The 72089-nt window shown below is 34.6% G+C and overlaps 1 protein-coding gene and 3 non-coding genes across 4 annotated transcripts; 2 read left to right on the forward strand and 2 right to left on the reverse strand.

Moving 5' to 3' along the window:
* The first annotated feature begins 31749 nt into the window (after nucleotides 1-31749).
* On the forward strand, nucleotides 31750-31857 carry LOC130942315 (small nucleolar RNA R71). The gene has a single exon (XR_009070891.1). It is a non-coding gene; the product is annotated as a small nucleolar RNA R71 (small nucleolar RNA).
* Nucleotides 31858-49141: 17284 nt separating this feature from the next.
* On the reverse strand, nucleotides 49142-50150 carry LOC130939620 (protein LIGHT-DEPENDENT SHORT HYPOCOTYLS 5-like; the record flags this gene model as incomplete). Its single annotated transcript, XM_057867710.1, has 1 exon — nucleotides 49142-50150. A coding segment is annotated over one exon (888 nt), but the record flags the coding sequence as incomplete, so codon positions are not given.
* Nucleotides 50151-58099: 7949 nt separating this feature from the next.
* LOC130943174 (small nucleolar RNA R71) lies at nucleotides 58100-58203 on the reverse strand. Its single transcript, XR_009071704.1, has one exon. It is a non-coding gene; the product is annotated as a small nucleolar RNA R71 (small nucleolar RNA).
* A 7961-nt stretch (nucleotides 58204-66164) lies between these two features.
* LOC130943122 (small nucleolar RNA R71) lies at nucleotides 66165-66272 on the forward strand. The gene has a single exon (XR_009071655.1). It is a non-coding gene; the product is annotated as a small nucleolar RNA R71 (small nucleolar RNA).
* The last annotated feature ends 5817 nt before the right edge of the window (nucleotides 66273-72089 follow it).

The raw sequence follows: 72089 nt of genomic DNA on the forward strand, positions 1-72089 counted from the left end.
TGTGAGTGGGGCACAAACGTACCCACACGTATGCGTGGCGGCGCGTACGCGTCGATTGGATGTTCCTCAATCCACGCGTCTGCGTGAATGACGCATACGCGTCGATGAACTGTGCGGCCATCCACGTGTGCGCGTGAAGGACGCGTGCGCGTGGCCCTGTTTTCATCCCAAAGTTGATTTTTGAGTTTTAAAAGCCAAATTTCATACTTCTAAGCCTCTGATCTCACCACTTGTGTCTTAAATCCTTATGATATGCCTAGCAATGAGAAAATGAGCTAGGGGATGTGGTAACTTGCGAGTGAAGCAAGGAAAAAATGAATGATCAATGAGGATCAAAGATTACATGAGATGCGGAGGATGGCGGTGGAAGTGTTGTATGTGCTATGAGCCGATGGGCTGAATTGTTTATGAATTGGCTGGTTATGGATTTAACTGTGAGTCGGATGGCTGGATTATTGCCGTGTTACGGAGGAGCCATGATTATGGCTAAGTATAAATGCATATATGATGTTGAATGAAATGTGAATGTTGCACTTCCACCATCGGAGACACGAGTTTTCCTGGGAGGAAGTAGTGGCTAGCCACTACGTCCTCTAGGTGGAGACTCAAGACTCTGTTGACCCTATGTCATAAGGGTGGCCGGGCACTGTGAAAGACCCAGATGAGCTCGCCCTCGTGAATATACACCAGTGAGGGTGTTGGATATGGATCATGATTATGATCATGATTATGTTGAGTATAACTCGAGTTGGGGATGCACGATAGAGGAACAGTCCAATGGTTAGCTATCAGGACTTGTCGAGTTGGCTATATAACCGACAGATGATATCATCAGCCATTAGGGACAGGCATTCATCATATGCATACTATGTGAATTGTTTGAGATTGCCTATTTGACTACATATTACTCGCTATTTTTCTAAATGCCTTATCTATTCCTACTTGTATATCTCTTGTCTGAAATAACTGTGTTTGCCATTTTTATACTCCTGCTGGTGGTTGGGAGGTCTAAAGGAATTGGAAAGGGAAGTATTAGTTAGACTGAAGGATCTTTAGTCAGTTGCCACTTATGGTTTAGCTTGTTTATAAGCTTTGATTTTATCTGGAGGAAGTTCTAGGATTGCCTTCGACTTTCCTCTAATATTACATGTTATATATGTGGGAATTGTTACTATGCTGGGAACCTATGGTTCTCACCCATGCGAATTTTGTGATTTTCAGATGTAGGACGTGAGGCTTCTCGCTGAAGTATGCTGGAGACTTCTGGGTTAGCGAAGATCCTTTGTTCTCGGGACTCTGTTTTAGTTTTATGTTTTCTCTTAGATACTTTTATCTCCATTGAATAATACAAAATGTGACGACTCCTCCTAGATGGGATTTTGGAGAATAGGATTACTATTTTTGTGTCCTTTTGGCTTTCCTTGGGGTTTCCTATTTTATTTACACGTATATATTGCTATGCTCGGACCGGTTATCTTTGCAACCGGATTTTGAGTTTTAATATTCCTGCTTTTGACACTCTTTTGTATATATATAATCTCACGTTAGTTTACCCTTGTTCGTTACGTTATCGATCGGTGTGTTGCGCTTTTCGAGTTACGATTTTTGTTGTACCCTCTTTTCTTCAAAGGCTCCTAGTTATAATTATTATTCACATTACTATATGTACTAAATTTTTATTTTAGAGATCGTAATACCGTGCCATCTCTGAACTATGACTTAAGCATAAAACTTTGTATGGTAGGGTATTACATAACCTCCTAAACACCAAGCAAACACAGATAATGCAAGTAAAGAAAACATAGGTAGTATTCATACATATAACAAGTAATTCAAGAAGCAAGTAGGCATATTATACAATTAGGCAAACTCAAGTAATCAAAGCAAGAAAACATGTAGAAGATGTATATGATGAATGTCTGTCCTATTGGCTGTGATATCACATGTCGGTTATAGTGCCAAACCCGACACAAAATCCGGTCGGCAACTCCCGGATTAGTTTCTCTGTTGCGTATACTCAGGAGGAATAATTCTGATGGATAAGTGTCCTGCCACCTTCTCCTTTTAGAGGAAAACGTTCCGAGGGAGAGTGCCCTACCACATTCCTCTGGATGCCGCATGATTCCGTGAGTTAGTGCCCTACCACCTTGCAACCAGAGAGAAACCCATGCTCAGGAGAAAAATTTCGAGGGATGAGTACCCTACCACATTCTCCTTTCAAAGGGAAACATTCCGAGGAAAAATGCCCTACCACCTTCCTCTAGAGCGATAAATATGAGTGAGAAGCCCAGCTTCAAGCTTCACATCCGAATGTAGGCGCGAGACTGCCACAGCCCCTACGACGGAGCACAATGCATATCATAATCACATATTCAATCTTAGAGGCCACTGCTCATAGCACACTTCCACTCAATATAGCACACCGTCAGACACCCAACTAGTCCATCCCCATGTACCCCAGAAACCTAAACCTCCGTCTTCTAACTTATTACCAGAAATATCTAGTTAAACCCACTTATAGTATTCTCTATGTTTAACATCCAAAAACAAGCCAAAAAGTCGTAAATAGGTGTCACAGAAGTTTACAAGCTTGTTGGGAAGGTGAAGCAGTTAAAAACAAGATTTTAGTTGAGAAACAGGGAATGTGCGTACGCACAAGGGTGTGCGTGCGCACGCCCAGAAAAGTTTTCAAATATGTGCGTACTCACAGGCAGTAAAAGTTTCAACTCTGTTTATCTGCACAAGGCGTGTGAATGCCCTCAACAGAGTGCACCTTCCAACGTGTGTGTATGCACAGGTCTGTGCGTACGCACAGGTTGCGAAACTTCGTTGGTTGTGTGCGCGCACAGGTCGTGCTAGCACTGTCAACAGCAAGTCTTCCCCTGTGTGTGCGTGCGCACAGGTTCAAAATCTCATAGAGGTGTGCGTGCGTACACAAACCAGAAATCACAAATTCTGCAGCATGTACAGAATTCAGATTTTGACACCAAACTTTGAATGATCATAACTCCTACAAAAATCCATTTCCTACAAACTTTATATCCATTTAAAGATTTTTCCATGAGCTTTAATTTAAAGATAATTTCAACAAACTTTGAAAACTGAAGCTCAAGTTATGATCCGTCAAAGTTCACCAAAAATCTGTTTTTATCAAAAACACTAAAAACTCAATTTTGCCACAACTCTCAATTCAAGACCACTCAAACCCATTTTTTACTATACCAAAACAACTCAACATTCATACCAAACACTCCTTCAACCATTTTATCAATTACACAACCTTCTTAGTCATTAAACCATTTAATACTCACCTTATTCTAACTCTAAATTTAACCTAATATCACATCCAAATTTTTCAACTACCATTCAATATCAACACCAACCACAAGATTTAAAACCCCAAAATCATTACCAACATATATCATCACACAACATAATCATTATTCAACAACATCCAAAATCATTATAAAGACTCATAATTCTCCTCATTCACCAATAACATCTTCACAACTCATCATCAATCATCAACAACTAACAACTCTCAACAACTATAATAATTCTCAACATTCATCATCAAATCATTAAGCTCCCAAACATTTCAAAACAACATTGCACATCAATAATTTCTCATACATAGATCCATCACTTACCACCCATCATTATCATAATAATCACCCAACACCTTTCTCAACACACATCAATAATCCATTATCATGCTACATATACTCAAAATCATCATACATCATATTCATCAACATCCAATTTCAATCCTATCCTATGTTCCACTAGCCTAAATGTCCAAAAATATTATATTTTACATAGAGGAGACCGAAACCATACCTTGGCCGCTCCCCAAAAAGCACACCGCACCAAGATTGGAGTCCAACAAGCTTTCAACTCACCAACAAGCCACCAAAGCTCAAACTAACATCATATAATATCAAAATCAAAACCTAAGATACACAAAATAACTAAACACAAGGATTTAGTGAAACCTTACCTTACCCAACGAGATTAGGAGTAAAATCCAATAATTATTCGCTACTAGAGATCACTTAAACAAGCAAAATCACAAAATCTATTCAAAACTATAACCACAAAAATGCAGAATTCTAGGACTAGAAAATGGAGCTTGAGATATAATTTCTTACCAGATTTTCTCAGATAGAAATGAAGAGCTTGACAAGAGCTTCATGTGGCTGTAAATGGCTCGTCAATCAGAGTTTCGTAGCTCAAGTTATGGCTTTTGGAAGGTGGATGTGAATAGTAACATCGCCTCTTCTCCTCTCTTCTCTCAAACCACGTCTCTCTCACTCTCTATGCATCAAATGAGCTGAAATACTCATCAAATGAGCATATATATGTTAGGCTTTGGGCCTGGTTTAGACCCAGTCCAATTTGTTAGCATTTTTGGTCTGTTTGATCCACTTTAGGCCAAAACCTTTAAGATTAGCTCCCGATTTTCAATTCTAAATTATTTTTGCCTTTTCAAAACAATAAATCAATTTTTTCAAAAATCTTATTTTCCAAAATACGCGGTATTGGACAGACTAGAGCCAGTACTGCCGACTTAAGCACCAGTACGCATTTTTACAGAAACTTTTCAAAGAAGATACATTTTCCAACTCAGTAAATTCATTGAAACCAAATTTCACATTTTTATATTTTCAAATTGAAACTTCTAAATTTTGGATCTATTCCGGGCACTAAAATTATTTTATTAAAATGATTTTACGTGAAAAACTCCGGTTCTTACAGTATTAGTTGTAAAAATATGTTAATTATGAGAATTATATATAAGATTGCATATGTTATGGGATGAAAGTACATAGGATTAAGTACTTTTTTCGTCCTTAATGTCTTGGATCAAAATCAAAATCGTCTCCAATCTTTTTTTTATTAAAATCATCCTCAACGTTAGAAAAATGTTATAAAATCATCTTTTTGTCCATAAACGATATTTTTGGATAATTTTGCCCTTAAACAAAAATTAAAAAACCCTCCCCACCCTCACCACTAACCTCTGCATCATCATCACCATCGCTACGCATCTCTCTCTCTTCCTTTCCTTATCACCATCACCACTGCCACCATAACCATCACCACTACTACCTACCCACTACCCCCCAACCCTTTTCTTTCCACCTAAACCCTTTTTTGTACAACAATTCAGCAACAACAACAACCAGACAATAAATTTAACAGAAAATTTAAATTAAACAACAATTCAGCAATCATCTACCGCAATTTCATATCCAAAATTAGCAACAACAGAAATTAAAAAAATTAGAAAGAGAAAAATGATGTTTATGTTCTTCAAAAATTAAAAAATATAAAAGAAAAAAAAGAAAAACGAAACCCTTGCCCAGCGACAGTAGAGACAGAGCAGGTGTACAACAATGATGAGGGAGCAATGAAACCCTTGTCCAGCGATAACGGAGCGGTTGAAACTCTAGCGATGGCGGCACAAAAAAGCATAGCGTGATGGGAGAGGAACCAGAGCCCAGGCCCCGCGACGGCGAAGAGAAAGCCCGCGTATGCATAAAAAAGATGAGCGGAGCAACAAAGGGTTTGTCTAGCAGCAACGGAGCGGCTAAACCCTAGCAACGGCGGCGATGGGAAACACCAGCGACAACGGCGCGACAAGACCTAGTGGGAGAGATAAAGAACGACAAGCCCATCGTGATAAGTCCTACAGCCACAACGCGACAGCAGCGGCCGCCCTCTTCCCTGCCGACACCTCCCTCTTCTTTCTTTCCTTTTCTTTCTTCTCCCTCTTTTGTTTCTTTTCTTGATTTTGGTTTTTTTGTTTTAGGTGGGAAAGGGTGAGGGTAATGGGTGGGTAGGGTGGATAGTGATAATAGAAAAATGGTCTTTATATCATTTTAAAAATTATTATGTTCAAAAGGATGATTTTATGATTTTTTGTCACGTTGAGGATACTTTTAATAAAAAAAAAAAGCCGAAAACAATTTTCATTTTAACCCAAGACGTTAAGGACGAAAAAAATATTTAACCTAAAGTATATATTTTATGCGTGTAAAATAATAGATATTAAGATAAAGATATTTTCACAAATTTTATGATGCAAACTCATATTTTTACATACCGAGTTCCATAAAATAAAATAAAAAAATATAATATAAAAAATTATCAAACCAATTTTTAAATAAAATTTTTAACAGATAAGATTAGAATCAATAAATAAACACAAATATAAATACCAATTAAAAAATATCAAATTAATCGAAACCATGCTGCATTATTGCTCCTGTGAATTTTCAATACTTTTGAAAATCGGATATTGACAACATTCTCATGATATGAATTCAAAAATTGTTCAAAATTTTCGATTCTTTTTAACCAAGGTATTGTATTCAGCACTTGTAAAATGGATATGGGTGCTGATTTTTTTTTTTTCCAATTTATCGGCAGATCACATATGCAATTTTCTATTTAAGTGTTGAAATTTAAATTGAAGATTTGAACCAGTAATTATATTTACAGTACATTAATGATCAAACTAAAATTATGAGATTTGTCTTTTATTATAAAATATTATGTTTTTTTGTCTTTTAGACGATGATTGTCAGAATATATTATGATCAATTAGTATTTATTAAAATTATTTAATATATTTGAATATCTATTATAAAATATTACGTCTTTATTATTATGATTTTTTTAGCACCTATAAATACTTTTTTTATATTGTATCATTTCAGACAACTTGAATATACTCAATAAAACACAAATCTTTTCTCCAATTTAGTTTATTATTTTTAATTTTTAATATAGTATCAGAACCATGGTATCCTCCTTGAGGAGGATATGTTGTTTTTCTTTTGGTGAAATCATTCTATTTTTCATATTTTTCTTTTGTGCTATTTTTTCTTCTCTTTTGTCAATGCTTTAATGCTTTCTCACCTAACCAATTAGTTCATTCACTACTTACTTATTGTTATGGAAAAATCATATATTTTTTGTCACCTTCCGATAGTTTGCCATCTCTTTACACTTTGTCACTTTTTCAGCAGTTTTTCGGCAGTTTGTCATCTTTTCAACAGTTTTTTTGGCAGTTGGCCACTCTTCCAGCAGTTCCGTCTGTGTTTTTTTGTGCCAGTTCCGCCTGCTTTTCTTTTTGGTAGTTTCGTTTGCACTTCCTTCACACAGAATATATGGTAAATAGGGATGAAAGTGAGTCGAGTTGAGTCGAGTTACACCAAACTCAAGCTCAGCTCATGAAAATTGAGCCTGGCTTACGACTCGACTCATTGACTATCGAGCATATTTCTTAAGTTCAAACTCGGCTCATCGAAAACTTATGAGCTGGCTCGAATAATAGGAATATAATCTATAATTTTATATCAATAAATTATAACTTATTTATTTTAAAAAATATTTAAAAAAATTAATTTTATATATTGTCTATCTATCAACAAACTATAGTTTTTTTATTTATGTCCTGCATCAAAATTATATATAAAAAATAAATATAAAATTTTAAATAATTAAGATCATTAATATATATAGAATTATATATTACTATTTTATATGTATATATATAATATTAAAGAGCAAAGTACTAAATTGGTCTCCTACGTTTAGGCGTAATCCTGTTTTGGTCCTTAAGGTTTAAAGTGTTCTATTTGAACCCGAATAAAATTTATTTAGCTTCAATGTAGTCCAACCAGGCCATGAGGTCAAAATTAAATAATTAATAAAATGTCCTACATGACAGTAGTACAAAAATAAGGTCGATAATTTGAAGAAAAAGTACAAGCTCTAGAGACACAAAATCAACTGTGAAAGCATCAATACATTTATTCTCTTTAGTTCTATAGAAGATATTTTATTTAAATTGTAAGAAGAATGATAAATAAATGTATTGATGCATCCACGGTTGATTTTGTGCCTCTTGAGCTTGTACTTGTTTCCAGATTATTGACCTTGTTCTTATACTTCTATTATGTAGGATATTCCGTTAATTATTTAACTTTGACCTCACGGTGGGACTAGATTGAAGCTAAATGAAACTCTTTTGGATTCAAATAGGACACTTTAAACCTTAAGGACCACAAAAGGATTATGCCCAAACGTAGGGACCAATTTAGTACTTTATCCAATATTAAAGGTATATATTAAATGCATATAGAATATATGTATTAATAATTTTATTTATATATATATAATTGAGACCGTTCATGAACTAGTGAATTGACCTTATCCAAACTCAAGTTCATCTCATTTAATTTATGAGCTCAATTTTAGATTCATGTTCGATTCATTAGCTCACGAATTCAACTAATTAAATTATTAATGAGTCGAACTTAAACGGGTTTATAAACTGGTTTGACTCACTTCCAGCCTTAATGATAATATATATTAACATGCATAATCCAATTAATGCGATTAACAATGGTTATATCAATGGATATATCCCATTGATGAGGCTGAAAGTGAATTGAGTTAGATCAAATTTAAGTTCGATTCATGAAAATTGAGTTTGATTCACGGCTTGATTGATCAACAATCGAGTCTATTTTTTAAACTTAAATTTGACTTATCAAAAGCTCACAAATTAGTTCAAATTTACGAACGATCTCAAATAACAAGAATATAATCTATAATTCTATATTAATAAATTATAATTTTTATATATTAAAATATTTAAAAATTAATTTTATATATTATATATTTATTAATTATAATTTTTTATTTATGTTCTACATAAAAATTATATATAAAAAATTATTATAAAATTTTAAATAACTAAGAATATTAATATACAAATACGTCTTTTTTATTCTTTCTATTCTAAATGATTTAACTAGATTTATCACGTTTTATTTTAATATTCATTCAACTTACAATAAATAAATTAAATATATATAAAATATGTATATTAATAATTTAATATATATATATAAAACAAACTCACGAGTTTAGTTTATTAAGTTATTAACAAGTTGAATTTAAAGTGGTTTATAAATTGATTTGATTCACTTTTTAACTTAACTAAGTACTTTAATAAATAATATTAAAAATAAAAAATTTAAACTGTTTTTGACTATTTATTATTGTCCCATAAACATTTCTGACTATTATTAGTATTTTTTTCATATAAATCACTCAACATCATGAAGACAGGTATGATCCTACCAAAGCCAGAGAAACTAACTAAAGACCGACCGATATATACAAGAAAAAGAACAAGAGAGGAACTATAAATGAATAAAAAATTAAAAATAATCATTTTATAATGTAATACAGAAGAAGAATATATATTATTCGTAGATTTAAATCAAATCTACTTTAAAGATTTAAATTTGATTTTAAACCCAAAATAAATTGAATCAATTCGATGTAAAATTAGTGTATATAATTTTATAAATTTTATATAATAACTTAATCACATTTTATCTTTAATTTAAAAATTAAATTTAATAAATAATATATAATATTTATATAAAAATAAATTATTCTAAAACAAAAATTACAATATATAATAAAAAATTGAAATATAAAGATATACTATTTTATTATGAAATATATATTTTAATTATAGAACATGTGGGTTAGGTTTATCCAAAATATAATTCAAATAAATTAATTTAAAAAATTATATCAGCTAGAAAAGACAAATTTCTCTTCAATAAAATAGTTTTTTAAAAATGTTAAATACACATTAAAAAATTAAAATAATTACTCAAATAAAGATGATAAAAATATTTTTATATGAAAATATTTTGTTTAAAAATATAATTTATTTATTTACTCACATTTTAAACAAATACAAATCTTTATAATATATCAAAATATAATTATATAATTTATCATTCAAAAAAAACATTTTCATATAAAAATAATTATAATTTTTTATTATAATATTTATTAAAAATAAATTCTTATATATTTATATATAAATATATATTATTTAATTTATTTTAAAATATATTTTATATTTTAATATATATTTTAAATAAATAATTAATTTAATAACTAATTGTAATATACACCTAATAATATCATTCGTATATTTAGGTTTGGATTCGAATTTCAAATGGAGCCCGAACACAGCTCGCTCTGAAACTTAAACAAGTGAATAAAAATCAAAGTGGCGATAAAAGCAGTTCACGGCTTGGTTTGTTGCAAGTAGATGTAAATGCATTAAAGGTGCCATGAATAAAATTAAAGTGTACTACGTACTATGGCGTGAAACAAAGATGAGGAAGAGATGTGCATGGTGATTCCATTAATAACGGTGGGGGTTGGGGTTGACATATGCAAAACAGTATGAGTAACAGTAGTATGTTGCGAGTACCTTAATGCATGAGTGAGAATGACCATGAACGATGCCATTCAGAGACACGACGCGTCAGTAAATAAATCTACTTCGCAGATATCTTTGTCGGTGACTTAAGAAGCATTCTGTCAAAGGATTTTGGACCCACATCACTCTTCCCCATCTGCAATTTGCATTGCCTTCGTTTACAGATATAACATAAAGGAAGCATTTTAATCGTTTTGAATTAATTTAATAATTAGTTTATTTATCTTTTTAAATAAGTAGAATTTAAATTTTATTTTGTGTATATAATAATTTATTAATTAATAATAAATTATTAAATAAAAATTAATTTATAATAGATTAATTTTAAAAAATATTATAAAAGATTAAAAAAATTTAAATAGTATAAAATCTAAAATATTTCAGTATTTTCAATTATTAATTTTAATATAATATATATAATTAACAATAATATTCTGCATTTATGTAATTTTCTAACCAAGTCAATCAAGTAATTTTTATTTGTTTTATGTCCCCGTCATTTTTTAACGTAAATCTGTTCAACGTAGAGCTTCTCTTCCTGAATCTAAAGCTCCTCTTTGTTCTTTTCTGCTCTGATTTCTCTGATTTTCTTCTTTGTTTTTTTTTTTTTTCGTTTTCTTCAACATAAATCTTCTTCATTTTCAGATTTTGATATGCATTACAATGAATGATTCAAGTTCAAATCAGTTGATTGAGAGCGATTTAAATTATTCTTCTGAATCAAATCAAATGGACGAGGTATGGATTATTCACTTTTGAATTGAATGGAATGAAATGCAGTCGCTAAATTATTGAGCACTGCCTCACGAGCTAGTTTCCCCTCCTCAGCAGGAGCAGCTTGAGATGCCTCACGGATATTATTTTCCTCCTTGTTACTATTGGGATCAGTTGACTACGTCTATTGGGCAAATGACGTCTTCTGTCAATCAGGTGAGGATAGAGTATTAGGACCGCTCTACTCTCCTCCATCAGCTAGTGGAGGAACAGTAGAGCCAGAGGCGAGAGTTGGAGGAGCTGAGACATTGGAGAGGATTTCCAGGAGGGAGCAGCCACCAAGACTGAGGTGGTTGACTTTAATTATCTGTTGCTTTATCTATTTTCTATTTTTCTGGTTATATTACATTATGTCTTGCTTTCTGTTATCTATTTGAAGCCTTTGCATAATTATTAGTAGTATCTTATTGTCTTTCTAGCTTAGTTGTTTAATTTGATAATTTATGTTATTTTAAAAAATGTCTCATGTATTGCTCACTGAATTTGAAAAAAAAAAAAAAGAAGTAGTAAAATATATGAGACTTGAGTTATATATTATGAGTTATTCTAGTTAGGCTTAGTTTAATAAAGCTTTTATTTTTCAAAAGTAACTTGTAAAAGCTAGCTTTTAAAAGATGACTTTTAAAAAAGTGTAGCATTTATGTTTGGTAACTTAAATTAAAAATTACTTTTAATAAGCATAAGTAATAACAATTTTGTTTGGTAAAATTGCTTTTAAAATTAAAAAAAAAATACTATAAGAGACATAAATTTAAGCGTTAAATTTAAAAATTAGTTAATATATGAGGTTATATTAGACTTTTAAATTTTGAAAAGTACAAGCCAACTTTGAAAAGCTCCACCTTAGGTGCTTTCAAAAGTATCCCGATCTTTTAAAAGCTACAAGCACATGCATGGTCTTTTTTATTTACCAAACATAAAATGAGGAATTTGTGCTTTTAAAAAAGCACAAGCACATCTTCGAAAAGTTTTACCAAACCAAGCCTTACTTTGATGTGGTGGTATTATCTATAATTCTAAATGTATGCAGTGAACAATGCATAGTTGATATTGAAGTCAAGAATGTTGATTCTTGAAGTACAGGAATTTAGAGAAATATTATGGATTCTCTAAATTGAGTAAGAAATTGATCACTGAAGCAAAACAAATAGCAAAAAGAAAAAGAAAATAAAAAGCAAGGTCCAAAACTCTGGGTATCAATGGTTACGAAGGTTAAATATGATTAAAAGCTCAAAGAGTTGTTTTCCTAACCATATGCTTGTGGTATGGATGTGTCAAGTAATCCTTGAGACAGAGCACTAAGAATCGAGACCAAGTGCAATGGCAGAGTATGCCAAAGGCTCTGAGCACCACTGACTGGGAGAAATCAAAAGAAAGATTAAAAGCTCAAAGAGTCCCCCTCCCCAGTTAAGTGCTTGTTGTGTTTTTGTGTCAAGTTAAACTTGAGACAAAGTACTTAGAGTCACGACTAGGCTCAAGGTGCAAAGCACCAAAGAAAAGATAAGAAAAAGCTGTGTCAAGAATTAATCAGAGCTTAAAGAAGAAGAGAAGCCATAATACTATCCGAGTTCTAGTTCTGAAAGGCATCAATATTTCTGAGCTTTAAAGGATAGTGAGATGCCAAACCTATTTAGAATCACAGTGGCATTAACCCCACTCAGTAATTGGACAGGAACTTAAATGAACACTCAAGTCTTAGGCAATTTCTCTTCTCAGTCCTATATTATTTTTAATTGCTTGAAGACAAGCAAAAGTTCAAGTTTGGCGTTGTGATGTGTGAGCATCTTTTCTCTATTTTCTATTTATTTTAGATACAAATTTATTGAGTTTTAATCAAATTTTAGTATTTGAAACCTCTTTGGATCCTACTTTGAGTTGCTATGGTGTTTTAATTATTTCAGGCGAAGTTCGGATCGGTTTGGTATAGTTCGTGTGTAAGAAAAGAGAAGAGTTGGAAGCTGCCAAGCTGGCGTTAAACGCAGACCTGGGAGTTTAGCGCCAGCAACTCAGAAATGCGTGGAAGCCCTCTGCCATTGGGGCGCTAAACGCCAAGCCTGGCTTTTAGCACCAGAAACTCAGAATCGAAGGGGGAGCTTCTGTCCACAAGGGGCGCTAAACGCCGAATCTGGTGTTTAGCGCCAATGGTTTAGATCACACTTTTTAAATGGAGCATTTTTAGTTGGATTTAGCTTTTAATTGTTATATCTTATTTTATTTTAGTTATTTTTAATTATAAACAAAATCTTTTAGGTTTAGAATTTATTATTTTGTTAGTTTCAAATCAAATTAGGTTAGATATAAAAGGGAAAAGATTCAGCCCTTCGGAAGGATCTTTTCACTTTCACACTTTCACATCTTCTGAATTCTAGTTTTCTCTTTGAGTCATGAGCCACTAAACCTCCTTGGTTAAGGTTCGGAGTTCTGTTTATTTCTATGGATTAAGACTATTATTATTATTATTCTATTTTAATTTATATATTGATTCGGTTTCAAGGATTACTTTTGTTCTTCATCTTATGAATCTGGATATATCGGAAGAACAACCCTTGCTCTATATGAATTCTTGTGATTCTTGGAAAAGTTATCTAACTTAAATACTAGCTTGAAAGTAAATTCCTCCTAAACTGCTAATTACTTGGACTTAACGGGCCGGGATATGTGACATACAATCCTCTTATATTTGGGTAATTAAAGTATTTGTGGCTAATATACTAGAATAATTGAACCTAACCCTCTAATCTATGTTAAGTGACTAAGGAATTGGCGGTTGATCTGATTAGGGTGGAGAAGACTAAATCACTAAGGAATTAGGGTTTAGTTAATTACAGTTTGCCATGAAATGAATCTTGCATGATTAAAATAGTTGGTAAAAAAAAACTTAATCCGAACGAATAAATAACTCCAAAATCTTAACTGTTTTCTCACATATATTTCACATCAATTTCACTATTTTTGCTTTTTCTACTCTCTGAAGTACTGTTTAATACTTTTGAACCTCAAAATATCAATTACTACTTGTCTGACTAAGTAATTCATTCGACTATTGTTGCTCAGTCTATTAATTTTCATGAGATTAATCTTCATTCACCTAAAATATTACGTAGTACGACTTGATACACTTACTAATTAGTTTGTAGACTTTAAAATTTCGCACCATTAAACGACTCAGAAATATTAATTCCTACCATCCAAATTATATTCTGCTACGGTATATATAGAAAATGTCATGCATCCATCACAAATATATATAAAATAAGAATGTCAATGTATTTTGTTGATGCACTATTTCACTATTCCCGTAACGAAGAGAATACGTGTTTTCCTCGAAGGAGTGATATCGATCATGTCTTTGATGATTGGGAAAGGGAAAAGAAATGGTTATTTTGCGTGATTACCTAGTTGTTTAATGGGTTGAGCGAACCATGATAATATCCTCTTTTATTTCTTGTGGGCAAAGTGGACAATGTCCCTTTTGTCATACAGTGCAAATTAGATTGTGTATCATAATCTTATCCCTGTAATGACCTCTAACGTAAGCTATGGGTGAATAATAAATAGAGCCGTCACGTTGTAATAATCACGCACCAACAATCTAATTTATTTGAATGCAACTATATAATAGTACTATAGTTTAATAGACACACGTTGACTTATATATAATATATATTCTTAAAAAATCTAAGGGGCAATTATAATATAAGTCAATTAAGTCAAATTTTTTATTTTTAAATTTAAAATTTTAAAAATTAAAATAATAAAAATTATTTTTTTTTTCTTTGTAACGAATCTATTTTTTAACTAATTGATTAGAGTTGATTTTACTTCTAGTTGGTTCTTTAACAAAATTTTATATTATTCTTTGACGCGATATATGAGCTACATTAGATATCACAATGAACTATATATAATTAACAATTTTATTTAAAAATATTTATAAAGAGTTTTTTTATAATGTATGTATCTTTGGAATTTATTTGTCTTCAATCTTTAGTAAACGACTTTGAATTGGAGTAAGATACCACAATTGTATATTATGATAGCCAAAGCATCATTCATCTTAATAAAAAAATAAATGTATCATGAAAGGACGAAGCACGTTGATATACATTATCATTTCTGAGGGAAGTCGTCTCACAAAGGTATTATTATTGTGGAAAAGATCGAAACTTATGATAATTCACACTACAACAAATTAAAATGGGAATATTCCGGCGGTTTTTGTAGGTTTTGTGATGGTTTTAAACTGCCGCAAATGAATTATTGGCTTTTCATGGACCATTGTCCTTTAAAGCGTGAGGAAATAAATTCGCGGTGATTTCAATTTTTAAGTTCCAACACTACTTGGACATGGTTGGTGTTCCTTGTATTTGAAGGACACAAGAACAGTTTTGGTTTTTCCAAAGAAGTTCAAGTCGCAAGACGGAGATTTGTTAAATAGTGGCTTAAACATTCCATAGTTTTAGGTAGCTATTAAATCCAAGGTTATGCATTTTGTAAATCTTTTTTTTTATGGTTGTCTATGGTATCTCCCAATTTGACAGGTCAATAATTAATCCATTGCAGATATATATGAGTTCCATTTAAGGGTCAGCCATTGGCCAATGGGTTGCTACAGGCATAAGGCGGAATTCGAACCCTCCGACACTTGCTAGCGGACGATTAAGCTAACCACTCGACCAACCCAAATTGATTTATGGATTTTGTAAATCTAGATAACATTGGTTGCATGAATGGTTACAAGGGACGTTAATACGTTATAAATACTATCCTAAAATATGTTTTTTTGTTGCTAAAGTTTTTGAAAAATTTTAAAAATATTTTTTTTATTTTGTTTCAATTTTGTTTCTAACGTTTTAATAAAAAAAATGTTTGAGAAACAATATGAAAAGATTTTGGAATAGCTGTTCGTATAGCAAGAAGATACAACGAACCAGAAAAGTAAAATAAAAAGAAAAGGTAAAGGCAATGTATCAAAAGAAACATAGAATGTTAACCTTTTTACTTTTTAACATACCAAGAAGGGAATTACACAGTCCTTCTTATACTAGCAGCACACACACAAACTACTAGAAGAGAAACCCAAGAAACCAAGAATGCAGCAAAACAAAAATCTGTTTTGGCCTAATTAACCAAACTATAACTTAATTATTCTCATCTACTTCTTTTTCCTTCACACCTCCTCTTAAAATCGAGTGAGGTCTTTGATCCACTCAAAGTTTGCTCTCGAATCACTCAAATAAAGGTTGAAGCGATTAGGGGGCTTGGTCAAGATATCAACAACCTAGTCTGTCCCAGGAACATGAACAATGTAAAAGGATCCCTACTGAAGCTTTTTTCTAATCAGCCGAACTTCTAATTGAAAATATTTGGTCATATTATGCATGACTGGATTTGCAGTTAACAAAACTGTATTGAAATTATCACAGTAAATTGTTGGTGGTCTTGTCAACTACATTCCTAACTCACGAAGTAGATTCTGCAACCAAACTAGTTCACTTTCACATGAAGCCAGGCTCCTAAACTCTGCCTCGGTCGAAGATCTACTAATGGTGGCTTGTTTTTCGCAAGACCAAGAAAGAATATTAGTACCAAGAAAAATATAGAAACCTAAAACAGACTTTCTGTCTTCAAGGTCTACTGCCCAATCACTATCCAAAAAACCATAAAGCCTAAGATCACCACACTTGTGTAGTATTAAACCATGATCCTTTATGCCTATCAAGTATCTAAGCACTCTCTTAACAGCCTTCCAATGTGAGAGCAAAGGCGAGTGCATAAATTAACTTATTTTAGCCACCGCAGAAGAGAGATTAAGCCTAGTGATCGTTAAATATTACAGTGATCCTACCATTTTCCTAAATAGTTTAGGATCTTCAAATCTTTCAGACCTTGTAGATAATAGTTGCAGTGAACTAATCATTAGTGTTGGCATGGGACGGCTAGCATCAGCCATGCCTAATTTTGAGAGTAATAAATCAGTAATATATTTGGTTTGAGATAGATGTAATTAACCTGAAGTTATTCTATGAACTTCTATGCCTAGAAAATAATTTAACTCCCCTAAATCCTTGAGTGAAAACACTCTATCTAGCCTCTTAATCATTTTTCTACTTCAAGCATGTTATTACCAGTAATTATAATATCATCTACATAACATAATATATATAGAAATGAATTATCATGATGACTAATAAATAAAGATGTGTTTGATTTTGCATTCCGAAAACCAAAAGAATGTAGTGTTGTACTTAATTTTGTAAACCTTTTTCTTAGGACTTGTTTCAAGCCATAAAATGATTTGTTTAATTTACAAACATGAGTTGCTGATTGTTGCTCAAAGCCAACTGGTTGAAACATGTAAATACTTTGATGAAGATCACCATTTAAGAATACATTGTTAAAATTAAATTGTCTTATAGTCCAGTTTCTAGAGAGAGCAAGACTTAATACAACTCTAATTGTTGTAGGTCGAATAATGGGGCTAAAAGCTTGCTCAAAGTCAAACCCCCTCTTCTTGATAAAACCCTTGAGTAATTAGCCTAACTTTATATTTTTGTACACTACCATCATGGTGTCTTTTATTGTATAAATCCACTTACAACTTATTATCTTAGCATCTGGGAGTTTAGGAACCAAAGTCCAGGTATAATTTTTCATTAAGGCATGATGCTCATCAAGCATAGCCTTTTTCCAATGCAGTACTTGAATAGCTAATCTAGCTATTTTAAGGGGTTGCTCATCTGTAAATTCTTTCTAAACACTAGTATACAAGAGTTTAGGAGTAATAGCACCTATTTTGGAGCGAGTGCGCATGTTGTGAGTGTTTTTAGGCACAATATTACTAAATTGTATAGCCTCAGCTTGTGACTGTAATGCTATGTGTATAGGTAGGTGAATTTCAATACCTAAAATTGGTATCAATTGTTGTGCACCTGCATGTTCTTGTAACTAAGATGAATTTTAAAGATTAGTAGCACTAGTAATTTTATCAATTGAATCAGTATGAGTAGTGTTACTGTGTTAGAAGCAATAATTAGATCATTAGTATGATGAACCAAAGAGTCAGTATTAACATCAGTATCAGAATTAATGCGTTCATTTTGATTTAGTTTAGTGACAGTGCTAGGAATAGTAGTGATTATAGGTAGCTGAGATTCAATAGAAGGGATGGTGATATCGATATGTGAATTTGATTTACCTGAATTAGAAGAGAATACTTTAGAAATGGAAAGCTATTCTCATCAAACACAAAATTTCGGGAAACATAAAATTTTGCCATTTGAAGCTAAATACTTATAACTTTTATGTTGTGTGTCATAACCAAGAAACACACACTTAGAGGATCTAAAATCTAGTTTATTCTTGTTGTAAAGTTTCAATAATAGTTAACATGTACTGCCAAACACCTTTAGGAGTGTATAATCAAGAATTTTATTAACAAGTAATTCAAAAGGAGATTTATTCTTTAAAATTGGGGTTGGTAATCTGTTTACCAAGTATGTGGCTGTAATCACAGCTTCATCCCAATATGTGACTGACATGGCAGCAGTGGAAAGCATAGATAAACTCATTTCAATGAGGTATCTATCTATGTTTCCTTTCTACCCTTCTATTTTGTTGGGGGGATGTATGGATAAGAGAACTTATGTTAAATATCTTCTTGTCTCATATTCTGAAAAAACCTTAGAAGTGTATTCACCCCATTATCAAATTGAAATTATTTTAATTTTCAATTTGTTAGTCTTTTCATATATGATTTATATTGTTTAAATGCAGCAAAGACCTGGGATTAATTTACTAAAAGAAAAGTACATGTATATCTCGAATATGCATCAAGAAAAACTACATAACATTTATAGCCTAAGTGAGAAATAAGAGGTGCTGGCCCAAACACCTGAGTATACTAATTATAAAGGTGCATTATACTTAGTATTAGAGTCCAAATCTAGTAAAGCATGCATTTTTGCACTTGCACAGTTTTCACATACGAAAGAAGCATAATCAAAATCTTTATTATTAAGCACTACAATATTACATTTGTGTAGAATAGATTTTACAATTTTGAAGGCAGTTTGACCAAATCTTTTGTGCCACAAATTAAAAGAAATAATAGATGTAAGTAAAGCTTGAGAAAGAGGATCATATTTAGAGTTCTGTGGCATAGTAACATTAACAAACTGATAAATGTCATCCTTCTTAAAACCTTGAAGAAGCAGACTATAAGTGAATTAGCATTTGATAGTACAATGGTAAGTATAAAATTTATAAACTCCAGATAATTAGTAAATAATTAGCTAATAAATCTATTATTATTTAAAGAAATTAGGAAATTAAATTTAATAAGTTAAAAAGGTAGAAATAATTAAAATATAAATTTTGACACTAATTTAAAAGATTTTGGCCCAATTCAAACCAATCAGGCCAAGCCCAAACTGACATAAGACCAAACTAGCCTTCTCTTCCCTCATAACTTGAGAATCATACTGAATGAAAGGGAGGGAACACTCAAGAACACCAAACCCTTGCCAAAAATTCAACTCCACGTATCCTTCAATTCGCTTCGATTGATGAGCCATCAGCGGCCACGTATTCGTCTCAAAATTCTCTACAAAACCCACCAAACAAGTTGGTAAAAATCTAACGATTTCTCACTCAGCCACTTTTCCCCTAATTTCAAAAATTTGAGTTTTTAATTTTGAGAGATTATGTAATTTTGGTGTTTAGGATCAAATTAGCTTTGTGGACTTGTTGGATCTTGGCCCAAATTTCTTTTGATAAGGTGAAAAACCTCTAACTCTTGTTAATAATTAATGATTATAAATCAATTTGATTTTGTGATATTTATGCAGAATTAGAGTGAGATATATAATTTAGAGGCAAATTTGGTGATATCGGTGACTAGAAAGCAAATCGTGGAGGTTGGATTTTTGTTCGGTGAGGCTTCGGGGCTTTGAAAACTTGAGGAACGGAGATATTTATGGTGCTTAGGCATTAGGGAGAAATCGGCCAAGGTATGATTTTGGTTTCTCGTAGATAATATATAATATTTCGTGAAAACATAGGTTAGATGACCATAGGATAGGTTGGAAGTATGTGAATATGTTAATGCTTAGTAATCTTGATGTAAATGTGGAATTATATTGAGAATGGATTGATGAACGATGGTTTTGTTGTTTGATGATGATAATGCCTAATCTTGAATAATGCTGTTTGATTTTCGGTTGTTTGGAGTAGGAAATTTATATAATTGAGCAATTGATGCAATGGGAAGGTAATGAAATGGTAGTAGACCTGTTCTATACATGATGAGTATTGTTTTAAGGAATAATGCATTAGTATTGAGTTCAAAACTTGGTAAAAATAGAGGTTGGTGAATTTTGAGAAAATTGAATTTTGATCAAACTTCGGCGAGTCATAACTTGGCTTCCAGACCCCTAAACTTTTCCAAACTTATTTGGAATGAAAATTGAGTTCGTGAAATTTACGCTGTTTGAAGAACAAACTAAAAACGATTTTTAACGAAAAAGTTATGCACGTCAAAAGTTTGGTATGTAAAAGTACTTTTCAGAACTTAAACACCTTTTTAGAATTTCTAAGGCATGCATACGCGACACACGAACGCGACGTGAACGTTTGGCACTGTCCAGACATATCGCGTACGCGGACATATGGCTTCGTACGCCGAGAATTTGCTACTGTCTGGAGTGCTCGAATCTGCGGTCAATGGTTGTGTACGCGAGATAGCAAATTACACCCGTGCGTATGTGAGATAAGGCGTGCGTACACGGCCATTCAATTCTCTTAAGCTTACTCGCGTACGTGGACAGGGCTTGCGTTCGAGAGACACCCTGTTTTGAGAAAAGTATCTTTTTGTGATTTTTAACCTATTTTCTAACTTCTAAACCTCTATTTTTACTCTCGAAAGCTCCAAAACTTAGTTTTAATCATGTTGAGGGGGTTAAACCTCGAGAGGGTAGTAACTTGGTAGTGAAGGAAGATGTTGAAGTGATGATTTACGTTTGAGAAGTGCGACAATGCTGAAAATGAGATGAATGAGATATGATGAGAATGATTATCGTATATTGAGATGATGATGACCAATTGTGATTGAGATATATATGACTGGGTAAGATGCAGTGGCATTGTCCATTTACTCCGGGTATGAGTTAAGACTCTGGGTAAGATGTAGTGGTATTATCCACTTGCTCTGGGTTAGTGATGGTGACGCGTGGGTTGATGAAGGGTGTGATGATTGAAAATGATTAAGAGGACTATGATTATGATTGTAAAATGTGATTGTATGTTCTGTTCTATTTTTGTTGCATCACTTTCTCTCTGTTTGTAAAGTGTGTCGGTCACTATATCGCATGAGTGTGTCGGGCACTATATCCCAAGAAGCGTGGCGGATACTATATCCCAAGAGTATGGGAACATTTTATCCCAGGAAATTCGACGGGCACTATATCCCATTAGTGTGGCGGGTACTGAGTGTGACGGGCACTATATCCCAAGAGTGTGGAGGCATGTCAGAGAGATGATATCCGGGTTAGCTGCCGGATGTGTCGGGTTCTGGCGATATAATCGACACGTGAGCTCATGGCCAGTAGAAAAGGCATACATTATATGCATTTGTTTGTCTTGTTTGAGTTTGCATTATTTGGGTTTTCCTATTTGAATATCTATGCTTACTTGTTATATGATTTACCTACTGTAACTGCATCAAATTTGTATTTTCTCTGCTTGTATTGCTTGTCTGTGCAACTTAGAAGCCCCTTGTCTGGCAGAGGAGTGACGAGGGTAGTTCTACCAGTGTTTTGAAGGACTAGAGGAAGCAGGATTTGAAGGGTTAAGTTAGGATTTGAGTTATAAGACTTAAAAACCTCGATTAAATACACAAAACCTGATTTAGCTTATTCTTTAAGTTTTTAATCTAAGTGTCAGAGTTCTAAGATTGCCTCTGACTTTTCTGGGACCTTATATATTATGTATGTGGGTACCACTACCATGTTGAGAACTTCCAATTCTCATTCCATACATATTGTTGATTTTCATATGCAGGTCGGGAGGCACCGCATTGAGCATTCTGGAGACTTTTGGAAGCGAAGAACTATTAGGACTTAGGGTTGTATTTTGTTTATGTTTATATATGTATATAGATTCATCACCTGTATATATTATGTTTGTCCCTCTTAGAGGTTGATTTGAAGAAACAGGTTGTCAGTTTTTCGTTTTGGGTTATATATATGTATATGTATACTTTGGTCAGCTTTGCTTCGCAAGTTGGGCATAGAGCTTGTTATTTGTATCTTTAGAACTCTGATCTTATATATATATATATATATATATATATATATATATATATATATATATATATATATATATATATATATATATATATATATATATATATATATATATATATATATTATCTCTTCCACTCGATCATACCTACCTTTCCACATTTATCTGATTGTGAGTGTTGAGCTGTTTTATTTGTATTTTGTTTAAATTTTTTTTTTCTTCAAGGCTCCTAGTTAATTCCCTTTCTCAATATATCTATATATGCATTTTCTTTTTTTAGAGGTCGTAATACCTCATCACCTCTGATTTACGTCCTAGGCGTAAAACTTTGTGTGGTAGGGTGTTACAAAACTCAAAATACACATATTTATCTTCAGCAAATTTAGATATACTGATTAAATTTTTAGGTATATATGGTGAATGTATTAATTTTTGTAAAAAAACCATCTTTTAAAATTAATAGAATAAAAAAAATACCTATGTGAGTGATGGGTATACATGATCCATTACCATCTTTTAGAATTAATGTGATACGAAGCATCTGTGTCAGGGTACTAATTTGGACATGACACAGTAGAGAGAATAACCACATATGCAGTAGGATTATGAAAAGTCGATGCTGGTGGAAGTGGAGTTGAAAACGGAGGACCATATTGAGCAGTAGTATTTGAATGTTTGAAGCAGTGTTGAAAGTGGTGGATTGATTGTTTTGAAGTTGTGAAGGAGGAGGTTGGTCTTGATTGAAACGATGAAAGCAATGCTAGGTAATGTGACCAAAACGGCCACAAACCTGACATTGTGGTCTGGGACTACTATAGGAGAATCTACCCCCTCTTCCAAGCTTTCCTGGTCCTCCTCTTCCTCTTCTTCCACTATTTTTCCTATTATGGTTAGGAATTGTTGGAAAAGAACATTGTGTGAAATTTTCCTGCACAACAAGCATTTCTAGTTTTCTAAATTTCTCGATCATGTCTAAGTGGGTGAGGACTATAGTTTCAACATTAATGAGTGAGTATATCTCTGGCTTTGCATTAATAGTAGTGAGTAACATTTGATAATCTTCATTTAATCGTTCCAATATTGCATCTTTATGTTCTTCAGTTTTGAGGGTCCCAATGTTGCAAGAGAATAAGCAATTATTCTAATTTTCGCAATATATTCAATAGTAATCATACCTTGTTTCTTGAGGATTTTAAGCTGTGTTTTGAGTTTCTTGATTCTATATCCTGTAGACTCAGCAAAATATTCTTTAATTTTTATCCAGATTTCAAAGCTATACTTGCATCCAACCATCTTATTCTTGAATGCAGAATCAATCGAGGCAAGTAACCAATTAGACAAATTGTATTCATTTGTGCACGACTGTTGAAATTTGTTACTCTCTTTACCTTGTTGTTGATGTTCAGCAGATTCAAATCATGAAAGAATCTGATTTGGAAGTAGATGATCCTCCAGATGTTGATTCGAATCGCAAACAAGGCTTACTTTTGCCAAGTTTTGTGATAGTTTTCATTCTGTTTATCTCCAATAGGATTGAAGAGTCTCTTATTTAGAAAGTAGTTTGGTAACACAGTCATGGTTTGATTCGACTGAGTGATGGTAGGAGTTTGATTGTTGGAGGCGATTGAATTTTCCGGTTGTTCTTCCATGGATCTTGATCTTTAAGCTCTTGATACCATGAAAAGATTTCGAAACAACTATTCATATAGCAAGAAGACACAATGAACCAGAAAAGTAAAATAAAAAGAAAAAGCAAAGGCAATGTATTGAAAGAAAAATAGAATGTTAATCCTTTTTCTTTTTAACGTACCACGAAGGAAACTACACAGTCCTTCTTTTTTTTTTTGTCAGATACCATGGGCCAAAACTGACCCGGACCCAAAACAGAAACTCCAAGCCCAACTCAACCTGGATTTGAAACCAGCGTTTCCCTCTCACTCACGCCTCCATTGCAACAGCTTTCCCTCAGCAAGCTCGAATTCCCTACATGAAAGGACCCAGTGCTTGGCATAAAAAATCTTCAACCTCGCCGGCACGATCTCGGCATGCTCCCATCAGTGAAGCAGAATCCAATTGATTCCCTCTTTGAAGCTCTTCTCTCAAGGTCTCATTCTTGACGGTGAAGCTACGCGTTCTTCTCCCCTAGAGAACCTTGCTAATGGAGCTTGTCTGTCCCATTCTCCGATGCTAGGAGCACGATCCCGAAAGACTCCATCCACCAAGTCTGAGCCGCCCCAGACTCAAACAATACAGAGGCTCCACCCGACCCGGCTTCAGGCTGTGATGAAACTGCTCTTCCATAATTTGGTTTTTGCCCCTCCACTGCCGGCGACTTCGCAAGGCTTGCCTCCCTCCTCTCCTCTTCTGCTCGCCTTTGCTTTCAGTCTTCGCCTCTGTTGGTTTCTCTTCGTCGGTGTCTCAGACTTGGATGCCAAACCCGGGTGCTGAAACTCTGCTACCAAGCTGCACTCCTCCACTATGCAGATTTCTGCTTCCTCAATGCAATTCTCCTTCTCTAGTTTCCTTGACTACCCAACCCCATTAGATCAAGTAGTATTGAAACCTGAGATCTCTAGCAAAGAACTCAACACCCTCTTTCCTCAAATTTCAAGATATTTTCTCTTGCCTCCTCTTGAATGATGTTCTTTAATTGTTGCGGAGGATCGCTAGTCCAAATCCGATTAAGTCCATCTCCATTTGCAATTTAGCCACTGTATGTGCTAGTTTGTTTCCTTCTCTTGGAATTCATGTTATTCTTGTTTCTGGAACTTCTTTTATCAAATCTTGGGTATCTCTGATAATTGTATCAATTTCTCCTATTGAATTTTTTTAATTTAAAGCTTGAGCAAGTGCTTGACAATCCACTTCTATTAATGATTTGCCCAACTGTAGATTTTGCAACATAATTAATGCCTCTCTGAAAGCATAGGCCTCGGCTGACAAACTGGAATTGGTCATGATTTTTGTTGCTAAACCAGTGATCACTGACCCCTTCCAATCCCTTTCCACAACTACCGTTGTTGCTCTTCCCGTCTGGCTGCAAAAGGAAGCATTGATGTTAATTTTCAACCAATCCTTGGGAGGCGCTGGTGCACAAAATTGTGATCACTACTTTTCACAACTCAAATAATCCCTAGTAATGGCCCCAAAGACTTGGTGCTCAATACCATGGCATAAACACAACTTCGCACAACTAACCAGCAAGTGTACTGGGTCGTCCAAGTAATAAATCTTACGCGAGTAAGGGTCGATCCCACGGAGATTGTTGGTATGAAGCAAGCTATGGACACCTTGTAAATCTTAGTCAGGCAGATTCACATGGGTATGGATGATATATGAATAAAACATAAAGATAAAGATAGAGATACTTATGCAATTCATTGGTGAGAATATCAGATAAGCGTATGAAGATGCTTTGTCCCTTCTGTCTCTCTGCTTTCCTACTGTCTTCATCCAATCCTTCTTACTCCTTTCCATGGCAAGCTGTATGTTGGGCATCACCGTTGTCAATGGCTACAGTCCCGTCCTCTCAGTGGAAATGTTCAACGCACCCTATCACGGCACGGCTATGCAGCTGTCGGTTCTCGATCATGTCGGAATAGAATCCAGTGATTCTTTTGCGTCTGTCACTAACGCCCCACAATCGCGAGTTTGAAGCTCGTCACAGTCATTCAATCATTGAATCCTACTCAGAATACCACAAAAAACGTTTAGACCTTCCGGATTCTCTTGAATGCAGTCATCAATTCTAGCTTATACTACGAAGATTCCGGTTAAAGAATCCAAGAGATATCCACCCAATCTAAGGTAGAAGTGATTGACGGTCACACGTTCATAGGTGAGAATGATGATGAGTGTCACGGATCATCACATTCATCAAGTTGAAGAACAAGTGATATCTTGGAACAAGAACAAGCTGAATTGAATAGAAGAACAATAGTAATTGCATTAATACTCGAGGTACAGCAGAGCTCCACACCTTAATCTATGGTGTGTAGAAACTCCACCGTTGAAAATACATAAGAACAAGGTCTAGGCATGGCCGTGAGGCCAGCCTCCCAATGATCTAAGATAGCATAAGACTAAAGATAGCTACCAAGATGAGAATACAATAGTAAAAGGTCCTATTTATAAAGAACTAGTAGCTTAAGGTTTACAAAGATGAGTAAATGACATAAAAATCCACTTCCGGGTCCACTTGGTGTGTGCTTGGGCTGAGCATTGAAGCATTTTCGTGTAGAGACTCTTCTTGGAGTTAAACGCCGGCTTTTGTGCCAGTTTGGGCGTTTAACTCCCATTCTTGTGCCAGTTCCGGCGTTAAACGCCGGGCAGTTTTGAGCTGATTTAGAACGCCAGTTTGGGCCATCAAATCTCGGGCAAAGTATGGACTATTATACATTTCTGGAAAGCCCAGGATGTCTACTTTCCAACGCCGTTGAGAGCGCGCCAATTGGGCTTCTGTAGCTCCAGAAAATCCACTTCGAGTGCAGGGAGGTCAGAATCCAACAGCATCTGCAGTCCTTTTCAGTCTCTGAATCAGATATTTGCTCAAGTCCCTCAATTTCAGCCAGAAAATACCTGAAATCACAGAAAAATACACAAACTCATAGTAAAGTCCAGAAAAGTAAATTTTAACTAAAAACTAATAAAAATATACTAAAAACTAACTAAAACATACTAAAAACATACTAAAAACAATGCCAAAAAGCGTACAAATTATCCGCTCATCACAACACCAAACTTAAATTGTTGCTTGTCCCCAAGCAACTGAAAATCAAATAAGATAAAAAGAAGAGAATATGCAATGAACTCCAAAAACATCTATGAAGATCAGTATTAATTAGATGAGCGGGGCTTTAGCTTTTTGCCTCTGAACAGTTTTGGCATCTCACTTTATCCTTTGAAATTCAGAATGATTGGCTTCTTTAGGAACCCAGAATCCAGATAGTGTTATTGATTCTCCTAGTTAAGTATGATGATTCTTGAACACAGCTACTTTATGAGTCTTGGCCGTGGCCCAAAGCACTCTATCTTCCAGTATTACCACCGGATACATACATGCCACAGACACATAATTGGGTGAACCTTTTCAGATTGTGACTCAGCTTTGCTAGAGTTCCTAATTAGAGGTGTCCAGGGTTCTTAAGCACACTCTTTTTGCCTTGGATCACAACTTTATTTCTTTCTTTTTCTTTCTTTTTCTCTTTCTCCTTTTTTTTCATTTTTTTTCACTTCTTTTCTCTTTTTTTTTTTGTATTCACTGCTTTTTCTTGCTTCAAGAATCATTTTTATGATTTTTCAGATCCTCAGTAACATGTCTCCTTTTTCATCATTCTTTCAAGAGCCAACCAAACAACAAATTCAAAAGACATATGCACTGTTTAAGCATACATTCAGAAAACAAAAGTATTGCCACCACATCAAAATAATTAATCTGTTATAAAATCTGAAATTCATGCAATTCTTCTCTTTTTCAATTAAGAACATTTTTTTAAGAAAGGTGATGGATTCATAGGACATTCATAACTTTAAGGCATAGATACTAAGACACTAATGATCATAAGACACAAACATGGATAAACATAAGCATAAAATTTCGAAAAACAGGAAAATGAAGAACAAGGAAATTAAAGAACGGGTCCACCTTAGTGATGGCGGCTTGTTCTTCCTCTTGAAGATCTTATGGAGTGCTTGAGCTCCTCAATGTCTCTTCCTTGTCTTTGTTGCTCCTCTCTCATGATTCTTTGATCTTCTCTAATTTCATGGAGGAGGATGGAATGTTCTTGGTGCTCCACCCTTAGTTGTCCCATGTTGGAACTCAATTCTCCTAGGGAGGTGTTGATTTGCTCCCAATAGTTTTGTGGAGGAAAGTGCATCCCTTGAGGTATCTCAGGGATTTCATGATGAGTGGAATCTCTTGTTTGCTCCATTCTTTTCTTAGTGATGGGCTTGTCCTCATCAATGGGGATGTCTCCCTCTATGTCAACTCCAACTGAATAACAGAGGTGACAAATGAGATGAGGAAAGGCTAACCTTGCCAAGGTAGAGGACTTATCCGCCACCTTATAAAGTTCTTGGGCTATAACCTTATGAACTTCTACTTCTTCTCCAATCATGATGCTATGAATCATGATGGCCCGGTCTATAGTAACTTCGGACCGGTTGCTAGTGGGAATGATTGAGCGTTGGATAAACTCCAACCATCCTCTAGCCACGGGCTTGAGGTCGTGCCTTCTCAGTTGAACCGGCTTCCCTCTTGAATCTCTCTTCCATTGGGCGCCCTCTTCACAAATGTCTGTGAGGACTTGGTCCAACCTTTGATCAAAGTTGACCCTTCTAGTGTAAGGATGTTCATCTCCTTGCATCATGGGCAAGTTGAATGCCAACCTTACATTTTCCGGACTAAAATCTAAGTATTTTCCCCGAACCATTGTAAGCCAATTCTTTGGGTCCGGGTTCACACTTTGATCATGGTTCTTGGTGATCCATGCATTGGCATAGAATTCTTGATCCATCAAGATTCTGACTTGTTGAATGGGGTTGGTAAGAACTTCCCAACCTCTTCTTCTAATCTCATGTCGGATCTCTGGATATTCACTCTTTTTGAGTTTGAAAGGGACCTCGGGGATCACCTTCTTCAAGGCCACAACTTCATAGAAGTGGTCTTGATGCACCCTTGAGATGAATCTCTCCATCTTCCATGACTCGGAGGTGAAAGCTTTTGCCTTCCCTTTCCTCTTTCTAGAGGTTTCTCCGGCCTTAGGTGCCATAAATGGTTATGGAAGAACAAAAAGCAATGCTTTTACCACACCAAACTTAAAAGGTTTGCTCGTCCTCGAGCAAAAGAAGAAAGAAGAGAGTAGAAGAAGAAGAAATAGAGGAGATGGAGGTGGCTTTGTGGTTCGGCCAAAGGGGGAGAAGTAGTGTTTGGGGTGTGTGAAAATGAAGGAGTGAAGATGGGTTTATATAGGGGTGGAGACAGGGGTTGGGTTCGGCCATTATGGGTGGGTTTGGGAGGGAAAGTGGTTTGAAATTGAATGGTGAGGTAGGTGGGGTTTTATGAAGGATGGATGTGAGTGGTGAAGAGAAAGATGGGATTTGATAGGTGAAGGGTTTTTGGGGAAGAGGTGTTGAGGTGATTGGTGAATTGGTGAAGAAGAAGAGAGAGGGTGGTGGGGTAGGTGGGGATCCTGTGGGGTCCACAGATCCTGAGGTGTCAAGGAAAAGTCATCCCTGCACCAAGTGGCGAGCAAAAATGCTCCCTGTGCCAATTCTGGCGTTAAACGCCGGGCTGGTGCCCATTTCTGGCGTTTAACGCCAGCCTCTTGCCCTTTCCTGGCGTTTAATGCCAGTCTGGTGCCCCTTTCTGGCGTTAAACGCCCAGAATGGTGCCAGACTGGGCGTTAAACGCCCATTTGCTACCCTTACTGGCGTTTAAAAGCCAGCAAGGTCTTCCTCCAGGGTGTGCTGTTTCTCTTTCTGTTTTTCATTCTGTTTTTGCTTTTTCAATTGATTTTGTGACTTCTCATGATCATCAACCTACAGAAAACATAAAATAACAAAGGAAAATAGATAAAATATAACATTGGGTTGCCTCCCAACAAGCGCTTCTTTAATGTCAGTAGCTTAACAGAGGGCTCTCATGGAGCCTCACAGATACTCAGAGCAATGTTGGAACCTCCCAACACCAAACTTAGAGTTTGAGTGTGGGGGTTCAACACCAAACTTAGAATTTGGTTGTGGCCTCCCAACACCAAACTTAGAGTTTGACTGTGGGGGCTCTGTTTGACTCTGTTTTGAGAGAAGCTCTTCATGCTTCCTCTCCATGGTGACAGAGGGATATCCTTGAGCCTTAAACACAAAGGATTCTTCATTCACTTGAATGATCAATTCTCCTCTGTCCACATCAATCACAGCCTTTGCTGTGGCTAGGAAGGGTCTGCCAAGGATGATGGATTCGTCCATGCACTTCCCAGTCTCTAGGACTATGAAATCAGCAAGGATGTAATGGTCTTCAATCTTCACCAGAACATCCTCTACAAGCCCATAAGCTTGTTTTCTTGAGTTGTCTGCCATCTCTAGTGAGATTCTTGCAGCTTGTACCTCAAAGATCCCTAGCTTCTCCATTACAGAGAGAGGCATGAGGTTTACACTTGACCCTAAGTCACACAGAGCCTTCTTGAAGGTCATGGTGCCTATGGTACAAGGTATTGAAAACTTTCCAGGATCTTGTCTTTTTTTGAGGTAATTTCTGCCTAGACAAGTCATCCAGTTCTTTGGTGAGCAAAGGAGGTTCATTCTCCCAAGTCTTATTACCAAATAACTTGTCATTTAGCTTCATGATTGCTCCAAGGTATTTAGCAACTTGCTCTTCAGTGACATAATCATCCTCTTCAGAGGAAGAATACTCATCAGAGCTCATGAATGGCAGAAGTAAATCCATTAGAATCTCTATGGTCTCAGTGTGAGCCTCAGATTCCCATGGTTCCTCATTAGGAAACTCATTGGAGGCTAGTGGACGTCCATTGAGGTCTTCCTCAGTGGCGTTCACTGCCTCTTCCTCCTCTCCAAATTCGGCCATGTTGATGACCTTGCACTCTCCTTTTTGGATTTTCTTCTGTATTGCTTGGAAGAGTACTAGGAGGGAGTTCAGTAATTTTCTTGCTCAGCTAACCCACTTGTGCCTCTAAATTCCTAATGGAGGACCTTGTTTCAGTCATGAAACTTTGAGTGGTTTTGATTAGATCAGAGACCATGGTTGCTAAGTCAGAGTGGTTCTGCTTAGAATTCTCTGTCTGTTGCTGAGAAGATGATGGAAAAGGCTTGCCATTGCTAAACCTGTTTCTTCCACCATCATTGTTGTTGAAACCTTGTTGAGGTCTCTGTTGATCCTTCCATGAGAAATTTGGATGATTTCTCCATGAAGAATTATAGGTGTTTCCATAGGGTTCTCCCATGTAATTCATCTCTTCCATTGAAGGGTTCTCAGGATCATAAGCTTTTTCTTCAGATGAAGCATCCTTAGTACTACTTGGTGCATTTTGCATTCCAGACAGACTTTGAGAAATCAAGTTGACTTGCTGAGTCAATATCTTATTCTGAGCCAATATGGCATTCAGAGTATCAATCTCAAGAACTCCTTTCTTCTGATTTGTCCCATTGTTCACAGGATTCCTTTCAGAAGTGTACATGAATTGGTTATTTGCAACCATTTCAATTAGTTCTTGAGCTTCTGTAGGCGTCTTTTTCAGATGAAGAGATCCTCCAGCAGAGCTATCCAATGACATCTTGGATAGTTCAGAGAGACCATCATGGAAAATACCTATGATGCTCCATTCAGAAAGCATGTCAGAGGGACATTTTTTGATTAATTGTTTGTATCTTTCCCAAGCTTCATAGAGGGATTCACCTTCCTTCTGTCTGAAGGTTTGGACTTCCACTTTAAGCTTACTCAATTTTTGAGGTGGAAAGAACTTTGCCAAGAAGGCATTGACTAGCTTTTCCCAAGAGTTCAGGCTTTCTTTAGGTTGTGAGTCCAACCATATCCTAGCTCTGTCTCTTACAGCAAAAGGGAATAGCATAAGTCTGTAGACCTCAGGGTTAACCCCATTAGTCTTGACAGTGTCACAGATTTGCAAGAACTCAGTTAAAAACTGATGAGGATCTTTCAATGGAAGTCCATGGAACTTGCAATTCTGTTGCATTAGAGAAACTAATTGAGGCTTAAGCTCAAAGTTGTTTGCTCCAATGGCAGGGATAGAGATGCTTCTCCCATAGAAGTCGGGAGTAGGTGCAGTAAAGTCACCCAGCACCTTCCTTGTATTGTTGGCATTGTTGTTGTTTTCGGCCGCCATGGGTTCTTCTTCTTTGAAGATTTCTGTTAGGTCCTCTACAGAGAGTTGTGCCTTAGCTTCTCTTAGCTTTCGCTTCAAGGTCCTTTCAGGTTCAGGGTCAGCCTCAACAAGAATGCTTTTGTCTTTGCTCCTGCTCATATGAAAGAGAAGAGAACAAGAAAATATGGAATCCTCAATGTCACAGTATAGAGATTCCTTGAGGTGTCAGAGGAAAAGAAAAATAGAAGGAAGAAGTAGAAGATTTCGAACTTAGTGAGATAGAGTTTGAATTGTGCATTGAGGAGGAGTGGTACTCCATAAATAGAAGGATGTGAGAAGAGGGGAAGAGATTTTTCGAAAATTAAGTAAAAGATTTTAAAAACATTTTGAAAAACACTAATTGATTTTCGAAAACCAGGATTGGAAAAGAAATCAAGTGATTTTTGAAAAAGATTTTGAAATTAGAAATAAAAAAGATATGATTGAAAACTATTTAGAAAAAGATGTGATTAAAAAGATATGATTTGAAAAACAATTTAAAAAGATTTGATTTTAAAAATTAATGACTTGGCTAACAAGAAAAGATATGATTCAGACATTAAACCTTTCTCAACAGAAAAGGCAACATACTTGAAATGTTGAATCAAATCATTAATTGATAGCAAGTATTTTTGAAAAAGGAAAGAAATTGATTTTGAAAAAGATTTGATTGAAAAGATATGATTTGAAAAAGATTTGATTTTGAAAAAATTTTGAAAACTTGAAAAAAAATTTGCATTAAAAACAAAATCTTCCCTCTTGTGTCATCCTGGCGTTAAACGCCCAGAATGGTATCCATTCTGGCGTTTAACGCCCAAAATGCTACCCTTTTGGACGTTAAACGCCCAGCCAGGCACCCTGGCTGGCGTTTAAACGCCAGTCTGCCCTTCTTTACTGGGCGTTTTGAACGCCCAGCTTTTTCTGTATAATTCCTCTGCTGCATGTACTGAATCTTCAGTTCCCTGTACTATTGACTTGAAAATAGAACCAAGATCAAATAAACAATGCATGCAAGACACCAAACTTAAAATGAGATACTAGACTCAACAAGAAACATAAAATATTTTTGGTTTTTATGATTTTGTAATTTTTTTGGATTTTTCGAAAATTAAGTGGAAAAGAAAATAAAGGTATCAAAATTCTTAATGAGAATTCCAGGAATCATGCAATGTTAGTCTAAAGCTTCAGTCTAAAGGAATTAGACATGGATAGACAAGCTTCAGCAGGACATTGCATTCAAGAGCTAAATTGATGAGGATCAATCAGTTTTGGTGATGATAAGATCATCACCTTGAAACACTAGAATTCATTCTTAAGAACTCTGAAAAATACCTAATCTAAGCAACAAGATGAACCGTCAGTTGTCCATACTCGAAACAATCCCTGGCAACGGCGCCAAAAACTTGGTGCACGAAATTGTGATCACTACTTTTCACAACTCAAATAATCCCTAGTAATGGCCCCAAAGACTTGGTGCTCAATACCATGGCATAAACACAACTTCGCACAACTAACCAGCAAGTGTACTGGGTCGTCCAAGTAATAAACCTTACGCGAGTAAGGGTCGATCCCACGGAGATTGTTGGTATGAAGCAAGCTATGGTCACCTTGTAAATCTTAGTCAGGCAGATTCACATGGGTATGGATGATATATAAATAAAACATAAAGATAAAGATAGAGATACTTATGCAATTCATTGGTGAGAATTTCAGATAAGCGTATGAAGATGCTTTGTCCCTTCCGTCTCTCTGCTTTCCTACTGTCTTCATCCAATCCTTCTTACTCCTTTCCATGGCAAGCTGTATGTTGGGCATCACCGTTGTCAATGGCTACAGTCCCGTCCTCTCAGTGGAAATGTTCAACGCACCCTGTCACGGCACGGCTATCCAGCTGTCGGTTCTCGATCATGTCGGAATAGAATCCAGTGATTCTTTTGCGTCTGTCACTAACGCTCCACAATCGCGAGTTTGAAGCTCGTCACAGTCATTCAATCATTGAATCCTACTCAGAATACCACAGACAAGGTTTAGACCTTCCGGATTCTCTTGAATGCAGTCATCAATTCTAGCTTATACCACGAAGATTCTGGTTAAAGAATCCAAGAGATATCCACCCAATCTAAGGTAGAACGGAGGTGATTGACGGTCACACGTTCATAGGTGAGAATGATGATGAGTGTCACGGATCATCACATTCATCAAGTTGAAGAACAAGTGATATCTTGGAACAAGAACAAGCTGAATTGAATAGAAGAACAATAGTAATTGCATTAATACTCGAGGTACAGTAGAGCTCCACACCTTAATCTATGGTGTGTAGAAACTCCACCGTTGAAAATACATAAGAACAAGGTCTAGGCATAGCCGTGAGGCCAGCCTCCCAATGATCTAAGATAGCATAAGACTAAAGATAGCTACCAAGATGAGAATACAATAGTAAAAGGTCCTATTTATAAAGAACTAGTAGCTTAAGGTTTACAAAGATGAGTAAATGACATAAAAATCCACTTCCGGGCCCACTTGGTGTGTGCTTGGGCTGAGCATTGAAGCATTTTCGTGTAGAGACTCTTCTTGGAGTTAAACGCCGGCTTTTGTGCCAGTTTGGGCGTTTAACTCCCATTCTTGTGCCAGTTCCGGCGTTAAACGCGGGCAGTTTTGAGCTGATTTGAAACGCCAGTTTGGGCCATCAAATCTCGGGCAAAGTATGGACTATTATACATTGCTGGAAAGCCCAGGATGTCTACTTTCCAACGCCGTTGAGAGCGTGCCAATTGGGCTTCTGTAACTTCAGAAAATCCACTTCGAGTGCAGGGAGGTCAGAATCCAACAGCATCTGCAGTCCTTTTCAGTCTCTGAATCAGATCTTTGCTCAAGTCCCTCAATTTCAGCCAGAAAATACCTGAAATCACAGAAAAACACACAAACTCATAGTAAAGTCCAGAAAAGTGAATTTTAACTAAAAACTAATAAAAATATACTAAAAACTAACTAAAACATACTAAAAACATACTAAAAACAATGCCAAAAAGCGTACAAATTATCCGCTCATCAGGCGCTATCTAGGTTACTCTTTTGCTTCTCTTTCTTTCTCTGCTATCTTGCATACTCTGAATTCTATCTTTGGTGCTCTTGAATTCTGACTCTGAGATAGCTGCTCTGATAATTGTTGATTTGGATTAATTCCTATATTTTGGAATAAATATTGATTTCTTCTCTTCCACACTGACCAACATAGAAATCCCAGACTGCTGATTAACTTGTCTTGTATCTCTTTACCCTCTTTCCTGATTTTTTTTAACTTTTTTTTAACCAGTCTGCAAAAGATTTAACTGAGTCATATGTGGATAAACTTTATACCTGCACCCCGAACCAAGCTGCCCTTGTCCAATTACATAACAAAATAGCATGTTCCACTGTGTCTTCTTTTTCTCCACAAATCCTGCACAAAGGACACTTAGTTAGTTTCCTTTTATATAGATTTCTATTGACAGAAATTATATTATGGCAAGCCTTCTATAAAAACATCTTTATTTTTGGTGAAACTTACATCCCCCAAATTTCTTTTCAGAGCTCCCCAAACTTAACACTTGATGATGCCTGCTTCATGTCAGCGTATTCTTTTTCTTTTTTGACACATTGATAACCAGTCCATCTGGTATAAACTCCATCCATCCTACTTGGCCAAATAAGCATATCCTCTTTATTTATTGTGCTGACTGGAGTTCTTAAAATCTTATCCCTTACTTGAGGTGAGAAACATTGTTGTATCTTTTCCTGATTCCAACCTATACCTTCTAACAGAATATCTTTAATCGAATTGAGCTCACTATCCTCTGATCTAGCAAGTTTACTTCCTCCCACAATCCATCTATCTTCCTAAATGTTAATTTTTGAACCATCTCCAATACTCCAATTCCCGTGCCTCCTCATAAAAATCTCTCCCCTCCAAGATACTCTTCTATACCCATGAAGTATGTTTATTATCTTTGGCCTCCCAAAAGCTACTCTTCGAAAAATATATAGCCTTTAAGATCTTAATTTACCCAAATGGCTTCGGGGTTATTTACCACTTTCTAAGCTTGCTTCACTAGATGTGCTAAATTTTGACATTCTAAATCTTTGAACTCTAGCCCTCCACTTTGCTTGCTTCAAGTAACTTTTTACCAACTTTTTCAATAAATGCTCTTATCCTTTCCTGGGCTAGCCCACCAAAACTTGGCAATTTTGGCTCCCAACTTTTTGTAGAAATTTTTTGGAAACTTTATAACATTCATCGCGTATGATGGGATAGCCTGCACTACCGCTTTGATCAGAATTTTCTTACCCGCCTAATTCAACAAGTTCTCTTTCCAGCCTTTTAATTTTTTTCACCTTTTCTTCTATTCATTCCAGCACCTTTTGCTTAGATCTTCCCCATTTAGCTGGTAGCCCCAAATACTTTTTCGGATTGTCCCAAGAAGATATTCTAAGAATTTCTTCAATATTCACTCTAGTTTGTATGGGGATTTGATATCCAAAAGTGATGTCGGATTTGTCCAGATTAATTCTCTGTCCTGAATCTTCAGTATATTGATTGAGAATATGTATAATATGATATATCTCTTCTTCTTTTGCTTCTGCAAAAATAATGTAATCATTTAAAAATAACAAATGAGATATGATTGGAGCAGTAGGTGTTATCTTGAACCCAGAAATTAACTTTTTTCTTTTTGCTTTCTTGCCTTATCCCTCTTTGCGGTTTCACCTCTCTTGAATAGACCACATTCACTTTAAACTTATATTGCGCACTTCTTACGCAGGCCATCAACATCTTCACCCATTTTTCACAGAAGTCGAAGGCTTCCAGAAGCTTTTCCAAAAAGTCCCACTCCATCCTATCATAAGCCTTATTCATATCTAACCTAATAGCAAGCTCCGTAGATTCTTCTCTACTCTTTCTAAAAAGTTTATTGAAAGCTTTCTGGACGATGACAATATTATCTTAAATGAGTCTTTCTCCAATAAAAGCGCTTTGAATTGGTGAAATTAAATCCTCTAGCACTTCCTTCATTCTCTGCTCTAAGATTCACAATATGATCTTGTAAATAAAATTGCCACAATTGATGGTCTTAATTAGTTCAAATTCTCTAGCTGATTAATTTTTGGAATAAGAATCACTGTGGTCTGACTGATTTTCTGTGGTAACACACCTGTTTCAAAAAAATCATTCACCACCACATAGACATCTTTCTTTAGAATATTCCAGTGTTTATGATAAGACATCCCATTAAGTCCATCTGGGCCTGGCGCTTTTACATCCTCCATGCTAAAAACTGCTTCCTTTATTTCCTTTTCACTTACCGCTTCAGTAAATTTTATGTTTGTGTCATGAGTAATTTTTCTAGGTACTTCTTTGATACAATTCTCCAAATTTCATGGAAAAACTTTGTATTCTTATCCCCCCCCCCCACTTAAGCCATTTTAATCTAGATCTTTGTCCCTAGAACTTTTCTTCTTGCTTCCATAAATGTGAAATTTTCTCTCTAAGAAGATTAATTTCTTGTTGTTCATGGTCTGTCATGTTAGATTTTTGTAAACAAAACAATCTCTCTTTAAGTTTCTCAATCTCTTTATCCGCCCTCTTAAACTTCCTTTTACTCCATCTACTCAATTCTTCTTTGCACTTATTTCTCTTTTTTATAAACCTATCCCAACTTCCTTTTATGAGTTCTGAACATTCCTTGTGGTCCGTCCAAAAAGTTTCAAACTTAAACCCCCTTTTACCTCTAGCTTTAGGCTCCATATTCACTACAAGGAGACTGTTGTCTGAGCTTACTGCTGGAATAGCCATAAAAATGGCATTAGAAAATACTTCTCTCCATTCCCATTTTACTAAAATTCTATCTAATCTCTCTCTTGTAATGAACCCATTCCTAGGATTGCTGAACCATGTAAATTTTTCGCCTTTCAATTCAAGGTCCATAAGTTTAATAGCATCTACAAAACTTTTGAACACCTCTAACTGTTTATTTGGTTTAAGATTAAGCTCTATCTTTTTCTCTTGCGCTAAAATATCGTTGAAATCTCCAATATATGCCTGTAGCCTAATCAGACAGTTATTACTTACAGAGAGCTCCTCCCAAAGCTTCCTTCTTTGTTTAAACACCGAATTACCATAAATAAAACACCGTTTCCAATATTTTCCATTTCCTATATCAATGTCAGCTTTAATAAAGTTATCACACCACGAATAAACATTAATATTTATATTAGATTTTCATAATAAACATAGTCCTCCGGACAATCCCTGGAGTTCTACACAAAAAAAAAACTTATCAAAATGAAGCTTTTTCTTAATCCTATTTATTTTTACTTCATTTGCCCTAGTTTCCATCAAGAACACTATGGTTAGTTTAATCCGTTTATACAGATTAATAAGTTCAAGAATTGTCAAGGCGAGTCAAAAGTCCTCAATAATTCTAACTTACAATACTCATGGTTGAGGGTAGGACATGATTAGGCCCGCCTCCTCAGCCATAATATTGTCCCATGCCATAGGTTCTCCTTCTATATTTCTAGTGTTTACCAGCTTGTTTTCTCCTTCTTTTCTGTTCTTGATCCTTTTGGTAACTTGCTCCTCGCTCTCTGCAAGCAACTTATCGCATTCAACATTAGTAATCCAAAGCAACTCCTTATCTTCTCTCTTTCTTTTTAGGTTCAATCCTATCTCCATGCATCTTGCTAAATCTATCTCCCATTCTGTTGGCTCCTTTTGTTTCTTCTCTTTTATGTTCTCCTCTTCATCTTTATCACTAGCTAGTTTCACAAAATATTGCTCTCCTTCCACCAATTTTTGGACATGTGTACTCTTTTTTTTTTTGGCCTTTTCTGCATGCCTTCTATATTCCTTAATCACCCAATGCTTTGTATACATAGTATCTTGTTCTATAGTAGACTTTTCCTATTCTCTTGATGTGTCTTCATTGATATCTATAACAAAGCTCGAGTATTTTTTTAAGGCCACCCCTCTAGTGACATCCTTTAAAATTGAATGATCAGTCTCATTTTCTTTTGCTCTCCTAGTCTTGTTGTTTTCAAAGTTTTTTGGACCCATTAATATTTTTTGCTGATAATGCCCATTCCTTTCCTGATTAGTAGCCTCTCCAATAAAAACTTCATTTGGGGTTTTACATTGGGCTTTTCTATAGCCCCATTGCTCCTTCTTTGATCCACTAGACTCCTCCTTTTTATTTTCGTCCTTTCTCCCCATAATATTTAAACTATTATTCTGTGTTTCTACAGTTGTCCCATCACTACCAGCCCTTAAATCCCTCCATTTCTGATTTTTAGGGATTCTATTGCACCATTCTTTCTCTACATCAGCCTCTGTCTCACCTAATACCCCTGCCTCCTGCATTCCCTTACTAACTCCTTCACTCCCTATATCTTCCGTACTACCAACTCCACTCCTCTCTAATTCAGGTTTTTCCATACTTTTTCTCTCCCTCACGCTCTTGCCACACACCTTCCCATCTTCCTCATGCCTCTCTTCCCAACCATCCCTGAACCTTCTTCTTTATGGATTTTCCAAAGCTTTAGCTTGAGGCACTCCCAATCTTTTGGTCAATCTTGGTTTATTCGAATCCCAGCTTGCCATAACTCTCTGATTCTTGCATTCCTTGACTCCATGTCCCAATCTTCCATAGTTCATATAGTAATGGTCTTGTAGCTTCTCATATTTAAAGTGGATCCAAGCATTAGGCAGATTATCTTTTTAAAGATAGAAATCTATTGGGAGGGGTTCAGCAATATCCAGAGCTACCTTAACCCTTAGGAAGGTTCTCATCAGTTTAGTGTCTTTCCGTGGATCCTCCACCTTTGAAACTAATCCCATCATGTCTTCTATGACTTTTTCTGTATCCCTTTCCATTAACTCTAAAGACACACCATGAATCTGTACTAAAAAATTCATAAAATCATGCTTGACTTCAAATACTGATTGGCCCTTCATCTATTCCTGTAGGTTCAGCAAATATCCTTTAATACTCTACGGCTTTCCATTAAGAACCTGCTTGTCTCTATTCTTGTTTTTGAAATTGAGCAGGTGAATATTTCTTCTAATTTCTAAGATAGCTAATCCTATAGGGTTACCCCATATCCCCGTAATCGCGTTCCTGCAAGCTTTCAAATTCATTTCTTTTTCAGTTATGAATTTTTTAATGAGATTCAGACAATCTTCCTTAAAGCCATGTTGTATGTGCTTTTCTATCCTGATTGTTTTATCTTCTATAGACTTTGTAGCTACAGCTCCTCTCACTTCCATATATGACATTGTTCTCACTCTGTGCAGACTAACAATTCTTCTATAATGTGTTATTACACGTTGATAGGTATTGGTGAAGCTCCCTAAAGGAGAAACTCTTCTTAATGGAGTAGAACCAGACGTTCTTACAGATGACTCTCCTATATGAGAGAGAGATTCTTCCAGATGAGAGAAATTGTGTGCAAAATCACAGTCCTTCTTATATTAGCAGCACACACACACACCAAGAAACCAAGAATATAGCAAAACAAAAATCTATTTTGGCCCAATTAACTAAACTATGAATTGGTCTTTTGACCCAATTAACCAAATTATGATTTAGTCTCATTTACTTCTTTTTCTTTCACACAATAAAAATTTGTCCAAAAAAAAGTCTATCCAAAAATAATAATGAATTAGTCTTTGACTTGTCGGATTGGGAAATATTGTGAACAACAAAAAAAAAATATCCAAAATTCTTTTTTTACTTTGTACTCCATTATTATTTTTAAAATAAATAGGTAACTTTAAATATAATAAACATGTAATACAGATGTTATATATATATATATATATATATATATATATATATATATATAATTATAAATATTAAGTTAAACAGAATAATTATAGGCTATTATCTTATTAGCATTATTTCGTTTTAAATATATTTTAATTATATTCTTAAGGATTAACACTGTTAGCGGAAATACTGACATAGCTATCGTCAACTGACATGAAAACCGAAAGAAGGCAAAAGAAAAGAGTAGTGAAAAGAGAAGGATGGTAAATATTAGGGTGCGTTTAGTTTGTGTTTTATTTTCTGTTTTTATTTTTATTAGTATTTTTTATTTTTTTGATTTTGTAAAGAAAAAAATAAAAATAATAAAATTCTATTTTTTGTTTTTATTTCCTATCTTTATTTTTTTTAAATTTAAAAAATAAAAAATAATAAATAATAAATAATAAAAACTTAAATCAAATGCACCCTTTGGTTTTAAAGTGCAACAGAGGTTTGTTTGAACAACGGTTTCATATTAGCCATTTCCAATAATGAAGATGGTCTGTTTTTGCCGTTGTGAATTTTTATACCATTTTAAAAAAAATTTCAAAGTTATTTTTGTTGTTAATAAAGTTAAATGATATTTTTGTCAATGATTTAATTATTCAAAGAAAATTTTTCGGGGTCTACGCTTTTCTAAATTTTACAAATAATTAATTTTAATTATTGAAACACAATATAGTTTCTTAAACACAGACACAATAAAAATGATAATGCTATGTAATTTTATAAAATACTATAATATATGATTTTTTTTACACATATAGAAATTAAAGAGAAATTAATATTACATGATTTCTCTAAACAAAAATTTAATACACAAAAATCCTGCTTCACTATTTATATAAATCGTCTTAGAATACTCAATTTCTTAGAACGTAAATCGTCCTACCTTAAAACAATTTACAAGTTACAAATTAAATTTGACTATAAATAAAAATAAATCATCCTAATTTAATGTGTTCAAAACACATTTAAATCGTTTTAGATTGTGATCATTTACGTTTAAAAGCTGAAACATAATAATTTAGGACAATTTATGAATAAATTTTAGACACTTTTATTATGATTTATGAATAACATTTGAGACAATTTTATTTTACAATTTAGATCAATTTACAAAGTAAAAATTGATATAATTTGTTAGGATTTACATCTAATTATATTGGTTTATATCATATCAAAATATTAAATTTTAAAAAAGTTATAATTTAACAATTTAAAAAATATCATTTAAATTTTATAAAGATAATTTAACATACATTTTTAAATTATGAAATTTTTACCAGATAAAATTTAGATGTGATATATTTAAATTTAAAAAAATTAAAATTATAGGTCATAACTTCATCTACACTATTATTACTCCTCTACCCAACCCCCTTGACTCTCTTTCAAAGGTAATGAAACTCCCAAATGTGTTGAAAAAAGTGAAACGTATTGTAAAACAAACAAAACAACCAACCCATTTAATTTATTCATATATAATCTTCTTATTAAACATATAATTTTATTCCCTTCCTCTGGACATCATATATAATGTTCTTGACTAATAATTTATTCTTTTTTCTACACATAACCAAATAATGTAAAATTTTGTGTGAAATGATATATATAACCACATTTTACTATATTAGGGTAGACTAAAGATTGAAAATCTATCCCTTATTTTTATTCAACATCAGACATCAATAATGGAATTGTCCAAATATTGTCTAATAAAAGAACAAGGAAAAATATTGTTGACCAAAAAAAAAAGGAAAATTATTAATATTGATCGAAATGCTTAAAGAAAAAAAAAAGCACAAACTATTTCTACTGGTAGAGAAGTTTAAGATCCATCGCCAGTCCAATCTGAAATTCGATTCGTATTTAAGATATATTTTATTGAGTTTGAGTTTATCATTTCTATAACGTATTATTTTTAGGTTGGTTCAGATTATGTTTTGAGTACTCAATTCAAAAAAGTTTTTATAATAAAAATATATATTATTTTAGAATAAAATTAATAATGTCATATTATATCTTTATACTTTAATTAATATTTTTTATATTATACGATATTATTTTTGTTTTAAAATAATTTATTTTAATATAAATATGATATAACATTTGTTAATTTAAATTTTAAAAGTAAAATTTTATTACTTTAATATGTAAAATTTATAAATTTGTATATACTAATTTTACATCGAGTCAACTTGATTTATTCCGATTTATTTTAAATCACTTTTGAGTCGGATCAAAATAGATCTTGTAATTTTTTTTCTATTTCTCTAATTTCACTGTCATAAAATCACTTCTCCTAAAAGTTTAATTTAATAAAAGAAGGTAATATAAATAATTATATTTCTAGCACTCTCCTTCGAGCTAAGAATTTATTTTTAGATTTGTTTGATTTTTGTATAAACTTTCTTTTTTTTTGTCTTATGTTATTTTTTTAAAACATAAGACAAATAAAAAGAAAAAAAAATTATACAAAAATTAAATAAACTCAAAAAGAATAGACTATTACTTAAAAAAATATTAGAAATATGTATTTTCTTAAACTTTTAGAAGAAGTAATAGTTTCATATAGCACTCACTATTTTTTAAAATAAAATTGATTTATTACACTTATTATTATTAAAAGGCCAAACGGAAGAATAACAACACTAACAACGTACCCTACTAAAGCCTAAGCCAATTCCCCCCAACCACCAATGAGCAAATCTCTTTCATCCCTACTCCTTATATAAATGAAGCACATAAATATGATACCAATACCATGGCCAAGACATGCAATTATTGAATACCATACGAGACATTATTATTCTTATTATATAGCGTTGATTACGGTAAGGACTCGTTTGATAAAATTTTTATTTTTTAAAAATTAATTTATAAAAGTTAATTTTTAAAAAGTAATTTTTTTTAAAAATGATAACATTTATATTTGATAAATCAAATTAAAAATAACTTTTAATAAGTACAAATAAATAAGTAACAATAATTAAGTTTGGTAAAATAATTTTTAAAATTTAAAAGTATTAACATAAATGTAAGAGTTAAATTTAGAAGTTAATTAATATATGAGATTATATTAAACTTTTTAATTTTGATAAGTATAAATTAATTTAAAAAAATTCATCTTAAATATTTTCAAAAATATTCCCACTTTTTAAAAATTACAAACACAAACATATAATTTTTTTTAATTTACTAAATACAGAATAAAAAACTTGTGTTTTTAAAAAATACAAACATCTTTTAATACTAAAAAATAACATTTTTAACTAATATTAATTACTTTTTTTAAAATTATTTTATTTATCTTAAATTTTATATAATAAATTATAAATTTTATCTTACACTTTAAAGTTTAAATCTTAAAAATTAAAAATGACTATTATTAACTAAGTGAAAGTTAATTTGTTATACTTTTCTCATCTCCTTAACGCTATATATGTATGGACAAAGGAGGAAGAAGTTAAGAGGCTAAGTGAGATACTCTTTCTCCCATCAACCTTGTGATTTTACTCCTTTTGCACTTATTGTCCTCACAACTTCATGGCCCCACCCACGCACCGTGTACCAAATATAATATGTCAGAAGAAGCCATTTTTTACACCGCGATCTATTAGTGAAAATTGAGGGGGTGTGTGTGCGCATATATATATCATTCTAAAATTAAAATTGGTTTAAAAATAAAAAAATGTTTTACATTAATAAATAGAACACTATTATATAATTAGTAAATGTTATTATTTTTAGTCAGGATTTGATTGATAATAATTTATATTCATATTTATAAAAAATTTATACACGAAAATATATAATTTACATATATATTTATTAAAATTTGTACATATAAATTAATACAATTTATATTCATATTTTTTTTAGAATTTATACACATATATAAAATTTATTTATTAAAAATAATTTAATATTCATTTTGATCGAATAATAGCCAAAAATACTAAAGATACTAATTTCAAAAATTTCTCTAATAAATATTTTAAAGACTTAATCTTTAAGAGAAATATATAAAATTTATAATACATTATCTCAAGTTCAAGAATAATGATCATTTGGAGAGTGAAATTTAATTTCAGACGTTGTATTAATTAGTTGTTATCTTTATTGTATTATATAATAAGTTTTTTAAAAATTTTATGTACACATACAAAATTAATTATTAAATTAGTTATTATATATTTATGTACAAATATATAAATTATTTAAGTTATTTTTAATATATATTTTATATAAATAATTGATTTAGTAGCTAATTTGTTACTAACGAATAAGATTGTAAATTCTTAGTAGTTATGAATTTTGTTACTATATATATATTGACATCGCAAATAATTTATATAACTTTCACCATTCAATAAAGTATTTATGTTTGCAGAACTTTTAAATTTATAAATAATTGAATCAAACACCTATAGTAAATGTGATAATTAATACATGTAACATTTGTAAAAATATTATATTGTTGATGAGAATATATATATATATATAGAGAGAGAGAGAGAGGGGGGGAGGGAGGGAGGGGGGAAGATGGAGAGAAAGGACAAGAAAACAGATCTTAATTTATTTTATTATAATAAATTAAAAGCTAAGATATATCAAAATTTTTCTTTTTGACTTTATAGAAATCGAAATGGTTAGAGTGGGAACCGCATATATAATAAAGAAAAAATAAAAGAGATTAAAAAAAATTAAAGTACCCCTATAAGAAATTACGTGGTTGATCTAAAAAAGGCCAGAAAGTGAAAGTTCCTCCTAAATACAAAAGTGTGAACATTTCTTCATGAAGAGAAATAAAGGGGAAACGGAAAAATATAGCGCAAGAAAAAAGAAACAAACAAAAAGTAATACAGAGAGATAATTTCAGTACATTATCATCAGTAGATGAATCATGGTTTTAGTGGATATGGGTCCAAAGTTCAAAATTAAAATTCAGAAATGTGCTCTCTTGTTTTGGAGTGGCTGGTGGGTCTCTACTATAATAACAAATAAAAACATTTTATATTGTTGTTGGTTCTGATAACTCAAATGAATAATATATATATATATATATATATATATATATATATATATATATATATATATATATATATATATATAAGGAATTTATTATATTACGGCCTTTTTATTTATATATGTAAAGAGAATGCATATCATAACTAATAATTAATACTTAATTCCAAATTTTAAAAATTAAACTTTTAACGATAAAATATATAATAATTAAATTCTTTTTAAAAATTAAATAAGAATATATACTCATATATATCAAAAAAACCCCGGATAAATAAATTAAAATATAGAATGTATGTAAGTGGAAATTCAGTCGATTTTACGTGAAGTTGATAATTAAAATTATTAGATAATTTGATTCATTTGACTAAATTTTCATCTAATAGCTTTTAGCTATCAATTTCACGAGCTATCAACTTCACGTGAAGTGAACTTCTCATGTATGTAAAGAACGGTTGGCTAGTAGTCCTTTTCACACTTAGGTGGTGGTTACCCTAAATAAAATATGAGCAGCAATCACAAGGGATCAGATTTTCTTTTCATTTGATGCTTCATGAGACCTATTTGTTATTTTATATATAGATGTTGTTATCCTAAAAAAATGTCAATTATAGGTATATATATTAGGAGAGAGAAATTAAAGTGTGAAAGCAAGTAGAAGAGGAAACATGATGATGGATATATAGAGATAAATACAAAAAAGTATACCTCAGCCAAAAAGAAGAGAAAAAGAAAATAAGATGAAAAAAAAAACGAAGCCCTAAACTCAACACTATGATGCAACAAATATGAGAACACAAAATGTTAGATGGACTTGATAACAGGATAGCACCTGAAACAGAAGCTAAGTTGGAAAAGAAAATGTGTTGTTAAATTGAATGATAGCAGGCGCACGTGTATATCATTGTAGAATAGAAAGAATGATAATAGATTGATCCCAGAAAATCCAATTCAGAACCCCGGGGACCAGATGAACAGTTTTGAATTTTGATATATAAACATAAAGAAGCCATTGACTGGTTTTTGTGTTACTTGTTTTTTCCCTTAGGTTGTTACTATAGTAGCAGCATCGAAACAAGACGAGAAGAATGCGAAATAAAAAGACCGATGAACAAGAAAAAAGAAGTCAAGCTAATTAAGATCAATTATTATATGATTAAAGATAACTAATATTAAATTTTCTTGAGGATAAGCTTTATATATGAACTTATTGTATACAATACAAAATACACAACCAACATTTTTATTATAGAAGAGTTTGATTTGATGCATCCACACTTTAAACCGTTTTAGCCAGTGATTCCTTAAAATTTATATATTTAGATAATTTTTTAATAATAAATTTAATATTAATTACTTCTAATGATATAACAATATATAAATAAATATTTATATAAAATTATTTTACACTGTTGTATTAAAATTAAATTATTTATAAGTGTATACATTAATAAGTATATATATGTTATTTAATATTTCGCATGTGTAGTTAATAATAAAATAAAATTGATATAATTTTTCACTAATATTATATATAAAAGATAAATTATCATATTTTATAATATAAAAATATTATGTACACATTAAAAATTAATTATTATATATTTATTTTATAAATATATAATAATTTATTTTTAATATATTTTTATATATTTTTATACTCATAATTAATTTAGTGATTAATTTTTATTAAAAATATTATTTGTACATTAAAATTAGTCATTAAAATTAGTTATCAATATATTCATATATAAATACATGTGTGGTTTAATTTATTTTCAATATGTATTTATATTTCAACATATATTTTATACTAATGACTGATTTTGATAACTAATTTTAATGTACACTTAGCATAATATACATTTAGCATAGTTATATGTAATAATACTTTATCTAAGAGAAAACTTATGTAATTTAACTTTAATTAAGTTATAAATATTTTAAATTAATAATGTTAGAAAAATATAAAATACAATCTAAATTTATTTTATTTATAATTTATTAATTTTATCCATAATTAATAAATATAAAATAAAATAAATTTAAATTATTTTTAATTAATTTTTTTATTATTAAATATTTTCGTTTTAAATTGTGACCAACAAAATGATTGTAAATACAATCGAAGGGTCAATTCCTTGATTTAGTTCTTACTTTTATCTTCTATCCACATCTTTCAGACTTTCACCAAATTGTTATCTCCAAGTGCACAGCACTTATTGGAGATTTTTCCACAAGGCCAAGACAAAAAAACGAAATAATGTCATAAATCAACCATGAAAGCAAATGATCGAGCCATATGCTTTGCTAAAGTTAGTTTCCTTAATGGCATCATAGAAAGATGCTATAGCTGCTGACAAAAAAATATTATGTAAGTATGTATATGTGAAGTAAATAAATAATTTTAGTTAAAAAATAAAAAAATTCTTTGTGTATAAGTGTATTATTAGATAGCCTCTCTTCCTCAACATCAAAAGCCCCCATAAAGAAAAACAGATCAGTGGAGAATGAATTCATCGACATACATGATGAAAATGATGCATGTGATGGTGGCTTTAAGACTTTGGAGTCTTCCTTTTTAGAAAAATAACTTTGTTCCGAGAAACTATATTAGGCAAAACATTATAGACTATTAATTAACCAAAGCAAAACAAAATATATAGCAGCAGCAGCAGCCAGAGGATGGAGCTATAGTAGTTAACTAAACAGAAGTCTAGTTCTAAACTTCTAATAATTATGTTGGGAGAAATTAAATAACATTCTTATATGCACAGAATTTCATTGAACATAGCATATGATTGCATTTGAATAGATGAGTAATCTTTGCTTTATTTTGATAACTCTTTATTACTTAAATAATATTTCATTTTTCAATTGTCAACCCTAAATTAAAATAAGAGCTTCGAATAAATGTGCTATATTATTACACTATCTTCGAGTTAATCTCAGAAGAATTTCGTAGATGTCTAACTTACAATAAGCCGTAATTCAAAACTAATTTCCTTACTAATAAATATATAATAATAATAGTAGTGGTTATACAAAATTAGAAGAAGGAAAATAAAAAAAGGAAGTAAGAAAATTCGATTTAAGGAGGAAAAAAAACTATACTGTAGTAGCAGTAGCAACAACACTAGGTGTAGTATTAGTAGCACTAGTAGAAGCTACACTAACATTAATAACACCATGACCACCACCACCGTCACTTTCCCTGGTGACGACCGTGGAGACATTAGCAAGAGAAGTGCTGATTTCTCCGCCATCACTAATTACAGTGGTGGCTGAAACGGTAGTACTTCTCTTGCGCTTCTTCTTTTCATAAGGAATCCCTCTAGCCTTAGCCTGTCCTTCTCTAACTTCCCTAAGGTAAATCCGGACGGCCCGAGCACCAAACGGGTTGGACTCGGGCCGTCCTCCGTTTTCTTCGTAGGCTGCCCTTAGACGTCCTATAAGAGCGTCTAAGCTGCCCCATGCCTGCTTCAAGGGGCAGGTGCAGGGCGAAGGAGGATTCGGGTGTCCGAAGTAAGGGCACCCGGTGACGTGCACCTTGGTCTTCCCGAACTGGTCGAGATACTTGAGGAACTCGATGACGTGTGCGCCGCTGCACCGTGCAAGCGTCAATGGCGGCTTGTGGTTCCGAAGGTACTGCAGGAACGTGTTCCAGTCACGACGCTTCTGCGATTCGTAGCGGCTCGGTGGCGCAGGAGGAGGAGGAGGAGTGTGTCGGCAGTTACCAGTGGAGGTGGTTCCCCCGGTGCAGAGTCCATGGCAGGTTCGATCGATCAAGTGTTTATTTGAGAGAAGGAAAGGGAAATTGAAAGGGGTGGGTGTTAGTGATTTCTGATAGAGTTGTTTTGTTTTGATGAGAAGAAAGGAAGAAAAGAAGAGAAAGGAAAAGAACGAAGGGGAGAGAGAGAGAGAGTGGATAGATGGGACGTGAAAAGGAAAAGAAGGGATGAATGAAAGAGAAGTGATGAACAGTGTTGTGTAGTGTGTAATAATAAATAAATAAATAAAATAATTTAATTTGTTGGGGGATTCAGAAAATGGTAATTCAAATCACATGGGTTAGTGGGGCCGGTGCCATATCGACGTGACAGGTTTACTATTCACCACCGGCGGCACTCTGCACTCATCCCTTCCACTTGCCCAATTGTTCCTCTTAAATAACGTTTGAAAGAGAAACAGAAACTGAAAAATAAAAATTAAAAATAAAAATTAAATAAATTTTTATATTATATTTAATATAAAAGATATAGAACTAAATTATATTTTAATATTTTATTTAATTTAAAATAAAAATTAAAATATATAAAATAATTAAATTATTTATTTATTTTAAATGAAAATATCAAAAATCCTAACCCAATTGAGTATTTTTTTTTTTTTTTTCAATTCTGAATTTCTGTGAATTCTCATAAAATTACCCCATCTCACTGGCGCCACTTCTCTCTTCGACATCAACTTTGCCTCTGACGAGGAAGCTTACCATTTCTCCATTACTTCAAATATGGTTCTCTCTCTTTCGGCAACTTCGCCACTCCCCTCCTTAACGTCAATTTCGCCTTCATCGCTCTCTATTGGTCTCTTTCCATCTTCTTCTCTCTAACTACTATTATCATCTTTGATTTTTTTTCATAACTCCTCTTTTTTCTTTTTATTTGTCCTGTTTTTATATGATCCGTATTTAAATTTGTTTCTTCTATTGGTTATAGGATTTAGTAGAGAACTATTGATACTTTTATTGAATATTGAGATTGAGTAGAGGTAGAATTTTGTGAATAGTCTCATTCCTCTTTATTTTGTACAGCAAATGCTTTTGTTTTATAATGCTATTGTTGAATATTGATATTGAATAGAAGTAGAATGTTGAGAATTTGTTTTGCTTTTTTGAAGAACAAATTTATTTTCTATTTATTTTTTATAGAGAGAATGACTTCAAAACGAGTAGAATGTGTGTTATTGAAGTTTATCTGTTTGGTTTGAATTGAACCAATTTAAGAACAAATTTAAATTAGAACCAATTTAAGAATAAAATGAACATATTTGAATAAGACGATCTCGTGCACTACCACTACTTTGCTAGCTTGCTATTTTTGTCATAATTATGTACATGTGCAACTGAAAATTTCATTTTTTATATTTAGTTAATCAAAGACTGTGTTGCATCTTATCACTCTATATTATTACAAGTTACTATTGCTCTTGATGTTTGTTTTCACAAGCTATACTAAGATTTCCTATATATTACTATAGGAAACATTTTAAGTACTCCGAGAAACATCGGTGCACCAGTTGTTTTAACTGTTGATTTTAATTAATATATATTATCTATATATTTTATAATTTAGATCAACGGTTAAAATAACTAGTGCACCGGTGCTCCCCAGAGCACTTAAAATGTTTCCATTACTATATATGTATGTGTCTATCTAAATGCATTATGCCTAATATTATTTGTGTGGGTAAGTAAATTTATTTGCATTGCAATAATAAGAAGTGCAAAGAATGAAATGTTTGAGAGGTTGACAGTGTTTGGTTTGCTTCTGAATTTATGTTGTATTTGACAATACAATTTCATCTAAATTAATACTGTCTTTATAAGATATTGAATTGGGTTGTCAGCTACAGAAGTAGTTTAATTTCCATATAATTTTTCTGTTGTTTGTAGTTAACACTTGATTAATTTTTAGGCATTAAAGTAGTTAATATATTTTACCAGTAATTTCTTATTTTATAGCAAAATATGTTGTCAGAATAAGGCATAAGATGAATTAGCTTAATTATGCATACACTACTTTTATCTTTCAATTGTTAATTATGCAGTCTATCTTTGGTTTTTTTGTTGTGATAAGGCTGAAGCTATAAAAAAGTTCATTGTAAGATCTGTATTTTCTAAAATATCTAAACTCTTTATGCACACTATAATTTTTTTTACTTGTGTTCTATTTAACTATTATATTTTTGTATTTCTCTTTTGTTGATAACCTACAATCAAACATCAAGTTGTTGTGGATTAGAATTGAAGTTAAATTTATTTCATCTGTTTTGCTAAACAGATCTACTATATACGCTATCATGTATTTTGAGACATCAAAATTTATTGAGCACACCAGTGAGAAAGTCAAGAAAGCTAACGATATACAGCTGAAAAAGCTAGTGGATACATAACTTATGCATCACAAAAACTCTTGAAAGCAAATGGAACTACAGATTAAGTTATAGTCTTGTGTGTTTTAAATTGTAAGAGCATTTGTTTGTATTTGTCAACATGTTGTAAAAACAAGTATATGAATAAATTAAATTGGCGGCGCGTGTTTATATATTGACATTGAATTCTTGAAATTAGATTGGTTGTTTGGGAAATTCTTTATTCTTTACCTAATTACAAATAAAACAACTGCAAAATCTGATGTAACAAGGTTTTCAAAACAACTAAAACTGTATATTGTCATAATTCCATAGAAAGCATTAATATATGTGGGAATAACAACTTACTAATAGCATAGATGGTAGGAAACTATGAATTTGGCATATTAAACTCATCAATATTAACTTATAAAGCATTAATTTGAAAATTCAATATCTAATATTAACTTGAAAATTTATGAAGAAATAATTTAAAAAGTCAGTATCTAATAATAACTTGTGAATTAGGATATTTCACCTAATAAGTTTTTGAATTCATAAAAATATCTAAATCATCCTAACTAAGTTCAATAAAAATAGTTAACAAGTACTACTTGTTCTAATTGAGAATGGATCGCACATAACCACTAACTAAGTTCAATAAGAATCGTTAACAAGAACCACTTATTCTAATTGAGAATGGATCGCACATAACCACTCTTCTGAAAATTTGTCAAACCCCTGGAAAACTTTTCTCCATCTGTGTATTATTAGCAAACTTCACCGCAACCTGCACCACCTCGTCATTATTGAATCCAAGCTATTGAAGCTTTTCACCAACCATGAACTTCTCATTCACCCTAGATACAACATCAGTAAGAACTTGGGCATGCTTTCCTTGGACCGCAGTCAAAAATTGCACCTGTTCAACCATCCTCTCTAGAATATCATTTTGCTTCCGTTTCTTTCTCGAATGCCTTCCGCTAGCTGCACTAGCATCAGAGTGTGAATTAGCTTCTTGCTCTTTATGAAAACTTAGATTTTCTAACATTCTAAAATCGTCCAAACTTGGACTACAATCTTCCTCCTCCTCATGAACTTGCTCCTGTGCATCAAAACCACCTCTTGCACCTGCACCCGTGGCTCGATCCTTTCTGACTATACCCTCTAGTCTGTGGAACAAAGCGAATGGCTTACCAGGAGTATAGAACTTGGTCGAGTGAGCCTACGATAAAACTTACAGAAGTTAGTTTACATATTCTAAAGTCACAAATCAATTAATTTCAAGTAAGTTTGTTAACGACCTTCATCCACGCATCAAGACTGTCTTTACTGTCAACATCTACGCACTATTTATCAGAATTTTACCCGAATCAACTCCATGCCAGCATCTCAGAGGCATATTGATACTTCTCCTTCAGTCACTTATGCTTATTCCTACAATGCTTGGCTGTTAGCATACAAATTGGGAATGCCTCCAACATCTTCAGGGCTAGTTTTTCAAAATTTCCTGGTCTGAGTTATCCACAATCAGCTTTCAAACTGTCAACAACACACTCCTCCATGAAACTAACAAATGCTTCAGTTTCTTCATCAGTCCACATGTGTTTGTCCATTCTCACCTAAGAAGAAGTGTAACATGCAATAAGTTGTACGATCTAGTGAAATCAAACATCACTTATCATAATAGAAGTCAAACAAATTACATTAAACAACACAATAATGAGTCATATTAATAATTATGAAAAACTTACAAACAAGTCTTACAATAACCATTTATAAATTTCAATGACAATGAGTCCAACAACACAATAAAAAGTCTTGTAAACACAAATTTAGCTATTACATCACAAGTGTCGTGCCAAATTAAACAAGGAAATTCAAGTTGGGCCTATAAGTTATTCCTATTCTGTATGACTAGTTCGCCACTCTTCGTACATCTCAATCTCAATGTTGTCACGCCATTGTATCCACTCATTCGTATTTTCAACAACATCAATCAACTCATCTGGTGCTTTGATGAGCGGATAATTTATACATTTTTTGACATTATTTTTAGGTAGTTTTTAGTATGATCTAGTTACTTTTAGGGATATTTTCATTAGTTTTTATGATAAATTCACATTTCTGGACTTTACTATGAGTTTGTGTGTTTTTCTGTGATTTCAGGTATTTTCTGGCTGAAATTGAGGGACCTGAGCAAAACTCTGATAAGAGGCTGACAAAGGACTGCTGATGCTGTTGGAATCTGACCTCCCTGCACTCAAAATAGCTTTTCTGAAGCTACAGAACTCCAAATGGTGCGCTCTTAATGGCGTTGTAAAGTAGACATCTAGAGCTTTCCAGCAATATATAATAGTCCATACTTTATTCGAGAATTGATGACGTAAACTGGCGCTCAACGCCAGCTCCATGCTGCATTCTGGAGTCAAACGCCAGAAACACGTCACGAACCAGAGTTGAACGCCCAAAACACGTTACAACTTGGCGTTCAACTCCAAGAGAAGCCTCAGCTCGTGGATAGATCAAGCTCAGCCCAAACATACACCAAGTGGGCCCCGGAAGTGGATTTATGTATCAATTACTTACTCATGTAAACCCTAGTAGCTAGTCTAGTATAAATAGGACTTTTTACTATCATATTAGACATCCTGGATTGTATTTTTGATCCTGTGATCATGTTCTGGGGGCTGGCCATTCGGTCATGCCTGGACCTTTCACTTATATATTTTCAACGATGGAGTTTCTACACACCATAGATTAAGGGTGTGGAGCTCTGCTGTACCTCAAGTTTCAATGCAATTACTACTATTTTCTATTCAATTCGATTTATTCCTGTTCTAAGATATTCGTTGCACTTCAACTTGATGAATGTGATGATCCGTGACACTCATCATCATTCTCACCTATGAACGCGCGTGACTGACAACCACTTCCGTTCTACCTTAGACTGGGCACATATCTCTTGGATTCTTTAATTAGAATCTTCGTGGTATAAGCTAGAATTAATGGTGGCATTCATGGGAATCCGGAAAGTCTAACCTTGTCTGTGGTATTCCGAGTAGGATTCCAGAATTGAATGACTGCGACGAGCTTCAAACTCCTGAAGGCTGGGCGTTAGTGACAGACGCAAAAGAATCACGTGATTCTATTCCAACCTGATTGAGAGCCGACAGATGATTAGCCGTGCTGTGACAGAGCATTTGGACCATTTTTACTGAGAGGATGGGATGTAGCCATTGACAACGGTAATGCCCTACATACAGCTTGCCATAGAAAGGAGTAAGAAGGATTGGATGAAAGCAGTAGGAAAGCAGAGATTCAACAGGGACAAGCATCTCCATACGCTTATCTGAAATTCCCACCATTAATTTACATAAGTATTTCTATCCCATTTTATTTATCTTTTAATTATCTAATCCAATCACATTTGAATCAGCCTGACTGAGATCTACAAGATGACCATAGATTGCTTCATACCAACAATCTCTGTGGGATCGATCCTTACTCACGTAAGGTATTACTTGGACGACCCAGTGCACTTGCTGGTTAGTTGTGCGGAGTTATGATTAAATGTAATTCACGTGTGAGAGCTACCAAACTATTGGAGCCATTGTTGATGATCACAATTCCGTGCACCAAGTTTTTGGCGCCGTTGCCGAGGATTGTTCGAGTATGGACAACTGACGGTTCATCTTGTTGCTCAGATTAGGTAATTTTCTTTTTATTTTTCTTTCAAAAAAGTTTTCAAAAAATTTTTTTCTTTATTTTCGTTTTTCAAAAATATAATTTTCAAAAAAAATAATAATAAAAATACAAAAAAATCATAAAATCATAAAAACCAAAAATATTTTGTGTTTCTTGTTTGAGTCTTGAGTCAATTTTAAAGTTTGGTGTCAATTGCATGCTTTAAAAATTTTTCTTGCATTTTTCAAAAATTCATGCATTCATAGTGTTCTTCATGATCTTCAAGTTGTTCTTGGTAAGTCTTCTTGTTTGATCTTGATGTTTTCTTGTTTTGTGTCTTTTATTATTTTTCATGTGCATTCTTGCATTCATATTGTCCATGCATCAAAGAATTCTAAGTTTGGTGTCTTGCATGTTTTCTTTGCATCAAAAATTTTTCAAATATATGTTCTTGATGTTCATCATGATCTTCAAAGTGTTTTTGGTGTTCATCTTGTCATTCATAGTGTTCTTGCATGCATCATGTGTTTTGATCCAAAATTTTCATGTTTTGGGTGATTTTTATGTTTTTCTCTCCCATCATTAAAAATTCAAAAAAAAAAAACCAAAAAAATATCTTTTCCTTATTTCTCTCCTAATTTTCGAAAATTTGAGTTGACTTAGTCAAAAATTTTTAAAATTAGTTGTTTCTCATAAGTCAAGTCAAATTTTCAATTTTAAAAATCCTATCTTTTCAAAAAAATTTTTAAAAATCAAATCTTTTTCATTTTTATCTTATTAATTTCGAAAATTTTAAAATTATTTTCAAAATCTTTTTTTTAATTTTATTTCAAATTTTCGAAATTACACTAACAATTAATGTGATTGGTTCAAAAATTTGAAGTTTGTTACTTTCTTGTTAAGAAAGATTCAATCTTTAAATTCTAAAATCATATCTTTTAGTTTCTTGTTAGTTAAGTAATTAATTTTAATTTTAAAAAAATTTTAATCTTTTTCAAAATATCTTTTTCTAAAAAATCATATCTTTTTTATATCTTTTAATCATATCTTTTTATCTTATCTTTTATCATATCTTTTTCAAAATTTTATCATTTTTTCAAAAATTTGATTTTAAAATATCTTTTCTAACTTCTTATCTTCTTATCTTTTCAAATTTGATTTTCAAAATTTTTTTTCAACTAACTATTTGACTTTTTGTTTGTTTCTTATCTTTTTTAAAACCACCTAACAACTTTTCTCTCTAATTTTCGAAAATACCTCCCTCTTTTTCAAAAATTATTTGTTTAATTAATTAATTGTCTTAAATTTTAATTTTAATTTTATTTCTTATCTTTATTTTTCGAAAATCATTTAACTCTTTTTTAAAATTTATTTTCGAAAATTTCTCCTTCTCTCATATTATTCTATTTATTTATTCATTCACTAACACTTCTCTTCACCTCTCGTCATCTCAATTCACTACCCCTATCCTTACCCTTCTGTTTGGATTCTCCTTTCTTTATTCCCTTTCTTCTTCTACTAATAATAAGGAACCTCTTTACTGTGACATAGAGGATTCCTCTTTCTTTTCTTGTTCTCTTCTTCCCTATATGAGCAGGAACAAGGAAAAAGACATTCTTGTTGAAGCTGATCCTGAACCTGAAAGGACTCTGAAGAGAAAATTAAGAGAAGCTAAATTACGACAATCCAGAGACAACCTTACTGAAATTTTCGAACAGGAAAAAGACATGGCAGTCGAACCTAACAACAATAATGCAAGGAGGATGCTTGGTGATTATACTACACCTACTTCCAAGTTTGATGGAAGAAGCATCTCAATCCCTACCATTGGGGCAAATAATTTTGAGCTGAAACCTCAACTAGTTGCTCTAATGCAACAAAATTGCAAGTTTCATGGACTTCCATCAGAAGATCCCTATCAGTTTTTAACTGAGTTCTTGCAGATTTGTGAGACTGTAAAGACGAATGGAGTAGATCCTGAAGTCTACAGGCTCATGCTTTTCCCTTTTGCTGTAAGAGACAGAGCTAGAACATGGTTGGATTCACAACCTAAAGATAGCCTGGACTCTTGTGATAACCTGGTCACGGCCTTCTTGGCTAAGTTCTTTCCTCCTCAAAAACTGAGCAAGCTTAGAGTGGATGTTCAGACCTTCAAACAAAAAGATGGTGAATCCCTCTATGAAGCTTGGGAAAGATACAAATAGATAACCAAAAGATGTCCTTCTGACATGTTTTCAGAATGGACCATGATAGATATATTCTATTATGGTCTATCCGAGTTCTCTAAGATGTCATTGGACCATTCTGTAGGTGGATCCATTCACCTAAAGAAAACGCTTGCAGAAGTTCAAGAACTTATTGATATGGTTGCAAATAACCAATTCATGTACACTTCTGAGAGGAATTCCGTGAATAATGGGACGCCTCAGAGGAAGGGAGTTCTTGAAATTGATGCTCTGAATGCCATATTGGCTCAGAACAAAGTGTTGACTCAGCAAGTCAACATGATTTCTCAAAGTCTGAATAGATGGTAAAATGCATCCAACAGTACTAAAGAAGCAGCTTCTGAAGAAGCTTATGATCCTGAGAACCCTGCAATAGCAGAGGTAAATTACATGGGTGAACCTTATGGAAACACCTATAATTCATCATGGAGAAATCATCCAAATTTCTCATGGAAGGATCAACAAAAGCCTCAACAAGGCTTTAATAATGGTGGAAGAAACAGGCTAAGCAATAACAAGCCTTTTTCATCATCTTCTCAGCAACAGACAAAGCATTCTGAGCAGAGCCTCTCTAATTTAGCAAACTTAGTCTCTGATCTGTCAAAGGCCACTTTAAGTTTCATGAGTGAGACAAGATCCTCCATTAGAAATTTGGAGGCAGAAGTGGGCCAGCTGAGTAAGAAAGTCAATGAAACTCCTCCCAGTATTCTTCCCAGCAATACAGAAGAGAATCCAAAAGGAGAATGCAAGGCCATTGATGTAATCAATATGGCCGAATGCACAAGGGAGGAGAAGGACGAAAATCCTAGTGAGGAAGACCTCCTGGGACGTCTCTCAAACAAGAAGGAGTTCCCTATTGAGGACCTAAATGAATCTGAGGCTCATATAGAGACCATAGAGATTCCACTAAATCTCCTTCTGCCATTCATAAGCTCTGAAGACTATTCTTCCTCTGAAGAGGATGAAGATGTAACTGGAGAGCAAGTTGCTCAATATCTAGGAGCCATCATGAAGCTGAATGCCAAGTTATTTGGTAATGAGACTTGGGAAGGTGAACCTCCCTTGCTCATTAGTGAACTTGATACATGGGTTCAGTAAACTCTACCTCAAAAGAAACAAGATCCTGGGAAATTCTTAATACCCGGTACCATAGGCACCATGACCTTTGAAAAAGCTCTATGTGACCTAGGGTCAGGCATAAATCTTATGCCACTCTCTGTAATGGAGAAGCTGGGGATCATTGAGGTACAGCCTGCCTTATTCTCATTACAATTGGCAGACAAGTCAGTAAGACAAGCTTATGGATTAGTAAAGGACGTGTTGGTAAAGGTTAAAGGCCTTTACATTCCTGCTGATTTCATAATCTTAGACACTAGGAAGGAGGAGGATGAATGCATCATCCTTGGAAGACCTTTCCTAGCCACAGCAGAAGCTGTGATAGATGTTAACAGAGGAGAATTAGTCCTTCAATTGAATGGGGACTACCTTGTGTTTAAGGCACACGGCTATCCTTCTGTAACAAGGGAGAGTAAGCATGCAGAGCTTCTCTCAGTACAGAGTCAAACAGAGCCCCCACAATCAAACTCTAAGTTTGGTGTTGGGAGGCCACAACCAAACTCTAAGTTTGGTGTTGAACCCCCATATCCAAACTCTAAGTTTGGTGTTGGGAGTCCACAACCTTAGCCACGACTATCTTTTATGTTTTATTAGGTTCATGATCATGTGGAGTCACAAAAAAATATTAAAATTAAAAACAGAATCAAAAACAGCAGAAGAAAAATCACACCTTGGAGGAAGGACTTGCTGGCGTTTAAACGCCAGTAAGGAGCATCTGGCTGGCGTTCAACGCCAGAACAGAGCATGGAGCTGGCGCTGAACGCTAGAAACAAGCATGGAACTGGCGTTCAACACCAAAAACATGCTGCAGTTGGGTGTTGAACGCCCAGAACATGCATCACTTCGGCGTTTAAACGCCAGAATTGCATAGAAAGGCATTTTACATGCCTAATTTGTGCAGGGATGTAAATCCTTGACACCTCAGGATCTGTGGACCCCACAGGATCCCCACCTACCTCATCCTCTCTCTCTCCATTCATGGTCATCCCTTCTGTTTTTCATTCACCACTCACATCTATCCACTCTTCCCCATACACCCCACCTACCTTCAAAATTCAAATTCTCTTTCCCACCCAATCCCACCCAAATAGCCGAATACACACATCCCTCCATCTCCTCCATATCTTCCTCTTATTCTTCATCTTTCTTTCTTCTCTTGCTCGAGGGCGAGCAATTTTCTAAGTTTGGTGTGGTAAAAGCATAAGTTTTTTGTTTTTCCATAACCATTGATGGCACCTAAGGCCAGAGAAACCTCAAAAAAAAAAAAGAGAAAAGAAAGAGAAGAGAAAAGAGAAGACAAAAGCTTCCACCTCTGAGTCATGGGAGATGGAGAGATTCATCTCAAGGGTCCATAACTCAGTAGAAGAGCATTTGACTGCACATCAAAAGAGCATGAGAAATTCCCTCATCAAGAAATCCCTGAGATACCTCAGGGGATACATGTTCCTCCACATAATTATTAGAAACAACTAAGGATAGGAACACTAAAATCACTAGGGATCATGCAACATAAGTGGTGCACGAAATTGTGATCACTACAACTTCGCACAACTAACCAGCAAGTGCACTGGGTCGTCCAAGTAATACCTTACGCGAGTAAGGGTCGATCCCACGGAGATTGTTGGTATGAAGCAAGCTATGGTCACCTTGTAAATCTCAGTCAGGCAGACTCAAATGGGTATAGTGATAAACGAATAAAGCATAAAGATAAAGATAGAGATACTTATGTATATCATTGGTGAGAGCTTCAGACAAGCGTATGAAGATGCCTTCCCTTCCGTCTCTCTGCTTTCCTACTGTCTTCATCCAATCCTTCTTACTCCTTTCCATGGCAAGCTCATGTAGGGTTTCACCGTTGTCAGTGGCTACCTCCCATCCTCTCAGTGAAAATACGTCCCTGATGCTCTGTCACAGCATAGGCTAATCATCTGTCGGTTCTCAATCAGGCCGGAATAGAATCCAGTGATTCTTTTGCGTCTGTCACTAACGCCCCGCCTTCAGGAGTTTGAAGCACGTCACAGTCATTCAATCATTGAATCCTACTCAGAATACCACAGACAAGGTTAGACCTTCCGGATTCTCTTGAATGCCGCCATCAGTTCTTGCCTATACCACGAAGACTCTGATCTCACGGAATTGCTGGCTCGTTTGTCAGGCGAGCACTCGGTTGTCAGGCGATCAACCATGCATCATGCAATCAGAAATCCAAGAGATATTCACTAAGCCTCAAATGCTTGTAGAACAAGAGTGGTTGTCAGTCACTTTGTTCATGAGTGAGAATGGTGATGATCCGTGACAATCATCACCTTCATCAAGTTGAAGAACAAGTGATATCTTGGACAAAGAACAAGCGGAATTGAATGGAAGAACAATAGTAATTGCATTAATACTCGAGGTACAGCAGAGCTCCACACCTTAATCTATGGTGTGTAGAAACTCCACCGTTGAAAATACATAAGAACAAGGTCTAGGCATGGCCGTGAGGCCAGCCTCCCAATGATCTAAGATAGCATAAAATTAGAAGATAGCTACCAAGATGTCTAATACAATAGTAAAAGGTCCTACTTATAGAAAACTAGTAGCCTAAGGTGTACAAAGATGAGTAAATGACATAAAAATCCACTTCCGGGCCCACTTGGTGTGTGCTTGGGCTGAGCAATGAAGCATTTTCGTGTAGAGACTTGTCTTGGAGTTAAACGCCAGCTTTTATGCCAGTTTGGGCGTTTAACTCCCATTTAGGTGCCAGTTCCGGCGTTTAACGCTGGAATTTCTTGAGGTGACTTTGAACGCCGGTTTGGGCCATCAAATCTTGGGCAAAGTATGGACTATCATATATTTCTGGAAAGCCCAGGATGTCTACTTTCCAACGCCGTTGAGAGCGCGCCAATTGGGCTTCTGTAGCTCCAGAAAATCCACTTCGAGTGCAGGGAGGTCAGAATCCAACAGCATCTGCAGTCCTTTTCAGTCTCTGAATCAGATCTTTGCTCAGGTCCCTCAATTTCAGCCAGAAAATACCTGAAATCACAGAAAAACACACAAACTCATAGTAAAGTCCAGAAAAGTGAATTTTAATTAAAACTAATAAAATATACTAAGAACTCAACTAAAACTACCAAAAACATACTAAAAACAATGCCAAAAAGCGTACAAATTATCCGCTCATCACAACACCAAACTTAAATTGTTGCTTGTCCCCAAGCAACTGAAAATCAAATAAGATAAAAAGAAGAGAATATACTATAGACTCCAAATTATCAATGAAACTATGCTCCAAATTAGATGAGCGGGACTAGTAGCTTTTTGCCTCCGAACAGTTTTGGCATCTCACTTTATCCTTTGAAATTCAGAATGATTGGCTTCTTTAGGAACTCAGAATCCAGATAGTGTTATTGATTCTCTTAGTTAAGTATGATGATTCTTGAACACAGCTACTTATTGAGTATTGGCCGTGGCCCAAAGCACTCTGTCTTCCAGTATTACCACCGGATACATACATGCCACAGACACATAATTGGGTGAACCTTTTCAGATTGTGACTCAGCTTTGCTAAAGTCCCCAATTAGAGGTGTCCAGGGTTCTTAAGCACACTCTTTTTGCCTTAGATCACAACTTTATTTCTTTCTTTTTCTTTCTTTTTCTCTTTCTTCTTCTTTTTTTTCGTTTTCTCTCTCTTTTTTTTTGTATTCACTGCTTTTTCTTGCTTCAAGAATCATTTTTATGATTTTTCAGATCCTCAGTAACATGTCTCCTTTTTCATCATTCTTTCAAGAGCCAACAATTTTAACATTCATGAACCACAAATTCAAAAGACATATGCACTGTTCAAGCATACATTCAGAGAACAAAAGCGTTGCCACCACATCAAACTAATTAAGCTAGTTTTAAAGATGAATTTAAAATCCTGTACTTCTTGTTCTTTTGTAATAAAAACAGTTTTCATTTAAGAAAGGTGATGGATTCATATTCATAGCTTTAAGGCATAGACACTAAGACACTAATGATCATAAGACACAAACATGGATAAACATAAGCATAAAAATTCGAAAAACAGAAAAATAAAGAACAAGGAGATTAAAGAACGGGTCCACCTTAGTGATGGCGGCTTGTTCTTCCTCTTGAAGGTCTTATGGAGTGCTTGAGCTCCTCAATGTCTCTTCCTTGTCTTTGTTGCTCATCTCTCATGATTCTTTGATCTTCTCTAATTTCATGGAGGAGGATGGCATGTTCTTGGTGCTCCACCCTTAGTTGTCCCATGTTGGAACTCAATTCTCCTAGGGAGGTGTTTAGTTGCTCCCAATAGTCTTGTGGAGGAAAGTGCATCCCTTGAGGTATCTCAGGGATCTCATGATGAGAGGGGTCTCTTGTTTGCTCCATCTTCTTCTTAGTGATGGGCTTGAGGTCATGCCTTCTCAGTTTAACCGGCTTTGGATGCCATAAATGGTTATGGAAGAAATGCTTTTTACCACACCAAACTTAAAAGGTTTGCTCGTCCTCGAGCAAAAGAAGAAAGAAGAGAGTAGAAGAAGAAGAAATGGAGGAGAGGGAGATGGCTTTGTGGTTCGGCCAAAAGAGGGGGAGAAGTGGTGTTTAGTTTGTGTGAAAATGAAGGAGTGAAGAAGGGTTTATGGGGAAGAGGTATTGAGGTGATTGGTGAATGGGTGAAGAAGAAAGAGAGAGTGGTGGGGTTGGTGGGGATCTTGTGGGGTCCACAGATCCTAAGGTGTCAAGGAAAAGTCATCCCTGCACCAAATGTTGCTCAAAATCACGTTTTGAGCTATTTCTGGCGTTAAACGCCGGGCTGGTGCCCATTCCTGGCGTTTAACGCCAGGTTCTTGCCCCTTACTGGCGTTTAACGTCAGTCTGGTGCCCCTTTCTGGCGTTAAACGCCCAGAATGGTGCCAGACTGGGCGTTAAACGCCCAACTGCTACCCTCACTGGCGTTTAAACGCCAGTGAGTTCTTCCTCCAGGGTGTGCTGTTTTTCTTCCTGTTTTTCATTCTGTTTTTTGCTTTTTCAATTGATTTTGTGACTTCTTATGATCATCAACCTACAAAAAAAAACATAAAATAACAAAAGAAAATAGATAAAATATAATATTGGGTTGCCTCCCAACAAGCGCTTCTTTAATGTCAGTAGCTTGACAGAGGACTCTCATGGAGCCTCACAGATACTCAGAGCAATGTTGGGACCTCCCAACACCAAACTTAGAGTTTGAATGTGGGGGTTCAACACCAAACTTAGAGTTTGGTTGTGGCCTCCCAACACCAAACTTAGAGTTTGACTGTGGGGGCTCTGTTTGACTCTGATTTGAGAGAAGCTCTTCATGCTTCTTCTCCATGGTGACAGAGGGGTATCCTTGAGCCTTAAACACAAAGGATTTTTCATTCACTTGAATGATCAGTTCACCTCCATCAACATCAATCACAGCCTTTGCTGTGGCTAGGAAGGGTCTGCCAAGGATGATAGATTCATCCATGCACTTCCCAGTTTCTAGGACTATAAAATCAGTAGGGATGTAATGGTCTTCAATTCTAACCAAAACATTCTCTACAAGTCCATAAGCTTGTTTTATTGAGTTGTCTGCCATCTCTAGTGAGATTCTTGCAGCTTGTACCTCAAAGATCCCTAGCTTCTCCATTACAGAGAGAGGCATGAGGTTCACACTTGACCCTAAGTCACACAGAGCCTTCTTGAAGGTCATGGTGCCTATGGTACAAGGTATTGAAAACTTCCCAGGATCTTGTCTCTTTGGAGGTAATTTCTGCCTAGACAAGTCATCCAGTTCTTTGGTAAGCAAAGGGGGTTCATTCTCCCAAGTCTCATTTCCAAATAACTTATCATTTAACTTCATGATTGCTCCAAGGTATTTAGCAACTTGCTCTTCAGTGAAATACTCATCCTCTTCAGAGGAAGAATACTCATCAGAGCTCATGAATGGCAGAAGTAAGTCCAATGGAATCTTTATGGTCTCATTTTGAGCCTCAGATTCCCATGGTTCCTCATTGGGGAACTCAGAGGAGGTCAGTGCATGCCCATTGAGGTCTTCCTCAGTGGCGTTCACTTCTTCTCCCTCCTCTCCGAATTCGGCCATGTTGATGGCCTTGCACTCTCCTTTTGGATTTTCTTCTGTATTGCTTGGGAGAGTACTAGGAGGGAGTTCAGTAACTTTCTTGCTCAGCTGTCCCACTTGTGCCTCCAAATTCCTAATGGAGGACCTTGTTTCAGTCATGAAACTTTGAGTGGTTTTGGTTAGATCAGAGACCATGGTTGCTAAGTCAGAGGGGTTCTGCTTAGAATTCTCTGTCTGTTGCTGAGAAGATGATGGAAAAGGCTTGCCATTGCTAAACCTGTTTCTTCCACCATTATTGTTATTGAAACCTTGTTGAGGTCTCTCTTGATTCTTCCATGAGAAATTTGGATGATCTCTCCATGAAGAATTATAGGTGTTTTCATAGGGTTCTCCTAGGTAATTCACCTCTTTCATTGAAGGGTTCTCAGGATCATAAGCTTCTTCCTCAGATGAAGCATCCTTAGTACTGCTTGGTGCATTTTGCATTCCAGACAGACTTTGAGAAATCAAATTGACTTGTTGAGTCAATATCTTATTCTGAGCCAGAATGGCATTCAGAGCATCAATCTCAAGAACTCCTTTCTTCTTACTTGTCCCATTGTTCACAGGATTCCTTTCAGAAGTGTACATGAATTGGTTATTTGCAACCATTTCAATCAGCTCTTGAGCTTCTGTAGGCGTCTTCTTCAGATGAAGAGATCCTCCAGCAGAGCTATCCAAAGACATCTTGGATAGTTCAGAGAGACCATCATAGAAAATACCTATGACGTTCCATTTAGAAAGCATGTCTGAAGGACATTTTCTGATTAATTGTTTGTATCTTTCCCAAGCTTCATAGAGGGATTCTCCATCCTTCTGTCTGAAGGTTTGGACTTCCACTCTAAGCTTACTCAATTTTTGAGGTGGAAAGAACTTTGCCAAGAAGTTATTGACTAGCTTTTCCCATGAGTCCAGGCTTTCTTTAGGTTGAGAGTCCAACCATATCCTAGCTCTGTCTCTTACAGCAAAAGGGAATAGCATCAGTCTATAGACCTCAGGGTCAACCCCATTAGTCTTGACTGTGTCACAGATTTGCAAGAATTCAGCTAAGAACTGATGAGGATCTTCCATTGGAAGTCCATGGAACTTGCAATTCTGTTGCATTAGAGAAACTAATTGAGGCTTAAGCTCAAAGTTGTTTGCTCCAATGGCAGGGATAGAGATGCTTCTCCCATAGAAGTCGGGAGTAGGTGCAGTAAAGTCACCCAGCACCTTCCTTGCATTGTTGGCATTGTTGTTGTTTTCGGCTGCCATGTCTTCTTCTTCTTTGAAGAATTCGGTCAGGTCCTCCACAGAGAGTTGTGCCTTAGCTTCTCTTAGCTTTCGCTTCAAGGTCCTCTCAGGTTCAGGGTCAGCTTCAACAAGAATGCCTTTGTCTCTGCTCCTGCTCATATGAAAGAGAAGAGAACAAGAAAATGTGGAATCCTCTATGTCACAGTATAGAGATTCCTTGAGGTGTCAGAGGAAAAGAAAAGTAGAAGACAGAAGTAGAAAATTCGATCTTATCAAAGAAGATGGAGTTCGAATTTTGCATGAAGGAATAGAGTTAGTTCAGAAATAGAAGGATGTGAGAAGAAGGGAAGTAATTTTCGAAAATTAAGTAAAAGATTTTGAAAACATTTTTGAAAAATACTAATTAATTTTCGAAAATAAAAGTGGAAAAGAAATCAAGTGATTTTTGAAAAAGATTTTAAAATTAGAAATCAAAAAGATTTGATTGAAAACTATTTTAAAAAAAAAGATGTGGTTAAGAAGATATGATTGAAAAGATATGATTTGAAAACAATTTTAAAAGATATGATTTGAAAACAATTTGAAAAGATATGATTTGAAAAATTAATGACTTGCCTAACAAGAAAAGATATGATTCAAACATAAAACCTTCCTCAACAGAAAAGGCAAAAAATGTTCAATCAAATCATTAATTGTTAGTATCTTTGAAAAAGGAAAGAAATTGATTTTGAAAATATTTGATTGAAAAGATATGATTTGAAGAAGATTTGATTTTGAAAAACTTTGAAAACTTGAAAAAAAATTGATTTTGAAAACAAAATCTTCCCCCTTTGCCATCCTGGCGTTAAACGCCCAGAATGGTGCACATTCTGGCGTTTAACGCCCAAAACTATACCCTTTTGGGCGTTAAACGCCCAGCCAGGCACCCTGGCTGGCGTTTAAACGCCAGTCTGTCTTCTTCACTGGGCATTTTTGAATGCCCAGCTTTTTCTGTGTGATTCCTCTGCAGTATGTTCTGAATCTTCAATTCTCTGTATTATTGACTTGAAAAGACACAAATTAAAAATATTTTTGGATTTTTAATAATAAGGAATAATCAAAATGCAACTAAAATCAAATAACAATGCATGCAAGACACCAAACTTAGCAGTTTGTATATATGGGAAACAACAAAACACTCAAGTCAATAGAATTCAAAGATCAAAACAAGAAAATCATCAAGAACAACTTGAAGATGAATGAAGACACATGCATGAATGCAATAAGAACAGAAACATGCAATTGACACTAAACTTAAGATGAGACTCTAGACTCAAACAGAAAATATTTTTTTTTTGTTTTTATGATTTTGTAATTTTTTTGGATTTTTCGAAAATTAAGTGGAAGAAGAAAATAAAGGTATCAAAATTCTTAATGAGAATTCCAGGAATCATGCAATGTTAGTCTAAAGCTTTAGTCTAAAGGAATTAGACATGGCCGGCTAAGCTTCAGCAGGACATTGCATTCAAGAGCTAAATTGATGAGAATCAATCAGCTTTGGTGATGATAAGAACATCACCTTGAAACACTAGAATTCATTCTTAAGAACTCTGAAGAAAAATACCTAATCTAAGCAACAAGATGAACCGTCAGTTGTCCATACACAAGAACAATCCCCGGCAACGGCGCCAAAAACTTGGTGCACGAAATTGTGATCACTACAACTTCGCACAACTAACCAGCAAGTGCACTGGGTCGTCCAAGTAATACCTTACGCGAGTAAGGGTCGATCCCACGGAGATTGTTGGTATGAAGCAAGCTATGGTCACCTTGTAAATCTCAGTCAGGCAGACTCAAATGGGTATAGTGATAAACGAATAAAGCATAAAGATAAAGATAGAGATACTTATGTATATCATTGGTGAGAGCTTCAGACAAGCGTATGAAGATGCCTTCCCTTCCGTCTCTCTGCTTTCCTACTGTCTTCATCCAATCCTTCTTACTCCTTTCCATGGCAAGCTCGTGTAGGGTTTCACCGTTGTCAGTGGCTACCTCCCATCCTCTCAGTGAAAATACGTCCCTGATGCTCTGTCACAGCATAGGCTAATCATCTGTCGGTTCTCAATCAGGCCGGAATAGAATCCAGTGATTCTTTTGCGTCTGTCACTAACGCCCCGCCTTCAGGAGTTTGAAGTACGTCACAGTCATTCAATCATTGAATCCTACTCAGAATACCACAGACAAGGTTAGACCTTCCGGATTCTCTTGAATGCCGCCATCAGTTCTTGCCTATACCACGAAGACTCTGATCTCACGGAATTGCTGGCTTGTTTGTCAGGCAAGCACTCGGTTGTCAGGCGATCAACCATGCATCATGCAATCAGAAATCCAAGAGATATTCACTAAGCCTCAAATGCTTGTAGAACAAGAGTGGTTGTCAGTCACTTTGTTCATGAGTGAGAATGGTGATGATCCGTGACAATCATCACCTTCATCAAGTTGAAGAACAAGTGATATCTTGGACAAAGAACAAGCGGAATTGAATGGAAGAACAATAGTAATTGCATTAATACTCGAGGTACAGCAGAGCTCCACACCTTAATCTATGGTGTGTAGAAACTCCACCGTTGAAAATACATAAGAACAAGGTCTAGGCATGGCCGTGAGGCCAGCCTCCCAATGATCTAAGATAGCATAAAATTAGAAGATAGCTACCAAGATGTCTAATACAATAGTAAAAGGTCCTATTTATAGAAAACTAGTAGCCTAAGGTGTACAAAGATGAGTAAATGACATAAAAATCCACTTTCGGGCCCACTTGGTGTATGCTTGGGCTGAGCAATGAAGCATTTTCGTGTAGAGACTTGTCTTGGAGTTAAACGCCAGCTTTTATGCCAGTTTGGGCGTTTAACTCCCATTTAGGTGCCAGTTCCGGCGTTTAACGCTGGAATTTCTTGAGGTGACTTTGAACGCCGGTTTGGGCCATCAAATCTTGAGCAAAGTATGGACTATCATATATTGCTGGAAAGCCCAGGATGTCTACTTTCCAACGCCGTTGAGAGCGCGCCAATTGGGCTTCTATAGCTCCAGAAAATCCACTTCGAGTGCAGGGAGGTCAGAATCCAACAGCATCTGCAGTCCTTTTCAGTCTCTGAATCAGATTTTTGCTCAGGTCCCTCAATTTCAGCCAGAAAATACCTGAAATCACAGAAAAACACACAAACTCATAGTAAAGTCCAGAAAAGTGAATTTTAATTAAAAACTAATAAAAATATACTAAGAACTCAACTAAAACTACCAAAAATATACTAAAAACAATGCCAAAAAGCGTACAAATTATCCGCTCATCAATAAGCAAGGAAGAGACATAAAGGAGCTCAAAAAGCACCATTGGACCTTCAAAAGGCACCACCCTCACTATGGTGGACTCATTCCTTAACTTCCTTGTTCTTATCTCTCTGTTTTTTGGTTATTTTATGTTATATGTTTATCTATGTTTTGTGTCTCTACTTCATGATCATTAGTAGTTAGTAACTATGTCTTAAAGCTATGAATAATTTCATTAATCCTTCACCTCTCTTGAAATGAAAAATTTTTTTAATTCAAAAGAACAAGAAGTACATAAATTTTGAAAATTATCCTTGACTTTAGTTTAATTATATTGATGAGGTGATAATACTTTTTGTTTTCTGAATGAATGCTTAAACAGTGCATATTTTTTATCTTGTTGTTTATGAATGTTAAAATTGTTGGCTCTTGAAAGAATGATGAACAAAGAGAAATGTTATTGATGATCTGAAAAATCATAAAATTGATTCTTGAAGCAAGAAAAAGCAGTGAAAAGGCAAAAGCTTGCGGAAAAAAAAAGTGGCAAAAAAAATTTAGAAAGAAAAAGAAAAAGCAAGCAGAAAAAGCCAATAACCCTTAAAACCAAAAGGCAAGGGTAAAAAGGATCCAAGGCTTTGAGCATCAATGGATAGGAGGGCCCAAGGAAATAAATCCAGGCCTAAGCGGCTAAATCAAGCTGTCCCTAACTATGTGCTTGTGTCATGAAGACCCAAGTGAAAAGTTTGAGACTGAGTGGTTAAAGTCGTGATCCAAAGCAAAAAGAGTGTGCTTAAGAGATCTGAATACCTCTAACTGGAGACTCTAGCAAAGCTGAGTCACAATCTGAAAAGGTTCACCCAGTCATATGTCTGTGGCATTTATGTATCCGGTGGTATTACTGGAAAACAACGTGCTTAGGGCCACGGCCAAGACTTATAAAAGTAGCTGTGTTCAAGAATCAACAAACTTAACTAGGAGAATCAATAACACCATCTGAAATTCTAAGTTCCTAGAGATGCCAATCATTCTAAACTTCGAAGGAAAAAGTGAGATGCCAAAACTGTTCAGAGGCAAAAAGCTACAAGTCCCGCTCATCTAATTAGGACTAATATTCATTGATATTCTGAAATTTATAGTATATTCTCTACTTTTTATCCTAATTGATTTTCAGTTGCTTGGGGACAAGCAACAATTTAAGTTTGGTGTTGTGATGAGCGGATAATTTATACGCTTTTTGGCATTGTATTTAGGCAGTTTTAGTATGATCTAGTTACTTTTAGGGATGTTTTCATTAGTTTTTATGCTAAATTCACATTTTTGGACTTTACTATGAGTTTGTGTGTTTTTCTGTGATTTCAGGTGTTTTCTGGCTGAAATTAAGGGACTTGAGCAAAACTCTGATAAGAGGCTGACAAAGGACTGCTGATGCTGTTGGAATCTGACCTCCCTACACTCAAAATGGATTTTCTAGAGCTACAGAACTCCAAATGGCGCGCTTTCAACGGCGTTGGAAAGTAGACATCTAGCGCTTTCCAGCAATATATAATAGTCCATACTTTATTCGAGAATTGACATCGTAAACTGGCGCTCAACGCCAGCTTCATGCTGCATTCTGGAGTCAAACGCCAGAAACACGTTACGAACCAGAGTTGAACGCCCAAAACACGTTACAACTTGGCGTTCAACTCCAAGAGAAGCCTCAGCTCGTGGATAGATCAAGCTCAGCCCAAACATACACCAAGTGGGCCCCAGAAGTGGATTTATGCATTAATTACTTACTCATGTAAACCCTAGTAGCTAGTCTAGTATAAATAGGACTTTTTACTATCATATTAGACATCCTGGATTGTATTTTTGATCATGTGATCATGTTCTGGGGGCTGGCCATTCAGCCATGCCTGGACCTTTCACTTATGTATTTTCAACGGTGGAGTTTCTACACACCATAGATTAAGGGTGTGGAGCTCTGGTGTACCTCAAGTTTCAATGCAATTACTACTATTTTCTATTCAATTCGATTTACTCCTGTTCTATGATATTCGTTGCACTTCAACTTGATGAATGTGGTGATCCATGACACTCATCATCATTCTCACCTATGAACGCGCGTGACTGACAACCACTTCC

The sequence above is a fragment of the Arachis stenosperma genome, chromosome 7 (genome assembly GCF_014773155.1).
Source record: "Arachis stenosperma cultivar V10309 chromosome 7, arast.V10309.gnm1.PFL2, whole genome shotgun sequence".
Classification (NCBI taxonomy): Eukaryota; Viridiplantae; Streptophyta; class Magnoliopsida; order Fabales; family Fabaceae; genus Arachis; species Arachis stenosperma.